Raw genomic sequence first — 58,206 nt, 5'->3', positions numbered from 1 at the left:
CTGGGAACACAGTCTCTGAAGCTCCCACCAGTCACATGCAATTTAGAGGGGATTCACGAATTCTGTTTTGGACATAATGGTAGCTTTCTCCATCTAACATGGATGGGGTGCAACTGCTCACAACAGTAATCACACCATAATGGTTCATTTTTTTCTGGCTACCTCCCAGCAATGAAAGCCAGACTAGGGAGGTGGTAAGCTGAACGCATGTTTTGGCAATTTCTTATTGCATGTTCACGGTCACTCGGGCTGAGAACATTTTCCAGCTTTTCCTGAGAGCTGAAGATGGGTGACAAAAAGAAGAAGACAAATGTTCATGCTATACACGCTCATCCGACTTGCACTTTTGCTTAAACAGGTTTTGCAGGCTTTCGTGTTTCAAAACCTGCCGTACCTGTTCGGTCAGAAGAACCGGTGCCACAAAAGAACTGTCCTTTGAACCACTTTCGGCTCTCTTGAAACCTGTTGTCTGGCTCCAGCCTTAAACTGAAGGCCTTTCCGCACAGTGATTTTTATTTTATTTTATTTGCACAATAAATGCACATTTCGTTACTGATTTTGTTCTGCACAGTCCATGCGTCGTTCCCTGCAGTTTGCAATAGCAGCAGCACTTTGCAGAAAGGCCAGCTTTTACCCCACAAGCCCCTTCGTGCTTGGAGCAAATCAAAACATGCAGACGCCAAACAGTGAAGCTGCCCTAGTTCACATGTTCACCATGTATTCACACTTAACAATATTCTCCCCAGGATTTAGGTGCAATTTTGTGTAAAATGCACTGACTTGATAGGCTTGTGTTATCACAAAAACATCTCCTTGGGGGAGCAGTTTTTTATTCTTCAATTCTTGCAATTTCTTGTTCTCTTTTTTTTTTTTTTTTGAAGCTATCAAACCTATGCTAAACTGAATAAGCTTGCAAGCAGCAGCTCTTAATCCCTGCCTCTATCTGTGGCCTCAAGGGATAAGGAGGACTAACCAGGAAGTGGAGTCTATACTGGAATTGCGCCATCTTGTCCGTAGGCCTCATAGAACTGGGACCCATATCTTACACCAGCCTTCCATGAAGGGGGCTAGCTTAGGGCACAAACAGCCCTCCAGATGTTGTGGACTGCAACTCCCATCACCCCTCACCACTGGCCATGTAGTCTGTGACTGATGGGAGTTGGAGTCCAGCAAGTTCTGGAGGCCGCCATTTTGGCTGCCCCTGGGTTTACGTCAGGGTAAAGCGGGTGGGAGAGGAGAGCTGAGCCTTTCCCTCTCCTGCCACTGCCCTTGAGACGGACCACCCTCACCCAACCATGTCATCCAGGGTGGCTGATTTCACTTCCGGCCTTCGATCTGGGGGGGGGGAGGTTTGGGGGGGTAGGGAGGAGCAACTGGCAGAGGAAGGGTCCCACACTCCTCTCAGACCCTCCAAGTGTCCCTGTTTTCCAGGGACGTCCTAGATGTACAGAAGCTGTCCCGGTTTCTGATCTGATCCCAGAATGTCCTGCTTTTCCTTAAAGTAAAGGTAAAGGGACCCCTGATCATTAGGTCCAGTCGTGACCGACTCTGGGGTTGCGGTGCTCATCTCACTTTTCCTTAGGACGTCCCTATTTTCATCGGAGAAATGTTGGAGGCTTTGACCTCTCCTGTCTCCTGCTTTTTAAAAGCTGCATGGCAGACTCCCCTTCTAACGGGGTCCCCTGCCTTTCCATTTAGGGGACACACGGCCACCCTATAGAAACATTTCTCCTCTTTTTTGAAGAAACCGCTCATCAGCTTCTGAGTCAATTCGGTGGCCACCTTTCAGGCGTGGTGAAACCATGTTTTCCGTTCTGCTTGCTGAAACACATTGATAGCCATCTGTCTCCTCTTTGGATTGGGACAGAAAAGGCTGCACTTTCTGCAAAAAAAGGAGAGGCTTTTCTGCAAAAGGCTCTGTAAGGTTTTGGTTCCCTTGACCCCCACAATTTTTCTTGGCCACCAAGTGTGACTTATGTTCAGATCAAAGGCTTCAATCACTCCCCGCCTCCTGCACTGAAGTGTATGCAGAACAGTCAGCTATTCCCCCTGCCCTAGAGATTCTTATTAATGAAATGTTTATATATATATATATATATATATTAATGTATATAATTTTTTTTAAAAAGAAAATGCTATATATGAAATGTTATTTTTTCCCACGCCCTGTCTTTTCTACAAACACATTTCCTCTCAGGGCAAGGTCTGTTTTAGTAAAAGAGAGAGCGAAAGAGAGAAATTGAGAGAATGCTCTGTGATATATTTTGCTTATGAATAAAACATTCCTGTAAAAAAAAGGATAAATTTGGAAGTAGATTTTGTTTCCAAGGAGTGGGTTGGGGGAGATAGAGGGAAGGAGGGGGTCAAAACTCAAAATGGTGCCATAGATTTGGTGCCCAGTTCAATGCCTGACATCTCCAGTTAAAAGAATTAGTAGCTGCAATAATTTTTTGCAGCTGTTACGCAGATGTTGCATGGGATCAGTACAGCTCTTTTCCTTCCTAGAAGAAACTAAGCAATGCTTATTTTCTCAGGAAACACACCAAAGTTTATCTTTGGGGGAGATGCAACCTTCCTTTCCTGGGTTCCAGCTAAGACGCTGTAAGGAGTGGATGTACTGCCCAGGTACTTTCAATTCAATGACCTCCAGATGTGCTTGCCCACCAGATGTGGAGATACTGAAGTAAGACTCAGCTGCCAACCCAGTCAGGTCAGCTTCTGTACGGGGAATGAAGGCGTTCTGGATCATGTCCTTTGCTCGAGGCAGCAGAAATTTCTCTGCTTGGGCCTGGTCAAAACCTTTTAGAGCCAAGTACATTTAAAGCACTAGGATACTGTTTTAAATACTCACGATTTTCCCCAGAGAAACCTGGTAAGTGTAGTTTTTTAAGGATGCTGAGAGCAGTGTTAAAGGTAAAGGGACCCCTGACCGTTAGGTCCAGTCGTGGCCGACTCTGGGGTTGCGGCGCTCATCTCGCTTTACTGGCTGAGGGAGCCAGCATACAGCTTCCGGGTCATGTAGCCAGCATGACTAAGCCGCTTCTGGCGAACCAGAGCAGCGCACGGAAACGCCGTTTACCTTCCCACCGGAGCGGTACCTATTTATCTACTTGCACTTTGAGGTGCTTTCGAACTGCTAGGTTGGCAGGAGCAGGGACCGAGCAACGGGAGCTCACCCCGTTGCGGGGATTCGAACCGCCGACCTTCTGATTGGCAAGTCCTAGGCTCTGTGGAATTACTTGCCTACCTTGGAAGTGGTCCCACGGAGGGCCCTGCTGCGACCCCGACGGAGCTGGTGAGCCGAGGTGAGATTTTTACCAACTTGACCTTTACAAGATAAATAATGGTGACGACCAGGAGTGGCTGTAGAACATCAGGCTTTTATCGGAGTGATTTAAGACCCCTTCCTAAAAGAACTACCCTAAAGGGAGCACACACAAAAAGCACTCGGACCTTTAAGAATAGGGGTAAAGTCAAGCCGAGTGAGAATCAGCAGGAAAATGAAACTTCTCCCTCCTGCACTGAAGGGCCGGCTGTGCAGAGAGAGGATTGTGTAGAAGAATGCCACAACAAAGGGCCAATAAAGCCCAAAGTAAATCCAAACATAATTGGTACAGTCACCGAAGTATTCCCAAAACAGAGACTTAAATCCCAAGCTTCTCCTGAACCATCCCAAGTCCGAGAAGTGGAAGAACTAATGTTAAAACAAATTGCAGAGATGTCTTCGGGAAACCCTAAAACATCAAGAGACTCCTGCTTCCAACTTGAGACAAACGAGGATGAGGATTTATCAGTTATCAAATGGCTTGTGCTCTTAACTGAAGATATTGAAAATATAAAATCTCATCTGGCCACTTGTACAGAAATCCTCACTATAATGATGGACACTTGCAAAACTCTCTGTAGGGAACCCAGTGGGGTGACTGCAGAATTGGAAAGTAATAACAACTTCCTTCCTACCACCTGCAAAAACAGACCACCAAGGAAGGCCAAGAGATCTTGTAGGGCTACTGCCTTGAAAAGGAGGCCCATAAGGGTAAAAAAGATCAGAAATGTTAAAAAATTTAAGGCAGTGCGTTACAAAAAAATGGATTTTAAAAAGCTTTTTAATCTTCTCAAGAGTATCCCAATAACCGAGACCAGAGGGAACACTGAGAAACTTCTAACCAGGAAATCTCCCAAGCAAGAACGTTTTATAAACCCTTGCCCTGACGCTGCGATGGATTGCTTGGAACCCTTAACACCTACCCCAACACCTAACTCCAAGCAAGACATTTTGATCCAAGATCCATGGTCTTACATTCTATCTGCGGATGAAACCAATCCCTCTAAGAGAAATCTGACAAATCTAACAAATAAAAACTGGAATCTGATGCTGTACCGAAACAAACTCGTTTTATCAAATTATCCTAAGCCCCCAGGACTCCTGTCACAAGAAGAGCGTAAAGTCCATCTATTTAACCTTTTAAAGATCTATATGCCGGGTATCCTTAATAACCCTACTGATTTGGCCCAAGTGGAATATCTATACTTCAACGGATTCCTTGCCAGAGCGGTGGTCTCATTCTATGAGGGGAGACTGGCAAAACTAGTGTACAAATGTAGAGAACATCTGGAGACGAGTGGTATAAGAATCTCAAGGTACTTTAAAAATGAAGCACCTCCAATTCCACTTATCCCCCATATTGTAAATTTGCCAAAAACTCAACACGGGATTGACCAACACGTCCTAATTGATATAAACTCTGTGGAGGACATCTCCAAACATCCTACTGGTCTGGTTGCCAAGAACTCTCAAAGGTTGGACTCCCTTGGGCCCAGGTATCCGGAGAACCAGGGAATCGACCTTGATAGCTTTGATAATAACTTACTCCACTCTTATAGCGTCCTCCCTCAAGAAGCTCAGAAAGAAATACTTCATAAAATTGATACCCTTTACTTCTGCCTGACAAAAGTGACGGAGGAACAGCTGAGATTACCTAAACAAAATATGCTTGATAGAGACTGTGATTCAGATTCTGCCCCACGCTTATACCACCAAGAACTGGACCTGTGGGTTGGGAAGGCACCCACCCCTACCAGCCAACTGGTTGTTGCGGAGATGAATCCACTCTCCCATATTCTGGAGGCGGAAACCCCAGCACCAGACCCATCTAGCATGCACCCCATCTCTGAGGCAAATATGGCTACAACATCTGCCTGGGAAAAAATGAGGGAACTTAACGAATCTGAATTAGGCTCTCCATGTAAAGTGCCCCATATGGGTACACTTACTTGTAACTTTATTAACCCACTCTCTTCTAACATGTGCAAGTTGAATAAATCCACAGATACCATCGAACCGGTAACAGAACCAGCTGAACCAGACCAACAAATGAGAGACGACTCTATTTTATTTTTAGCCCCGAAGAGTGATCTGGTTGAAGACCCGACAGGTCGTATTAACAAACAGTTAATTAATCCAAACAGTTAATGATCACTCAACTAGTGGCACGATACCTGCTGACTTAATTTCGCTCTCTCTAAGTAATACCCCCCTAACTCTACCATCTGGCTCTGAAAAGTCGACTATCTTAGGCCTAACATCTGCCTTTAGCGAGACAAGTGGCACGACTTTACAGCCAAACCACCCCAATAAATCTAAACAGTTGGGATGTATAGCATGATTGCCACCTTCTCAAAGGAAAATTACTGATTTTTTTGAAGCTGAAACTCCCCCAAATTTAGAATCCCATTCCCACATGATCTGACTACCTAACGACCAACCCAGCCACTCCTCGATGTCATTTCTATGCTGGAATATTGCGGGATGGAGGGGGAAGAAATCTGATCCAGACTTCTTAAAATTTGTTAATTTATTCCAAGTAATTCTCCTACAAGAAACTTGGGAAGAGGAGGTGATTGACATAAATGGATACGATACCATTTTGCTTTCAGCTAGCCCCTCTCTTAAAGGTGGACGCCCTAGGGGAGGTTTGGTAATAGCCATTTCCCTCAAATTGCAAGCAAAACTTACACTTGTTAAATCTTCCTCCCCTTATGCGATTACAGGATTGATTTCAGGAGGGAAATTTGAATTACTGGTAACAAATGTTTATTTCCCCCCTGGGGGGCAGGTAGTAGACCTCCACTCCAAATGGGAAACACTTGAAGAACACTTAGCTTTCTGTTACACTAAGTTCCCAAATATTTCATCAGTCATGGGAGGTGATTTTAATGCTCGTACAGCTGCAAACTGGGAAGCGCTAGGCAAGGCCAAATGGTGGGTCATACCTGATCACCAGAACTTGGATTTCTCCCCCCATATACAGAGAAAATTGAAAGATAATAGGGTTAATGAAGCGGGAACCCTTCTTTATCAGCTGATTTTACGTTTGAATTTGATAATTTTAAACGGAAATTGTCCCCCGGATATTCCGGGTGAGTTTACTCATTTGAGCACACTTACAAATAGTGTTCTCGATTATTTTATTGTTTCTAGAGATTTATTCCCAAATTTTTCTTATTTTAAAATAGAAAACGTTCAAATGAGCGACCATCTCCCCTTGAGTGCCAAGCTTTCCCTAGACTGGCAGTTTATCAAGTCTAGACACCCCATATATATGGGAATAAATACTGCAGAACAAGTGAGAGGAATAAAATGGTCAGTAACTCAAGCCCAAAAATATATGGAATTCTTCCAACAAGAGATAATTCAAACTCATGTTGTTTTAGATTTAGATTTGTATGGGCATGAACAAATTATCAATTCATTCTCTCTGCTTACAGAAAATCTTATGTCCTTTTTTACAGTACCAGCCATCCAAGTAAATCGGGCCCATTTTAAGACCGGTGCCCCTTGGTTTAACTTAAAATGCAAACCAGCTAGACGACATCTCTGTGCCATTTACAATGAATATAAATCTTCTGGTGCCTTAGTATTACCTAGGAATTACCAACAAGCAAAAATAGCATATAAGCAAGCCCAGAGAATGGCTAAGCAAGAGTGGCAACAAAATCGTTGGCAGGCGCTTATAGCCGCCTCTAGTTCATGTAACTCACGGCAATTTTGGCAATTGGTTAATAGAAGATCAAGGAGATACCCCTTAACAATAATTCTTGCCCCGGTCTGGGAATCCTTTTTAAGGAAATATTTTGCGTCACCAGATTCCAATACCAACGCTCTTGATGATGTATTTGATCATCTCCCCATCTGGCCTCCTACTGACCCCGATGAAATCTTGAATTTAATCTCTAAACTTAAAATCGGCAAAGCCCCTGGGCCAGATTTGGTTCCGGCGGAAGCCATAAAATTACATTCCGACTGGTGGGCAAAAATCCTGGCTGTTACTTTCGAAGCTATTAATGCAACCGGAAGGGTGCCAAAAATATGGAAGGACGCTATTATAATTCCAATATATAAAAAAGGCTCCCCAGACGATCCGGAGAATTATAGGAATATTAGCTTACTGTCAATAGTTGGAAAGATATACGCACGTTTTCTGCTGAATAGACTTACCCAATGGGCTGAAGAAAAGAAACTGATAGGCCCTGAGCAAGCAGGATTCAGACCGAACCAGTCAACTACGGACCATGTTTTAGTCTTGCACCATCTAGCCCGGAAATATTCCTCTTCAAACCGAGGCCAACTTTGTGCGGCTTTTATCGACCTTAAGGCTGCATTTGACAGCATCCCCCGAAGGTTACTCTGGGAAAAGTTGGCCCGATGGGGAATTGATAGAAGACTTTTATGGTTAATAATCCAACTGCATGACGGGTCGACTGCTAGGGTGAGAATAACCCCAGCCGGCGATCTCACAAACTCTGTGCCCATCAACAGAGGAGTCCGGCAAGGATGTATCCTAGCTCCTTTTCTTTTCAATTTATTCATTAGTGATATGAGGATACCATTGGCTGAATCTCAGGAAATTATCCATGCCCCCCGTCTCGCAAACTATCGTTGCCCATTATTACTCTATGCTGATGATGCTGTGATTTTATCCTTCTCAAGAATTGGCCTCAGGAGAGCATTAAAACTCTTTGTTTCATATTGTAAAACAAATTCCCTCACTATAAATCAATCTAAATCAAAAGTATTAATTTTCTCAAAAAGTCAGAAATCCTATAAGTGGCAATTAGATGGAAAACCTATTGAACAGGTCTATAAATTTCAATACCTGGGAGTTTTTCCGGGATGCTATGTGCCGGATGTGCGGGAAGACAGGTCACATCAAGCTCCTCTCTTTCATAATTCTCCGTGGCGGTGGCCTCCTTCAAGGCTGAAGCAAGGGTAACCTCTTCTTTAGCCACGATGCGTGTTCTGGCTTTCTTGCTGCTCAGACCACCGATAAACCGATCCAGGAGAGTCTCTTCCAGATCTTGGAAGTCGCAGTGCTGAGCGAGCTTCCGCAGTTCAGCTAGGAATGCAGATACAGACTCCCCAGCACGCTGCTGCCTCTTATGAAACTCCAACCGCCGGGCCATCTTGGTCTCAGTAGGCGCCAAATGGCTTGTCAGGCAGGCAAGAATATCTTTGAGAGGTGTCTCACTTAGCTTCGCTGGAGCAAGCAATGCCTTGGCCAGCTTGAAGGTCTCAGGCCCACAGTAGCTCAGGAATGTGGCCCTTCTTTTGCTGGCATCGGTGATCCCTTGAGCCACTGCGAAGAACTCGAAGCGTTCGACGTAGTCTTCCCACGTGTGGGGCTCTGATGGCTGGAAGGGCTCCAATACCCTTGGACTCTCCATTGTCCTGTGGTCAGGGCCGTCTTCTCAGCTGGCCAGTGAGTCTTGTTCTTAGCTACAATCCGGACTCTGAGGCAGGGCTGCGTTTAACCGCTCCTCAGCATTCCGGATCCCATCCTCGTCGCCAGTTGTTGTGACGTGGGGTTTGTGATTTCAGCTCTCTTGACATAATATGCTGGAGACAGTTCTGTAGTAACACTTCTTTATTAAAGCAAACAAGACTGAGAACTGAGGAGGGGAGAGCTACATTTATAGGGACAGGGAACTAGCTAGAAAGGATACATTTTGGAGGGAACAATATCAGGCAATCACAGTCCTGCCTTTTGGAGGAAACCAATAAGACAGAGGATCCAAATACAGCAGCTTAAATGAACCAATAGTAGCTGTACCCTCTGGAACCAAAAGGCAGTTACTTTACCCTAATGCAAATACAGACAATAATAATACAGATATAAAATCCTTTGACTCAATACACAACAGAGGGCACAAGGAGAAGGGGATGACAGAGGACGAGATGGTTGGACAGTGTTCTCGAAGCTACCAGCATGAGTTTGACCAAACTGCGAGAGGCAGTGGAAGACAGGAGTGCCTGGCGTGCTCTGGTCCAGGGATTCACGAAGAGTCAGACACAACTAAACGACTAAACAACAACAACTCTCGGCACCCTTAACAAACTACAGTTCCCAGGAGCCTCTGAGAGAATGCATGGCTGTCAAAGTGGCCCATTAATGCTTCTTTAAATGCATGGTGCAGATGTGGCTCCATTTTGGGTCTGAACAGGTTGCCATGTAAACTGTTCAGCATTGTGGCACTCAGAAAGTCCTCCCAAAAGCCGATGCTGGAGTGGCGCCGGCGGGGTGTACAAGCTTCACGCTTTGCCCCCACCTCATTAGGCAGAGGGGGAACGAACCCCATCAATGGGCACATTCAGGGTTTGCCTGTTGTAACTGTTTCGACTCGAGTGAGTAATGGAGAACAAGGCAGGCCATTGAGAGGGGAATCCTTACCACAAGCATCTGCTCCCATCTGGGGTAAAAAGATTAAGCTGTTTTGCAATTGTCCCCACAGTTTGTTGGACAGCGTCTAAACCCCCTCCCCAATAGCAGACAAATGCCTCTCTGTCTCTCAGAAGTCTTGAAAAGGAGAGCGGGAGATGGGCTGGGAAAGAGGGCACCCAAAATCAAAGGAAAGGGGGGGTGGCAGCGAGTGAGAAAGGTTGTGTGAAAATGCAGACTGTAGAATAGTGGGTAGACATGGCAGACGACACAGCGATTGCCTCCGCAGTCGGCACATTCCGGTTGGCCCTTGGACTTCTGTTGGAACTTCCTGCGCTCCCGCTTTGTCTGGTGCACGTCATCGTCTTCACTGGAGGATGCCTCATCACTGCTGGCCTCTTCATGATGCACTGGAACTGGCTTCCTAGCAAGACACGGGCTGCTGGACTTGCGGATCTCCTGGGCGGAGCATTCAGCAGCTTCTGAGGCCACAGCCTCCTCAATGGCTTTCTGTAGGTCTGGCTTGGCGAGGAGACGCCGTTGCAGATGGATGTCCCGGACCCCACAGACAATTCGATCCATCAGGGCATCGTCTAAGTCTCGGAACTCGCAGTGCATGGCAGCCTGTCTGAGGGCAGTGGTGTAGTTGCTGATTGACTCCCCCTCTGCCTGGTTCCGGTGGTAAAACGCATGGCGGGCAGCAATCTTGGACGGCTTTGGTGTGTAGTGGTTGCGGAGCTTCTCTTGGATCGTGTCCCATGGTGTTGCCTGGACTGCTTCAGGCGCAACCAATGCTCGGGCCGTCTCAAACACCTCAGGCCCACAGAGGCTGAGGAATAGGCCCCGCTTCCGATCCTTTGATACTGCTGTCAGCTCGTTGGCTTGGAGGTAGCAGTCAAACCGAGCGAGGTAGGAGTCCCATGATTCAGAGGCTGGCGCAAACGGCGGTAGAGGCACAAGTGAAGCCATGATTCCAATGCCGGAGAGAAGGGCGATGGATGGAACACAGTGCTCTCGCCAGAACGGTCAGCTCTGAATTGGTTCTGTCCAGTGATTTCGCTCAGTGATTTCGCTCTGTGATTCAGCTCAGTTCAGAGGATGGCCGCATCTGGCTGTGCTCTGATGTCCACCAATCCCATCCTCGTCGCCAGTGTTGAATAGTGGGTAGACATGGCAGACGACACAGCGATTTCTCCAAAGCAGCTCTTTATTTTGTAAGCTGCTACAGAAACTGAACAGCAAACAGCTCAGCCGGCCTGCTTTTATAGGCAGCCAGCTATCAACATTGTAGCAACAACAACCCAGGGTTTCCCGCCTAAAATAACTGACGTGGACCTGAGTGAAAACTATCTACAGTATCCCCCTGCTGGCCCAGGGTGAGAACTTCAGTACATAACACCGACATTCCTGTGAAATGTGTGAGCCTGGGTCTTAGGATTATCATTGTTGTAAACAAAAATTGCCCTTTTCCCTTATGGGGTAGAGCCCATATAGAGTCCTTACATAGGTTCCCTATTGGTAGGAGAGAATAACAGAGGCCAACCAGAGAATATTGAGAAGCAAAGCAGCTCGTAAGCTTGATCTTTATTGATCTGTTGCAACAGGGTGCTCCCCTCACCCACAGGAGAGGAGGAGGAACCCAGAAAAATGGAGCGCAAGGCCTTATAAAGACTTTTGAAATTGCCACCCTGTAGATCAAGACCACCCCCAGAAACATCATACATACATCACAGAAGGGGTGTACCTAAGACCACCCCTCAGATACATCATACCTACATCACAGAAAAGGCGGTCTTAAAACAGAAATTTGAATGTTGTTTTTCTCCTGTCATCTCCTGTCTGGCAGGTTACTTGATTGGATTGCCTGGGGAGCCTGGCCATTCTTTTGTAGTGATAAATACTTCGTTCCTGGCCAGGTCACAGGCTCACACCCTATTCATATCTTAAATGTGTCCTTAAGACAGGATTTGTGAGGAAAGTGACAGTGGGGAAGTTTCCCACTTTGACCTTGCAGAGAAAACATTTGGTCAGTTTAGGAATCAAAATGGTTCCAGGTTGGCCTTCTTGTGCTGATCTATGTACGTGCGGTTATATGGTAGTATCTAAGACCATAATGGCAGATATATGGTAATATCTAAGACCATAAAATTCCTATCATATCATATAATTGTAGAGGTGGAAGGGACCACGAGGTCGTCTAGTTCAACCCGCCCCATCACGGGATTCGAACCCACAACCTTTCATATTCTACAGTGCCAAGGGATCAGGATCAGGAGATTTGGTTCAAAGGCTTAGGCCAGGCATGTCCAAAGTCCATTTCGGGGGCCTAATTTGGCCCGCTGCTCAGTTCAGTCCAGCCCCTGTGGCAGTTTACTTCCTGGGGTAAAATCCTAAAAAAACCCTCAACAACTTCAATCCTAAAAACAAGCTCAACAACTTTGGCCAGCCCTCTGGCCGGCCCCCACGGCCCTTCACTTCATCAAATCTGGCCCTCTTTGAAAAAAGTTAGGCAGATCCACACCATGCATTCAAATCACACGACTCCCCGCAAAGAATCCTGGGAACTGTAGTTCCCCCCCTCACAGAACTACAATTCCCAGCACCTATATGAAATTACAGCAGCCAGGATTCGGATGGGGTGTGTATTAAGCAATGTGCTTTAAACATATGGTGTGGCTCTTCCCCAAATCATGGCTACTCTAAGGGCTTGAGGTGTGCGCATTTCATCTGTTTTCCATACAGATTACAGCTTCATTGAATTGGTTTGGGAAGGGTGGGTTTCAGGGGTGGGGAAACCAAACAGGTAACACAGGTTGGGTGAAATATATCTTCGCCCATCCCATCTCTGGTGCTGCGAATGTGTTACATAGCCTTGATGCTGCCTGGAATTGATTTGGAACCTGAGCTGATCTGTGTATGACACAGCTGCCCTCTGCTGGTCGACGGTTTGGGCTGTTTGTTGTTGTTTAGTCGTTTAGTCGTGTCTGACTCTTTGCGACCCCTTGGACCAGAACACGCCAGGCACTCCTGTCTTCTACTGCCTCCCGCAGTTTGGTCAAACTCATGCTGGTAGCTTCGAGAACACTGTCCAACCATCTTGTCCTCTGCCGTCCCCTTCTTGTGCCCTCCATCTTTCCCAACATCAGGGTCTTTTCCAGGGAGTCTTCTCTTCTGAGGCAGCCAAAGTATTGGAGCCTCAGCTTCAGGATCTGTCCTTCCAGTGAGCACTCAGGGTTGATTTCCTTCAGAATGGATAGGTTTGATCTTCTTGCAGTCCATGGGACTCTCAAGAGTCTCCTCTAGCACCATAATTCAAAAGCATCAATTCTTCGGCGATCAGCCTTCTTTATGGTCCAGCTCTCACTTCCATACATCACTCCTGGAAAACCATAGCTTTTACTATACGGACCTTTTGTGCTGTTAGGAGTCACCAAAAATTGTACGGTGAAGGTGTCTGCCTGAGCTCAATAGGCAGGGGGTTCCAAAGTGTAGATGCTGCCAAGCAAAAAACTCACTTTCTTCCAAGTGTGGAGAGGGTGTTGTGTGGCGCTGGTAAGGCGATCCCTCAAGTAAACTGATCCCAAGCTGTTAAGGTAGGGTTGGCGTACTTCAAACCGTTAAAATCCAGACAGAAAAGTTGCTGAGATATTTCTTTTTTCTTTTTTACAAAATTGCAAAAACAATTTGCCATTTTTGAGCTATTTTGGAGGAAGTCAGCAAAAATGGCACTGCTGACATTGTTGTTGTTGTTTAGTCGTGTCCGACTCTTCGTGACCCCTTGGACCAGAGCACGCCAGGCACTCCTATCTTCCACTGCCTCCCGCAGTTTGGTCAAACTCATCCTGTCAGCTTCGAGAACACAGTCCAACCACCTCGTCCTCTGTCATCCCTTTCTCCTTGTGCCCTCAATCTTTCCCAACATCAGGGTCTTTTCCGGGCTGCCATACGTCCAGATTTTCTCAGACTTTTTGAAAAAACAACTCTTTCCACCCAGACACTGTCAGGGACAGCGGTGTTCCGGATATGTCCAGGGCATTCGTTACTAATTGTAACAGCATTGTATTTATGGCAGTGCAAGTTGTTTCCTTGCACAGGGCACTGAGAGCAAAATTGAGAAGATCCATCACTGAGAAGATATATTTTGGGCTGCCAAATTTTGGGCTCGCTCAGGGTGCCATGTTACCAAATATTACCCTAGTATACCTCTGAACTTGAACTTGGTCCAGTAATCATCCAATTGGAGAATGGTAGAGACAGTTTGGGACGCGGGTGGCGCTGTTGGTAAAAGCCTCAGCCCCTAGGGCTTGCTGATCGAAAGGTCAGCGGTTTGAATCCCCGCAGCAGGGTGCGCTCCCGTTGTTCAGTCCCAGCGCCTGCCAACCTAGCAGTTCGAAAGCACTCCCGGGTGCAAGTAGATAAATAGGTACCGCTTACCAGCGGGAAGGTAAACGGCGTTTCCGTGTGTGGCTCTGGCTCGCCAGAGCAGCGATGTCATGCTGGCCACGTGACCCGGAAGTGTCTCCGGACAGCGCTGGCCCCCGGCCTCTTGAGTGAGATGGGCGCACAACCCTAGAGTCTGTCAAGACTGGCCCGTACGGGCAGGGGTACTTTACCTTTACCTTTTAGAGACAGTTTAGGTACCACCCAAATGACTGTGGACACCTGCGCAGGTATGATAACCCTTAAAACCGCCTTTAGAAAGATCTTCAGGAGATCTTCCTGGATGAGTCATCTCTCTACATTTGGCTTTACAGCTCACAAATTGAACAATTTCTATTGCTCCAGACACAGTTCATCAACCTAATTATTGAATCGTCCCATTTAACAGTGCTGAAGACACAGCAAGAATAAATGTGTCATTGAATACTACTCAATGTTGATCCAGAGTAGATTCCAATGTATAGTTAGCAGAGTAAAAACTCAAACACATTACAGGATTCCCAAAAAATAGACCAGAGGCAATTGTACAGTGGTACCTCCGGTTGTGGATAGGATCCGTTCTGGAGGTCCGGTCGGATCCCGAGGTTTCCACAACCTGAGGACCGCTTCTGCGCATGTGACAAAACACAGTAAAATACCTCTGGGTTTGCCGCGCTTACTTCCCAAAGTTTTTGTAACCAGAGGTTCGACTGTATTTCATCCAGATCCATTACATTCAGGATTGGCACTGTCCATAAGAAATCCAGTTGCAGCAGACTTAATTTAAACTTACTGTTATGAGAATTTAAAGTCTCAAATATATAAATTAAATGTTCATAAATTTACAAGGCAAAAACATACATAAGTATGTAAACCATGTGTCTGAAATAGTATAGGAAAACAGTCCTGAAACCATTTTGATTCTCCCAAAATTGACCTGAATTGTCTCCCTGCAAGGAGGAAGGAAATGGAAAACCTCCTCATTGTCTCTGTGCTCACAAATCCTGCCTTAAGGGTACATTTGGGTATGAATAGAGTGAGCCTGTGACTTGTACTCAGGAATTAAGTATTTATCATCACAAAATAGCCAGGATCTCCAGGTAAACCCATCAACAGGTTTCCTGCCAGACAGGATTTCTGCTGTAGACCGCCCCTTCTGTGATGTATGTATGATGTATTAAGCTTTGTTGTTTAGTCGTCTTAGTCGTCTTCGACTCTCCGTGACCCCATGAACCAGAGCATGGTTTGGAAACTCTCACTTTCTTCTCAAAGCTTCTCCTTTTTTTATGTCCATGGAGTTTTCTTGGCAAAATACTGGAGTGGTTTGCCAGCTCCTTCTCCAGGTGGATCACATTTAGTCTAAACTCTTGTCTATGACCTGTCCGTCTTGGGTGGCCCTGCACGGCATAGCTCACAGCTTCTTGGGGTTATTCAAGCCCCTTCGTCACAAGGCAGCGATCCATGAAGGGGGGCCTTAAGCTTACAGGATGGCAATTCCAAAGAGTCTATACGTATAAGGGCTTGTACACCGTTGTTCTGGGCTCCTCCTCCCTCCTGCATGTGATGAGAGAGGACCCTGTTGCAACAGTTTAAATAAAGATCCAGCTTATTAGCTGCTTTGCTTCTCAATATTCTCTGGTTGACCTCTGTTATTTTCTCCTACCGATAGTGAACCCACTTAAGGACTCTGTACAGGCTCTTGGACACGGGTGGCGCTGTGGGTTAAAGCCTCAGCGCCTAGGACTTGCCGATCGAAAGGTCAGCGGTTCGAATCCCCGCGGCGGGGTGCGCTCCCGTCGTTCGGTCCCAGCGCCTGCCAACCTAGCAGCTCGAAAGCACCTTCAGGTGCAAGTAGATAAATAGGGACCGCTTACCAGCGGGAAGGTAAACGGCGTTTCCGTGTGCTGCGCTGGCTCGCCAGATGCAGCTTGTCACGCTGGCCACATGACCTGGAAGTGTCTGCGGACAGCGCTGGCTCCCGGCCTATAGAGTGAGATGAGCGCACAACCCCAGAGTCGGACACGACTGGCCCATACGGGCAGGGGTACCTTTACCTTTTTACAGGCTCTTGGATACCCCATAAGGAGCAGAGCAGATTTTGCTTACAGCACTTACAATAATACTTATAATAAGACTAAACCTTAACACTATATACAGAACACCACACCAGAAGGAAAAGAGATAGAAAGAGAAAGTGAAGCCCAGGCTCCTTCTGGCCCTACTTTTATAGTCAGCATGACCGTCACAGAAAGAGATAAGAGAACCTGTTATGTACTGAAGTTCTCACTCTGGGCCAGCAGGGGGATACTGTAGATAGTTTTCACTCAGGTCCACATATGCAAATAAGGAATTGAAAGTGACGTTCAGTGATTGGATAGTTACAGAAAGTTGTTACTGTTGTGTTGTAGTGGAACTCTATATAAGCAGGCTGGCTGAACCCTTCAGTTCAGTTCTGGCCTGTGAATAAACAAGAGCTGTCTGAAGAATTGCTGTGTTGTCTGATATGTTCACCCACAAATTAACAGAACCAGTTTAAGCCAGCTGTACTCAGCTTCTCGGAAGGAATAATCCAAACATCAGGAACCTTCTGCTTGTTTCTTTCACACAGAGAAGCTTCCAGAACCCTCTTGAATTAATTAGAATAGGAAAGATCTCCACCCATCAGATCAATATTTTCTGCACTAAGAAATGCAAACTGACAAAACGCTCCCCTGTACTTTGAAACAGCTACAAGCATGAGACTGTGGTGATTTCATAATCTGAAGAGTTATTAAGGATTAATGAGGAACAAGATCTGCTAACTGCAGTTCTTACTTACTGCAGATCTAAGTGTACTAATGTCTGAAGAAGGAATTGTGTCTTTTGTATCTCATAATCACCCAAATATGCAGGAGAGAAGTCCAGCTTAAATGTAGTCCTCCCCATCTCTCTCATCCACTGGACTCTGAGAGCAATAAAGCAATATTCTGTATTGCTTCCAAGCAAACGTGCTGGAAAAACAGGCAAAACTTTTTGTCATGGAGCAGCTTCTATGTGGCTATTTTATTGGATAAAGGGTCACACATGCCAGTTTTGCTCAACGTCTGTATCATGTGCCATTCTAATCAAAATACCCATGTTATGTTGCCCATTTAAAATGGATAAGAAAAGAACCAATGCAGAAACAGTAAATCTGAATTAAATGGGAGAGGGGGAAATATTGGATGGAATTTTTATGGGACATAAAATTGAAGGCACAGAAGCAGAACCAGAAAATATATAGCAATTTTCCTGGTGCTATTTGGGAGGGGAAGCATTTGTGCTTCTACAATCTGATGTTCATTATTCCACATCATGTTATTATGGTGATGTCATAGGATGACATTACGATTACGTCATCCATGTTGTTGTGGTGTGAGGTGCTTATATAACTTTATTTGTTTTCACTGAAATGTTACGTAACACGCCTTCCCCCGTCTAAAGAGGAAAGCGGGTCACGGTGGGAGCACGAATTAAATTCAGACGTGAAATAACAATCTGCAAGAAGACGCTTCCCAAGCCTCAGGCAATAAGAAAGACACACCCAGAGAAATGCCTCCCGCCAAGAACTCAGCCTATGGAAACTCTAGACACAAATGCAACCCGCAAGGAATATCTTGATGACGGCCATTCGTCGGCAAGCATAAAGCCCCTCGAGGGCTCAGCCAATAGGAAAAGTAAGAAAAATCCCTCCACACACAAACAAATCCGTACTCCAACTAATGAGAACTCAGAAGGGAAGAGGACTCTTGATTGGTTTTTGAGAAGTTGGTCCAACCTCCCTCATTCGTCAATCAGTCCTTTCCCCTCCTCCGACTAGTTTTACCTACAGCAGGGGATGTGAGGGGACAAGCCACCGTCAGCCAATAAAGAAGCTCTTTGTAGACGGGCTCGCTCCCGTGTCCAATGGGCGGGCCTCTTCCACAAGCGGCGGAACGAGCGGGAGACGGAGGGAAAAGGGAGGAGGAGGCAGAGGTAGGGAAGGCGCGGCCCAATCAGCGGGCGCCTCTTATCCCTGCCTTCGGCGGCCGGCCAACCGGAGAGGCCGGCGCATGGCTGGCGGGGCGCTGAGAGGGGAGGAGGGCGGCGGCGGCCATTTTGAGCCGAGCCCGGAACGGAGCGCCGATGGCCGGGCAACCGCGACCCCGCGGCGGGGCTTGAGCGGGGGGGATATGGATGTGCGGAAGCTGCGCGTCAACGAGCTGAAGGAGGAGCTGGGCCGGAGGGGCCTCGACACCCGCGGGCTGAAGGCGGAGCTGGCCGAGCGGCTGCAGGCGGCGCTGGAAGCGGAGGAGGCCCGCGGAGGAGCGCCGGGAGCGGGCGCCGACCAGCAGGAGCAGCTGCCGGACGGACATTGTAAGCGGCCGGGAAGGAGCGGGAGCCTCGCCGCCGGGGAGCGCCAGGCTGGGGGATCGGCGCCTCCGCTCCCGGGGAGAGGCATGGGGCCTCCCCGTGCAGCTCCGCGCTGGGGACCCGGTCTGTCTGTTTCTCTCCTTCCCCGGGAGAGGCACGGGGGTTTCTCGATGCAGCTCCGCGCTGGGGACGGCAGGCCTCCTGTTGCAGATCAGCGCTGGGGAGCCGCTGCACCCGTTTCTCTCCTTCCCCGGGAGAGGCACGGGGGTCTCCCGGTGCAGATCCGCGCTGGGGAGCCGCTGCACCCGTTTCTCTCCTTCCCCGGGAGAGGCACGGGGGTCTCCCGGTGCAGATCCGCGCTGGGGATCCGCTGCATCCGTTTCTCTCCTTCCCCGGGAGAGGCATGTGGTCTTCCTGGTGCAGCTCGGTGCATCCGCTGCCTAGGAAATGCACGTGGGCCTCCCCGTGCAGCTCCGCGCTGGGGACCCGGTCCATCTGTTTCTCTCCTTCCCCGGGAGAGGCACGGGGGTCTCCCGGTGCAGCTCCGCGCTGGGAACGGCAGGCCTCCTGTTGCAGATCCGCGCTGGGGATCCGCTGCACCTGTTTCTCTCCTTCCCCGGGAGAGGCACGGGGGTCTCCCGGTGCAGCTCCACGCTGGGGACGGCAGGCCTCCTGTTGCAGATCCGCGCTGGGGAGCCGCTGCACCCGTTTCTCTCCTTCCCGGGAGAGACATGGGGGTCTCCCGATGCAGCTCGGTGCACCCGCTGCCTAGGAAATGCACGTGGGCCTCCCGGTGCAGCGTCGATCTGGGGTCCCGCTTAGATCTCGGAGTTCAGCCTAAGGACTCGCGACTTGATGAAGCTCTGCTGCGGGGCTTTTCTTGTCTTGCAGCACAGGCATGCACGGTGCCACTCTGCTTTCTGGTTCCCTCTATTCTCCTTCCCCGGCGCAGCTGCAGCTCTTTTTAGCATAGTTCATCGTGAGAGAGTGTCCGCGTGAGCCTCCCTGGTGCAGCTGCTCCATGCTTGAAGGGACTTCGGGGTCTCCTGGAGCAGCTCCAGGCTGGGGGACATAGAATCATAGAATTGTAGAGGTGGCAGGGACCCTGAGGATCATCTTGCCCAGGAGTGTCCAGTAGATCGTGATCTACCGGTAGATTCCGGGCTGATCCTGGTAGATCGCAGGATCCTTATCGCATACAAAAAGTTACGGGGGGAAACTAAAAAACTGTGCAATCCCCCCCCCCCAAAGCAACAACTCTGGGCACTTCCCTCCTAAAAAAACCTCAACTCTGGGCAATCCACCCACCCCACGCATACTCCTCCTCCTTCCAATGACAGTGGGTAGAATGGTAGATCTCTGCACAATGGGTAGATCACTGCCAGTTTTTTTTATACTGGGAGTAGATCACAGTCTCCTGGGAGTTGGACATGCCTGACTCTAGTCCAACCCCCTGCAATGCAGGAATATGCAGTTTTCCCATACAGGGATCGAACCTGCAACCTTGGCGTTATCAGTACCACAGTCTAACCAACTGAGCTGTCCACTTGGACTTAGTGAGGTGCTTTATCCTGAGCCAGGCCCACGGTCCACCTAGCTTAGTATTGTCTGTGTTGACTGGCAGCGGCGCTCCATGGTTCCAGACCAATGTCTCTCCAACTTCCTGCCTGGGGATTGAATTTGGGACCATCTGCATTCAGGGCAGATGCTGTAACAGCTGAGCTGCAGCCGTGCTTAGTACTCCTGCGAGAGTGGCCTGGTGCAGCTCTGTGCTGTGAGCCTGTGTTGTTATTTCCCCATGAGAATCGCAGATGAGCCTTGTCTCTGGAGAGAGGTGGTAATGAATTGTGGAAAAGCTAGGATGCTGGTTTGTTGACACCCGGCTCCCATGCCAGTTTTAGGTTTCACCTAAGTTGTCTAATGTCTGCTGTGTCTAAATCTGGGAACAAATGGGTGTCATGTGGCTGGAGGAAATTTGCAGGGATGGTGGCTGTGTACTCTGTTCTTAGTGGCAGCATGCCCCTGAATGCCAGTTGCAAGCAGGGAGAGCGTTGTTGCCTATGAGATGCCCACAAGCAGGACCTGAGTGCATTTGAGTGGCCACTTTGATGCTGGAGTAGGTAGACCTTGGGCCCTGATGTATTGAAGGTGCTTTGTGTTATTACAGTGGTACCTTGGTTCTCAAACTTAATCCGTTCCAGATGTTTGTTCCAAAACCAAAGCATTTCAAAACCAAGGTGTGCTTTCCCATAGAAAGTAACACAAAATGGATTAATCCGTTCCAGACTTTTAAAAACAACCCCTAAAACAGTAATATAACGTGAATTTTACTATCTAACAAGACTCTTGATCCAAAAAATGAAAGCAATAAACAATGTAGTATACTACAGTCACACAATCAATCAGTATTTGAACTGGGTTCCACACCATCACAAAACAAAACAAAAAAGAGCCGCAAAAACAACAATGCAAAATAAATAACTAAAACAGACAGACCTCAGCGTAACACTCAAAACGGAGGTGTGGCACTCAAAACGGAGGTGTGGCACTCAAAACGGAGCAGGTTCAGCTTCCGAAAAAAGTTCGCAAACCAGAATGCTTACTTCCGGGTTTGCAGTGTTTGGGTTCCAAGTTGTTTGAGAACCAAGGTACCACTGTAAAATTTACTACAGAAAAGCTATGTGCTGTTGATGATTCTGCTAGTAGGGCAGTTCCGGTTGAGTTGAGTTACCAGGTAGTATGCTGCTTTGAGAGTGCCTGGGGATTCAGCAGTGGCCTCCTCTCAAATACAGTGGTACCTCGGGATGCAAACAGGATCCATTCCGGAGCCCCGTTCACATCCTGAAGCGAATGCAATCTGCGTGTGCGCAGGTCATGTTTCACCACTTCCGTGCATGCGCGTGATGTCATTTTGACCGTCTGCGCATGCACGCGTGGCGAAACTCAGAAGTAACGCGCTCCGTTACTTCCGGGTCGCTGTGGAGCGCAACCTGAAAATACTTAACTTGAAGCACATTTATCCCGAGGTATGACTGTAATGCTCTTGCCTCGGATAATAGGATGGCAAGCAGTTTGCCTTGCTGTCATGTTTGCAAACATCCCAACCCAGGCATGCTTAGTACCATGGCTTGTCATCTTGTAAAATCTCTGGCCTGACTTCTGCTTGGAGTTTTACAAGTATATATGCATGTGACCAATGAGTACAGTGTATATTGTGAAATATGAATTCTGGGGGCTGCGACAGGTAGAGGAAGTGCTGTGATGAGGAATTATCAATCCTGTGTAAAAGTGGCTGAATATGCAGCAGGGATTTGCAGTTTGGTGCCCCTGCGTTTGTGCACTTCAGACTGAAATATGGGAGTTTCTCCTGCATGAAGCGCAATTGTTTTGTATGATGTGGAGTGGAAAGGTGTGTACGGCACCCACTGCTTTTCTTCCTTTCTCAGAAGCCCTGTATGCATGTGGCAAAATCATGCAGTGATGCTTTTCCAGGCTAGGGGCTTGAAAGCTCCTTTTCAGAGAGAAGTAAAATTTGCCTCCTGCAGAAAAGCTGTATGTGTGGGAGAAGGGGAGACTCAACACCTGCTTGTTCCCTGACATTTACAATTAGCCATGCAGCAAACGAATTACGTAAAGTGGTTTTCTTTCCTGGGAGGGACTTTCAGACATGAAACCCACTTGCTGCCTGCATCCTGAAATGGTACACTCCAGATATCTTCAGCCGCTTCATTCTGCTGATAATCTATAATTGGCATTTCTCAAACTTCTGAGTTCATTGATCCCTTGATGAGCATATGAAGTTGTCATCGACCCCAACCCAAATTTGTAGGAATATAAATGAAAGTCAAGGAAGATGTGTAAATATGACCAACATTTATCAATCCTCAGTCACCTTTAACAGTCGTGAAATAATATATATATATATATATATATATATATATATATATATATATATATATGAATGAAGTAAAACAAGTGAAACTAATATGTCTTATTAAATGTAGAGGGTCTTTGTTGACAAGGGATGTGAAATATGTACAGTGGTACCATGGTTTATGGGCTTAATCTGTTCTGGAAGTCTGTTCTTAAACCAAAGCATTCTTAAACCAAGGCGCGCTTTCCCATAGCAGCGGGAGACTCAGTTTACAAATGGAACAAACTCAACAGGAAGCGAAATGTGTTCTGCTTTCAAGGCAAAGTTCACAAACCAAAACACCTACTTCTGGGTTTGCAGCGTTCTTAATCCAAGTTGTTCATAAACGAAGCTGTTCTTAAACCAATGTACCACTGTATGTGCTCATGCTCTGTATTTCTGAGACTCATAGCTCCTGATTAAACCTTTTGCATGATTGTAAACTTTCCCACCCCGTGGCCCTTTCAACCCCATGGTCTTTATTCGCTCCTTGCCCAGTCCCACCAATCCCAGGGGGTCAATATCAACCCATATGGGAAACCCTGCTATCCACTGAAACCCATCTTGTATGTTTTGGTTGGCCTTGCTGAGCCTAGACCGCCACTCCAGCCTTCATCTAGCAGTCAAGAAACGCTGGCACACATGTTTCCAACCTCCCCGTTGTTTTTTCAAAGCTGGGCATAGAATGGAATAGCGGTCCTGACCTATGTTCTTGCCTTTCCCATTTCAAGATGGCACCCACGACAACACTCATCAGGACAACATGCAAGGATACCACCAGCCATACGAGCACTTCAGCGTTAAACAGGAGAACGAATCTGGGTACGAGAGGGGACCTATAGACCAAGATCATTCTGGCTTACATTCAGGTACAGTCCGGTGTTTTAAAAACAACAACAACCCCAGACCTTTGTCACGTGCTGATCATCGTAACTGTATAGGTAGCACCCCATCGACCTGTTGCAAAAGTTTTCAATAGCAGCTGGGATGTTCCTTTTTTATATATAACTTGAGTATTTACGTTTGGTGGTGGAGGAAGGCGCCCAGAGCGGTATTTCATATTGGCTGGTGAAGTGCACAGCCTTATGAGACACTATAGGGATCACAGAACATCTCCATATATACAGCCACACATTGGTCTCTCGTGATAAGAGTCCCTGCCAGTGTAGCCCGAGACACCAACTGTCAATGCCCGATTTTTAAAAATCCGACTTCTCCCTCCACCTGCCCCCCCCCCCCCGGGTAAGTGAAAGGTAGCAATTTGTTTATATTGGGGTACAGTAAATGGCTGCATTTGAAGTCCACTGCTTCTGGTGGTGCTGCGCCTGCCTCTTCTGCCACATAATGCACTGTTTTCATGAGGGGCTGATCTCCCCTCCCCTTTCAGCTACGCCCCAGACTCCATTCTGTGGATTTTTGTCCCCAGAGAATTCACAGAGCTGAACTGCCCTCTTGTTTGCATATCCACCGCTCAGTTAACTTATTCATGTCCCGTGTTCTGCTGTGATGTTGGAGTGTAACAGAACTTCAGTACATAACATGGGAAGCGGGTGGGTTGTTTTATCTAGGGCAGGCATGTCCAAAGTCCGTTTTGGGGGCCTAATCCGGCCCCAGTGGCAGTTTATTCCCTGGGGTAAAATCCTAAAAAAAAACCTTCAATCCTAAAAGAAGCTCAACAACTTTGGTTGGCGCTTTGGTCGGCCCTTACTTCATCAAATCTGGCCCTCTTTGAAAAAAGTTTGGACACCACTGATCTAGGGGATTGGTGGCTTTGGTTCTGCCTCGCAAATTCCAATGGCAGTAATAGCACTTCCTTCCACGCCCATAACTTGTGACCTCAGAATAAAGGCTTCCTTTCCCAATTAAATGCGTTACGTTTTGTTTGAGTGTAGAAATGAAGACAGAAGTGAAGCAAGAGGAGCCAGCCCCTGGCTATAACATGCCAACTTCTGGGTACAATGCACCTTCCTCGGGACCTGCGTCTAACTACAACACTTCAGTTTCTGGCTACAATGCACCCCCTTCCAATTATGGCTCTTCCGACTCATCCCAGCCCTGGCAGCAGCAGCAGCAAGGCCGCAAGAGGCCAGCTGAGGAGTCCCGGGGGCGCGGATATTACGAACACCGAGATGATAAGAGGTGCGTTCAGGCAAGTCTTTACGGGCAGCAGCAACAGGGTGGAAATTAACCCACGGGTGCCATTGAGATTGAAGCAGATACGTATTGCATCTCTCAGTCTGGGAAGTGCATTCTTTAAACTTTGCGGATTTGAGTAACTCTCAAAGGATGCTGTGTATCTGGCAGAATTTACAACATTTTGAAAAGTAGGATTTTAAGAGTGGCTGCTTCTTGACTGACACTTCAGTCTTAAATGCTGAAGTGGAAATAATGCTTAATTAAAATTACTCTATGAAGTATCTGAGTTGGATATAAATCCTGATTATATGTAAACACATTGATCATGGGTCAGTGGTAATTGTTAAAGCAATCTGATAAAGGAGTGTAGTTTTCTCTGCCATCTGCGGAGTTGGGTTTGGGGAATCCAGATTGGGAGGGTTTGGAATAGGTAGGTTAGTTTTGGGAGGGTGATCATTTAGATCATGGCTATTTTGTCTGAGAGAGTGAAATTCGTGTTTCATCTCTTTAGGTCTTTGTTTATTTGGCTCCACAGAGGCTTGTAGTTGTGGAGGTATAATTTATTGAGGTTTGTTAAAGCAATCTGATCATCCAGAATTTGTTTTTAGCAGTGCCTTTAGTTACTCAGGGTGGGAACTAGCTTCTATGCATTTGTCAACATGTGCTCCTTGCGAGGTTCCCTTGCAGATTGTGTCCTGAGCCCATGAAGTGGGTTTATGGGGCCTGCATTTGCTGTTACTCTTTTCCAGGGGCCGCTCTCCTCAGCCGCCTGCTGAAGATGACGAAGAGGATTTTGATGAGTCGCTGGTGGCCATTGATACATGTGAGTTTCCTGGGTGGTAGCAGCATGCATCTCTCAAAGCCTCCCTCTTGTCTGAACTTCTCAATGTCCACTGGAAAAAAGGGGTGTTGGAGGGTGGTAGCAGTGACTGGTGTGTGTGTTCTTCTGACTTCTCCTTTGGCTTTGCCTTCCAGATAATTGCGACCTGCATTTCAAAGTTGCCCGTGACCGATACAGCGGCTACCCTCTGACCATAGAAGGGTTCGCTTTCCTGTGGTCAGGTGCCCGAGCCACCTACGGGGCAAGGCGAGGGAGGGTCTGTTACGAAATGAAGGTAAGGGAGCCTGCCTCTTGGTTCTGTAGTTGCTTTGGGTGTGTGTTTGTTGCATGGATAAAGACAGGCAAGCTTGTGAGCATTGATACCCACTGGTGTTGTGCTTTAAATAATACTGGGGCAACTCATAGGGGCTCAATTACCTTGATTCTGCTGCACATCTACTCCCCACCCATTGCTACCCAAAATTTTGCAAAAATGTTCATTTTATTTTTACGTACAGTGGAACCTTGGTTTTCTAGCGTCTTGGAAGTCGAATACTGGAAGTAATTGCTTCCATTTTCAAACGTGCCTCAGAAGTCAAAAAGCTTCGGCTGCGTGTTTTTCAATTTTCTCAATGGATTTTACCAACCGCCCATCGCTCCTCGGTTTTCAAACGTTTCGAAAGTCCAACTGTCTTCCGGAACTGATTACGTTAAAAAACCGAGGTTCCACTGTATTTGCAATTCTGACAGCTAAAAGTTTCCTCGGTGTCATTAACAGTTTCACCTAGAATTCGCTCTGGGTTCGTATCTTGTGGTCACTCACAAACCTCTCATTAAAATAGGCTTGCTTTGAAGCAGCGGCAAACCCTTTGCAGTAAGTCTGCATCCCCAGATTGCTGCCTTCGCCCATTCTTTGAGATGCTCTCCATAAACACACGTTAAAGTGTGTAGAGCAAACTCTCTGTCTCTAGAAATCCATCCCTATTCTCAAGTGGAAAGCTGTGACTTCAAGATGTCTCATGGATCCCTGTCCTTTTGTCCTCAGATTAACGAAGAGATATCTGTCAAGCATCTTCCGCCAACCGAGCCCGATCCTCACGTCGTGCGCGTTGGGTGGTCGCTGGATTCTTGCAGCACCCAGCTAGGTAAGAGAGACCGTGCAGTTGCTGAACATGGAGCCAGAGCTCAGGACATGCACCCAACTCGTAAACATCATTTCCCAACTATAGTCAGTTGGCTATATTAATTATTATGCATGGGCACTGTGGCGTTTGCCTGTTCTTTTAGAAATGTCTGTACAGTGGTACCTCGGGTTACGTACGCTTCAGGTTCAAGACTCCGCTAACCCAGAAATATTATCCTGGGTGAAAAACTTTGCTTCAGGATGAGAACAGAAATCGTGCTCCGGCGGTGGGGCAGCAATGGGAGGCCCCATTAGCTAAAGTGGTGCTTCAGGTTAAGAACAGTTTCAGGTTAAGAACAGACCTCCGGAACGAATTAAGTACTTAACCCGAGGTACCACTGTACAGGGTGAGAGAAAGGGTTAATAGGTAGACCAATAGAAAAGCCCAGAGGCGGAGCCTATGTGTTTTTAAAAGGCTTAGCCAGAGGTTTAGACAGTTGGGAAAAAGCAGTTGAAAAAGCAGTTGGAAGACAGATGGAAATAGACAGTTAGTGCAGTTGGTTCTTGTGTGAGGGGAGGTAGGAGAGTTAGAGACAGGATGAAATGAGACTAAGAGGGTAAAGGGTAACAGCGTTTCGAATGCATTTAAAGTTTATTTGTGTTTGCAATAAACTACAATCTTCGTTGTTAACTTGAGAACCTGACTGAGACTTGGTGTTTTACCGGGGAGAACCTGGTTGGTGGCAGCGGATTAGTGGTGTACGGGTCAATAGTCTGTGAAACGACCGGGGGCTCCGTACGAACGCCACAGGCACCTTTTTAAATCAGGCAGCAAAAAAACCACCCAAAAACCTGTTTTATTTAAATCCTTAAATGAAAAGTTACTACAGTAGCCACAGACAAGTGCCATCTTAGAAGAGTACTACAGTCATACCTCGCGTTGAAGTAGCTGAGTATTTTCAGGTTGCGCTCTGCGGCGACCTGGAGGTAATGGAGCGCGTTACTTCCAGGTTTCGCCGCATGCGCAGACGCTCAAAATGACGTCATGCATGGAAGCAGCGAATTGCGAACCGCAGACGCGCGGATGGGGGTTGCGTTCGCTTCAGGATGCGAACAGGGCTCCGGAACGGATCCGGTTCGCATCCAGAGGTACCACTGTACTCCTCCAGCCCCTCTTGATGTAGTCAAAGAAATGATTTGAGAAGCTCAAAAAGCAGCATGCCACTTCTGAAGAAGGAATCCTGGGATGAACAGGATCATGTCTGGTCAGCAGGCTGCCATGATAAAGAATCTCCATGTCTCTTTGCAGACAACACTGCATTTATGTTTCTGCTGACTTCTTTTGTCTTGCTAGGTGAAGAGCTTCACTCCTATGGCTATGGCGGCACAGGGAAGAAATCCACCAACAGCAAGTTTGAAAATTACGGGGAAACTTTTGCGGAGAACGACATCATCACCTGCCTCGTGGTGAGTGCGGCTCGTGGTCCCTAGGAAGTTACGTTTCCGCCTCTTGCGCAGATGCGTAATGTCCCAGACGCAATCAAATTGTTTAAATGCGCATGTGATCAGAGCGCATGTCATGGGGGGCAATGCTGAAGCCGTCATTGTTTGCATGGGTTGACAATTCTAACGCTGTGGAAAGGGAGAACACCAAATATTTAGGTCAAGGGTGGCTAACTTATGGTCCTCCCAAGTGCTGCTGAGGTACAGGTTTTTAGTGTAGTCTAAAAATAGACTTGAAGTGATTCTTGCATAGTTTTGTCCCTAGCAACAAGTTTTCTCCCAGCAACAGGGTTTCCTTAGCACAACAGACTTCTTTTTTAGACATGTTCTGAAGGAGAGATTGGGGTTGGGTTGTTACTCTGCCCAGATGACTGAAGAGCAGAAAGGAGGAATATTTCACTGAACACAATTTTACTTTTCCGAGCACAATTCAAAGTGTTGGTGCCGACCTTTAAAGTCCTAAACAGCCTCGGTCCAGTATGTTTGAAGGAGCGTCTCCACCCCCATCATTCTACCCGGACACTATGGTCCAGCGCAGAGGGCCTTCTGGCGGTTCCCTCACTGTGAGAAGTGAGGTTACAGGGAACCTGGCAGAGGGCCTTCTCGGTAGTGGCGTCCGCCCTGTGGAACGCCCTCCCACCTGATATCAAAGAGAAAAACAACTACCAGACTTTTAAAAGACATCTGAAGGCATCCCTGTTTAGGGAAGCTTTTAATGTTTGACAGACTATTGTATTTTAATATTTTGTCGGAAGCTGCCCAGAGTGGCTGGGGAAACCCAGCCAGATGGGCGGGGTATAAATAATAATATTATTATTATTATTATTATTATTATTATTATTATTATTATTATTATTATTTAATCCTTAGACCAGTAGTTGTATAAGTTGTAATGTTAATTATTTAAGTCGAACTAGAATTGGTGAGGTGTTTATTCCCACACGGGAATTCACCAACAGATGAGCTGAACTGAGAGAGAAGATTCTAGAAGAGTTTTTGAGTGATTCTGCCGACTGCAAAAGGAACCCCAGATGACTGGCATAGTGCACTGGCACCATTCCCATCAGCCCCAGTCAGCACGGCCACTGGCAAGGGATGTTGGGAGTTGTAGTTCAGCAGCACCCAGAGGGCCACAAGCTAGCTACCTGTGCTGCAATGGCCAACAGCTACAGTTTATTGCTTTGGAGGTCATTCACTGGCTTCTAATTCCTTCCTTGTTCTTAGGACTTTGAGTGTGGCGACGATGTTGAAATGTCTTACATGAAGAACGGGAAATGGCTAGGGGTGGCCTACCGACTGCGGAAGGAGGCGTTGGGGGGCCAGGCACTCTTTCCTCATGTCCTGGTGAAGAACTGCGCTATCGAGTTCAACTTCGGCCAGAGGGAGGATGCCTTCTTCCAAGTCCCGCCTGGGTTCACCTTCATCCAGCATCTTCCCTTGTCAGAGCGGGTCCGGGGGACAATTGGACCAAAGAGCAAAACGGAATGTGAGGTAGGTGGTGCCTGAAAGCCAGGCTCCCATGCACAGAAATTGTGGCCTGTTCTTTTGATCTCATTTCCCTGCTCACGCAAGTTGACGGATCACGTGAACAGAGCCTTTCCTTGCAAACAGTGTTGAATGAGCCAGATCTTCAGCCTAGCACAGGGGTGGTCAACCTTTTTATGCCTACCGCCCACTAATGCATCTTTCTTGATGGTAAAATTTCCTTACTAACCACCAGTGCTCAATGGAAGGAGAATTCAGCTTTTGCTGCCCAGCTAGAATCCTGAACCGCCCACTAGTGGGTGGTAGGGACCAGGTTGACAATCCTTTGTCTAGCGTAAAGGAAGTTTGGGGGAGATTGGTCTCTTCCGTCTCAGATTTCTCAGCCTTTATTATTGTTATTTTTAGGGGCATTCAGAGATGAGCAGAATCCTAGCTACTTTAGGTTTTATTACTTATAACCTGCCCCTCTGACTGGGTTGCCCCAGCCACTCTGGGCAGCTTCCAACCTAATAAAAACACAGCCAAACATCAAAAACTTCCCGATACAGGGCTGCCTTCGGAAAGTTGTGTAGTTGTTTATCTGTTTGACTTCTTAAAAACCTTATAGCGTTGAAAACAGCCATCACCCTTGAGTGGGTGTTACTAACTGTAAAGAGAGACAGGAGGGACCTCTAAAAAGGCACTGGGAATAGAGAATTTTTTCTTTCTACGCAGCTGTCATCCTGATAGTGTTTTTCTCATTTGGGTGCTTTTTTACAGCTGTTGGGTGCCTATCTTCCAGGGATACTAGATCCTTTTGTAGCCCCAGTTTTCTTCTTTTGGAATGAACTCCAGCTGGGTTAGGGAAGGTTGGGAGCCCGTGAACATGGTGCTGAGTGAAGCCATGATCACAAAACTACTGAGCTTTGACATCACCTCCACAACACAATTCTTTATTTATAGTGTTGGCTCACTCTTAGGATCTGACTTGGGCACTTTTATATATGGTGTGCTAAGCTGACTGGTGCATGTGTTTCAGATTTTAATGATGGTCGGGTTACCTGCAGCTGGGAAGACCACGTGGGCCATTAAGCATGCTGCAGCCAATCCGTGCAAGAAATACAATATTCTGGGAACAAACGCCATCATGGACAAAATGAGGGTAAGGTGGAGCGTCGCTGGCAGCATTTGGTGTGATTTGCCTTACACTCCTTTCTTAGTTCGCTGGCTCCCGGTGCAAGAATTAATCTCCATGTTCCCATTGTAAGTTAGCATTTCTTGGTATAGAAGGCATTGATCTGATGTGTAGAGATCTTTCCTATTCTTATTAATTCAAGAGGGTTCTGGAAGCTTCTCTGTGTGAAAGAAACAAGCAAGGAGGTTCGTGATGTTTGAGTTATACCTTCAGAGAAGCTAGTACAGCTGGTTTAAACTGGTTCTCTTATCTCTTTCTGCGACGGTCATGCTGACTATAAAAGTAGGGCCAGAAGGAGCCTGGGCTTCACTTTCTCTTTCTATCTCTTTTCCTTCTGGTGTGGTGTTCTGTATACTGTATAATGTTAAGGTTTAGACTTATTATAAGTTATTGTAAGTTTAATTTAAATCTGCTGCAACTGGATTTCTTACGGACAGTGCCAATCCTGAATGTACCGGATATGTGACCATTGTGCTCATTTGCCTTCAATAGCAGTAAAGCTCTGCTGGATGAAATATTATTTGCTTCTGGTCTATTGGGGCGGGGGAGGATCTTGCAATGTTTTTAAGTTTTTACTCTGCTAACTATATGTTGAAGTTCTGCTCTGGATCATTATTGAATAGAATTTCATGACATCCATTGCATCATTCATTCCTTTTCCTGCAGTGACAGTATTGCTGTCAGACCTTGGGCGCTCTAGGCGGATCAGATCTTTCTGATTTATAGTAGCTAATATATATGTATATATCTTTAGAAAAAGAAAAGGGCAGTGGAATGCTAGCACTATGCAATCACAAAAATGGCCCATCTGCATTCCAGTTGCAGTTAGTAGCAGGGCACTTTCATGATTTCAGATATGCTATATGCATGCCAAGTATTGCTATCTACAGCTACTCCATCCATTTCCAAGGTGAGATTTTGAACAGAAGCCTCCCAGACCCATTGAATGGCTCTTTTCTCCTTTCAGGACTCTAAGCTTTTGCGGACAAAACATTTGAGTGTGATGCATACGTCATGCCGGTCCTGCAGTGGCTAGGACTTATAGGAGCTGTAGTCCAAAATAGCCAGAGAGCTGAGCCCATTCATTTGAGGCTGCCCCGGAGATATTAACCAGCCTGCTTTCCCTCAGGTAATGGGACTCCGACGCCAACGGAACTACGCTGGCCGCTGGGACGTGCTCATCCAACAAGCGACACAGTGCCTGAATCGCCTGATCCAAATCGCGGCACGGAAGAAGCGAAATTACATCCTGGATCAGGTACGGAGCTATTCTTCCCTTGAGCAGTTTTCTCTGTCCACGTCTTTTGAAGACGCCCCACTACTCCAAGCAGGGCAGCAAACTTCCATTCACTGCTGGAGCTGTTTAACAAGCATTGTGCGATTGTGTGTGTATTGCACCAGGAATTTTAAAGGCATGTACCCCTGCCTCTCTTCCCCTCCAAACCTGTCACATGAAAACTAACCTATATAGTCAGCAGCAGCTGTTACCCACATTAAGCAAGACGGCAGACTGTGCTTTAAAATGGATGCAGGTAAGATTGGAGTTCAGCTGTGGGGTTTGGGGCTTCTGAATATAAGCTAAGGTGAGTGCATGAGAACCAGGTGGGTGACTTTCGGGAAGACCCCAAAGAGCCTGGTTCTGAGAAGCAAATGGCTACCTTGCTTTTGCACAACATGCAAACAGTTGGGTCAAATCAGGCTTAAAAGGAAGAAGACAAACTTTGGGTTAAAGTGCTTCTGCCTCCCCACCCTAGTCTGTGTTTCGAATTCTGAGTTCTAAGTAGCACAACGAGGAATATGTGTGTGTGTGTGTGTGTGTGTGTGTGTATATATATATATATATATATATATATATATATATATATATATATTCCTCGTTGTGCTACTTAGAACTCAGAATTCTAAGTAGCACATATATATAATATATATATATATAAATATATATATAAAAGAATATATATATATATATATATATATATAAATATATAAATAAAAATACACCTTTCACTAGTGGCACAGTACTAGAGTTTACACCTTATCAGTATGCGGCAGCTTCTAGCACTTTGTCATGGTGCTTGGGTTTAAAATAGGGATGAGGATGATTTTGATAATATATTATTTATAGGCCGCCCATCTCACTGGGTTCCCCCAACCACTCTGGACAGCTTCCAGCAAATTAAAACACAATACAACATCATACATTAAAAGCTTCCCTGAACAGATAGCAGTTCAAAGATGCCCAAAGCCACGTACAGTGGTACCTTGGGTTACATACGCTTCAGGTTACAGACTCCGCTAACACAGAAATAGTACCTCGGGTTAAGAACTTTGCTTCAGGATGAGATCAGAAATTGTGCTCCGGTGGCGCAGCAGCAGGAGGCCCCATTAGCAAAAGTGGTGCTTCAGGTTAAGAACAGTTTCAGGTTAAGTACGGACCTCCGGAACGAATTAAGTACTTAACCTGAGGTACCACTGTATACGTAATACTCCATATAGCTACCATGTAGCTGAAATATATATAGAAAGGGAATTAAAATTGGCCTGTGCTGAGGCTGATGGTAGTTATAATCCAAAGCATCTATAGGGCACCAGGTTGGGGAAGGCTGGTTTAATCCTTTCATAGGAAAATCACTAAGGCTGAAGAAGGCAGTGGGGAGGTCAGCCTCAGATTAAAAAAAATCTTATTGTGTAGGATCCTGCTTCAGTCAAGTGGCCTTTTCTCCTTTTGTGATAAAGGGTTTTGATAAAAGGCTTTGATTTCATTTCACAAGAGGCTAGGTCTGTTGACAGCCATTAGCCGCGATAGCTAAACTAAACCTCTGTGTTGGCATTCAGCCCCTCCCTAAGTGTCAGGAGAGGGCTGCCGCCTTCACCCACTGCTGGTGAACTTTTGGGAAACATCTGGCGGGGGGGAGGGGTTTGCCATAATTGGAAACAGTGCTAAATAGTGGGGTAGGGGAGCTGAAAATAATGTCAACATATATCACGTCTGGCAACCAGCGCATCCCTTTGGTTTCAGATAATACATAGGTAAGCGAGTATAAAAAGGGACACAATTTTTCACTGCCCTCTGGCAGCTTTGGTGGCTGATTTACCAGAAATCATTATCTCTGGAAGTGTATGCCCGATTCTCGACTAAACCGAGCTTCCTGGTGTATGTTGTGCTTTAGGGGGTCTTAGTTTGGTGGGAAATGAGTACTCACTTCCAGAGTTAACGCTAAATACATTGCTTGAATTTGTGTCCTGGGCTTTTTAGATTCATCTACCCAGGTACTACCTGAAACCAAAGGGGCACATTGGTTGCCAGATGTGAAATTTTGTTCAGCTCTCCCACCCTTCTAGGAATAGATGGGCCTTTTGATTTGATTCAGCAGGACAGTTAATGTGTGGCCGCCACCCCCAAAAAGGACCTAGAGGCCAGAATTGAAATGTGTGTGTGTTTTTAACCAGCCTGCTAGGCTTTATTAACTCTAGCGCTTGGGTGACTGTACCTCAGAGGCTTAAATATCACATCTGAATGGATGGGTCCTAACACTCCTTTTTTGCCACTTGTGTTTAAGCTGTCCAAATCTGCGTTTTTAGCTTGTAAATTGCCCCCTTTCCCCCTGAACAAAGCAGGCTCTGTTCTGTTAGCCTGGCACCCCAGGAGATCTCATTTGAATTGCAAAGGGCTGCAAATTACTGGTGTGTGTTGCTGTTTTTATCCTTTAAAACTGGGGAGGAAAGCCTTAAAGGTAGGTTAGTAGTCAGGGGACGACTCCCAAGCGGGTGTCGCACACAGACAGTGATCCACGCACATCCTTCTGCATCCATGGGTGGGTGGGGGATCGTTTAAAAACACTGACAGACATCGCAACAGACTTTGACAAGTAACGAACTGATTTTATTTTTGCCCCTTCTTTTTTGCCGTTGCTAGACAAACGTTTATGGATCTGCCCAGAGACGAAAAATGCGCCCTTTTGAAGGTTTCCAGCGCAAGGCTATTGTAATTTGTCCCACGGACGAGGATTTAAAAGATCGAACAGTAAAACGCACGGATGAGGAGGGGAAGGATGTGCCGGATCACGCAGTGTTAGAAATGAAAGGTAGGATCCCGGAGGAGGGAACACCCATCGCTTTCCTCCGCAGGACCCAGGTGATAAGGGGAGATACCCAGCATGACCGTGTGCATTGTTTGTGGATTTCTTTAAAGTGATCCCTTAGATCTTTCCAGCTTTCCCTTTTGGCTCCCTTCCACCTGCTCTATCTACCCCATAGTTCTCGCTTCATCTTCTCTGCCCACCCAGAGATGCTGCAGATGCCACGCACACGGCTGCTGTGGGAGAGGACAGATGCAGAAGGCGCATCACGCCTCGAGGCGGTGTTTATCTTGGTACGCTCACCCCCTTCAAAATCGGTCAAAACCAGCACACACAAAACCCCCAAACGAGACAGCCTGCGCCACAACCGCTGCCTTTGAATCGCTGGAACTCGAGGGTCAGGGGTTTTGCACATTTTCTTGGAGGCAAGTCCCTGTATGTTCAGTGGGACTCGGCTCCCCAAGGAAGTGTGATTAGAAATGTAAGATTTGGGGCTTTTCCGGTGGAAATCCTTTTCCTGCTACGCCGTAGCTGGGTAGCCTTTGCCAGAGTGCAGCAGGCCTTGACATAAAGGCAGCCAAAATCTCAACAGAGCAATATTCAGTGAGAATATCGTGTGACAGATGGGTAAAGCCCCTGCTCAATTGTTGCCCTGGAACGGGAAAACCGGTCCTCGCAGCAATCCTGTGTTGCAAGATAGGCAGAAATGGGCTGTTGAGCCATGTGGGAGGTTTGATCCTGACTCTCCAATCTCTAAGGCTGAGACACGCAGCACTGGCAGCTGGTCTCCCCAACTCCCAGCAGGTTGGATTAATGTAAGGGGGTGTTTATAAAGTAGCGTGTGGGCCGGAGGGGGGGGGCATAACTTCTTGTTCTCTCATGCAGTCACACAGATATGAGGTCCTGCACCAATGCGATCCTCTGCACGAGAGCAGTAGGGCACCCTCCTGACCGTAGCCTGGCAGGAAGGGAGGAGCTAATCTCTCTCATGCCATTCAGTTGAGATTCTTGCATTGCCGGGGTTTGGACTAGATATCACTCGAGTTCCCTCCCGGCTCTGCGATTCTATGCATCAATGCTTTTGGCTTATTGCTTCTGCTTCCTCAGCGTTTCCCACTTGTTCCTTTTTTCCCTCCCGTTCTTCTCTCCTGGAGCCCCGGGACGCAGCTCCCGCTCCCTTCCTTTTGCCCCCCTCTCCTCTTCCACTCGGCTTTTCTCCACCGGGGACTGACGCGTGCGTGTGTCTGTCTTCTCCCTCTGCGCCAGCCAACTTCACGCTGCCAGAAGCCGGCGACTTCCTGGACGCAGTGGTCTACATCGAGCTGCAGCGGGACGAAGCCGAGAAGCTGGTGAGGCAGTACAACGAGGAAGGCAAGAAGGCTGGCCCGCCACCCGAAAAACGCTTTGACAACCGCGGGGGAGGCTTCCGTGGCCGTGGAGGCGGCGGCGGAGGAGGAGGCGGCGGCGGAGGTGGCTTTCAGCGCTTCGAGAACCGAGGTCCGCCTATGGGCAACCGGGGTGGCTTCCAGAATCGAGGAGGAGGCGGCGGTGGCGGTGGAGGAGGGTTCAGAGGTAGTGGTGGCAGCGGCGGCGGCGGAGGAGGTAAGCCGACACCAGTGGACCCATTGCATGTGGGAATGTTTGCATTGTGTGCTAGATACCCTGAAAAGGATTCTGTGAGTCGGGAACGCTGTTTCGGGTCTCGCCTTCATTATAAACTTGGTCCCTGTGCAGACACACAGTGTGTGTGTGTGGGGGGAGTATTTGATCCCCTGCTAACTTTGCCCGTTTGCCCTGTGACGAAGAAATGACCAGTCCATAATTTTAATGGTGGGTTTATTGTAGCTGTGAGAGACAGAATAACAACAGGAAAACCCCCAGAAACCCAGAAGACGAAAGTCAGAGAAAGTTAGCAGGGGATCACATACCTTCCCCCCTCACTGTACCTCTGAGCCATGAATGAATGATTGATTGATTGATTGATTGATTGATTGAATAAATAAATAAATTTGTACACCTCCCTATACCCATAGATCTCAGGGCAGTTCACAACATAAAATCACAAGATAAAAAAGACAAAGCACATCTTTTGACGAAGGTTGATATATACTGTATTTTTCGCCCCATAGGACGCACCTAGGTTTTTTTTTTGGGGGGGGGAATAAAGAAAAAAATTATTCCCCCCCCCCAGGCACGGGGCTGGGGCGGGGGAAGCCCGAGCTTCCCCCAACCCCAGCCCCCAGAACAGGCTGCTCTCCGCAAGCCTTGGGAGACTGGCGCAACTTCCCGCCGGGCTCCCACGGCTTGCGGATATCTGCCTGAAGCCCAAACCAGGTCGGGGAACAGCGGGATGACGGCGCTCCACCTCCCCGCTGTCCCCCGAGCTTGTGAGGCATTCGCCCCATAGGACGCACACACATTTCCCCTTCATTTTTGGAGGGGAAAAAGTGCGTCCTATAGGGCGAAAAATACGGTAAATCCTGTAATGATGAAAATAGTAAACGTCATTGCAGGACGCTAGCTCTGGCACCTGCTGGAGAATATCCCCAATCCAGTTGGTCACCACAAGGCAGGGCTGTAAAATACTGGCTTTAGCTTGACCTCCCACCTGTGGCTTCTTCATCCAGGCTTCAACAGGGGCGGTGGCGGTGGTGGTGGCGGCGGCGGCTACAACCAGAACCGCTGGGGAGGCGGAAACCGAGACAGCAGCAACAACAACCGGGGCAACTACAACCGGAGCAACCAGCAGCAGAGCAGCTACAGCCCGGCGCGAAACCAGAATACGTACAAGAGCAGCAGCAACATGCCCCCCGCCCCTGCGCCCGCCCCCGCCCCAGCTGCACCTCCCAGTACTTACAACCCAGGACCACAGGTGAGGCGGGGGTGGTGCCTTCTGTTTTGGGAAACACAGAAACCTCCCTTGGGGAGGCCAAAGGAGGAGGGGAAAGTTCTTCAGTCGAAACTGTCCTATAAGATACTTCTTTATTCATTTTATGTACAATCTTTACAACAAAAGACTTCACATTCAAGACAAAACAGTATATAACCAAACCTTGAGTCTCATATTTTCGTTTGTACTCATTCTTCTCAGATTCCCTTTTTTCACTATTCCTTAATATTTGTCTCCTTCTTTTGGTTCCTTATCCTTCATCTCTTAGGTCCCATAGAATTTTTCAGTTAATGCCCTCACCTCCCTCCCCCTAAACCCGTTGCTTCCCTTCACCCATGTGCGATCTACTTTACGTACTGTTGTTGTTGTTTTTTGTTGCGTTAACAGCTGTTTATAATTGTTGCTCCATATATGTTTTAATAACATCCTATAACCTTGCACCCTTTAAACTATTGCACATTAATTTTAGGCTCCAAAGCCAACTCATTTCATGTAATCCTTGACGCATTCCCACTCTCTATAATTTTTTTTATTAGAACAGCCTCTAATTGATGCTGTTAACCATCTGCTCTTCTTTTTTCTCCTGCTTGTGCCGTCGCAAACAAGTCATTTTCTCCCACCCATGTCTCTGGGGCAGGGGCAGTCAATGTGGTCCCCTCCACAGGGTGTGGACTACAACTCCCATCGCCTGCAACTGTTGGTCATGCTGGCTGGGGCTCTCCTCCCCCCCATTCTAGTGCAGTGGATGGCCAAGCTTTTAGGCTCCTTAGTCCACAAAAGCTTCTGCTGTCATTATGTTAGCAGCTCCTCCTCTGATGAGGATTCAAGGAAGGAGCAGCACAGCAGGCAACAGGCATGTCCTTTGGTCTGCGGCAGAGTGGGCTGCACAAGAAAAGGCATAGGAACAGAGACCAGGGCGGGTGGGACCCATCTACCAGTCTAGTTTAACTGCACAGTCCTGTGCATGTTTACTTCGAAGTAAGTGTCATTGGTTTTCAATGGGGCTTGCTCCCATGTAAGCACACGTAAGACCAGGGGTCAGCAAACTTTTTCAGCAGGGGGCCGGTCCACTGTCCCTCAGACGTTGTGGGGGTCGCACTATATTTTTTTTGCGGGGGGGTGTGTGAACGAATTCCTATGCCCCACAAATAACCCAGAGATGCATTTTAAATAAAAGCACACATTCTATTCATGTAAAAACATACTGTTTCCTGGACCGTCCACGAGCTGGATTTAGAAGGCGATTGGGCCGGATCCAGGCCTCAGGCCTTAGACGGTAGCCTTAAATAGGCTTGTGTTCCCTCCCTGAGAATCATAGTTCTGGGCGTGCGAACTCAGGGTCCTTTGGCAGGGAGTTTACTGGCTGCATTTCCCAGGAACTGCATTTTGGTGGAAGGCACGGTAGCGAAACTGGGAAAGCAACAGAGAGTTTTAGAACCGTTTTCCGTGGTGAGGAGGGAGTCCCTCCTCAGGTGGGTTTGGACATTGTCAAGGAAGAAGTTTGTAGGTGTGTCGAGGTGATCTGTGGAGGAAAGGGGCAGACAGGGTGTGCCCAGTGTCAAGAGTATTGTGTGGGACTTTTTAAAGCGAGTTGCCTGCCATGGTGGTGGATTTTGCAGGTGCAAAAAAGAGCGTCGGAACCCTTGAAACGAAAACAACCTTTTCCCCTTAATGCAAGCTCCGGGACAGGAGGGTGTCATAATCCCAGGGTGTTCCGCATTCACTGGGTCTTCGCTTGCTTCTCTCTGTGGGTTTTTTGGTGTGTTTGCATGGGTTAGAGCACAATGCGTAAACCGATTCCTTTGTACCCTCCGCAGCAGAGCTACAGCCAGCCCTACAACCCCCCATCCAGCTACAGCCAAGGGGGATATGCCCCGAGCTACAACTATGGGAGCTACAGTGGTTACAGCCAAAGCTACAGCCAGCCCCCGCCTGCACCAGCTCCGGCCCCAGCCCCAGCCCCAGCCCCGGCCCCCACCCCACCAGCCTACAATCAGCCCAACTACAACCAGTACCAACAGGTGAGTGAGAAGGAAAATCTGGGAGCAAGTTCCGTTCAGCTCAGCAGGGCATACCTCTGTGATGCTATCTATAGGATTGCACTGTTAAATGTCTCAGCCTCACAGCCTCACTTCCATAAGCTCCTCTAAGAGCCTTTTTGGCTTAAAGTACAGGGTGAAAATGCTGTTAGATCATAATAACAATGAGGCTGGTTGGGTGCTGGAGTTTCAGGTTTTATAGCTCCTACCCCCATTGTGGAGAAGGGATGAATTTGTTGCTTTCATGTTTCTGGGGAACTGCTCAGGGCATTGTGGCATCAGGTGTATTGGACTGGGAAGACCTGGGGCTCCAAGCTCTTGCTCAGCTAGGAAATATTTCATTTATTGAAGCTTCACAGAATCGCCAGGTTGGAATGTTGCTCCATACCCCCGGCTGGGAGGTGGGAAAGAAGAGAGGGACCCAAAGGTTGAAGATGAAAAACGTGGATGCAAGGGGTGTTTAGTGCAGTGGTGAAAGTCCTCCACACTTAAACCAAGAGAAATTCTGCGCCTGTATGTTTTAGATGAAGCTGCTCAATTCTGCTTTTGTATAGTTCTGGTGATGCAGGTCTGAATAAGCTCCCTGGTGGGTTAGTGGGACACAAGTGGTGCTGTGGTCTAAACCACTGAGCCTCTTGGGCTTGGTAATCAAGGTCGGCGGTTTGAATCCCCCCCGACGGAGTGAGCTCCCGTTGCTCTGTCCCAGCTCCTCCCAACCTAGCAGTTCAAAAGCACACCAGTGCAAGATAAATAGGTACCGCTGCGGTGGGAAGGTAAATAGCATTTCCATGCGCTCTGGCTTCATCACTGTGTTCTGTTGCACCTGAAGCAGTTTAGTCCTGCTGGCCACATGACCTGGAAAGCTGTCTGTCGTCAAATGCCGGCTCCCTCAGCCTGAAAGCGAGATGAGCACCACAACCCCATAGTCGCTTTTGTCTGGACTTAACAATCCAGTGGTCCTTTACCTTTCTTTTTTTACCCAGTGGGCTGCAGTATCTGGTATACCCCCCTCCACCTCCCCAGAACTTTCAGAACCAGATTAAATTGTGCTTCATAATAATAATAATAAAAATAATAAATTTTATTTATATCCCGCCCTCCCCAGCCGAAGCCGGGCTCAGGGCGGCTAACAACAATAAAACAGTACAAAAGTACAGCACAAACAACACTCTAAAATCATTCATTATAAAATTAGTTAAATTCAAGCCACTGGCCACCATTGGGCCAGAGCTCCACGAAGATTGCCGAGGGAGGGAGTCAGGCTGTGCCCTGGCCAAAGGCCTGGCGGAACAGCTCTGTCTTGCAGGCCCTGCGGAAAGATGTCAAGTCCCGCAGGGCCCTAGTCTCTTGTGACAGAGTGTTCCACCAGGTCGGAGCCACAGCCGAAAAAGCCCTGGCTCAGTTGAGGCCAGCCTAACTTCTCTGTGGCCTGGGACCTTCAAGATGTTTTTATTTGAAGACCGTAAGTTCCTCTGTGGGGCATACCAGGAGAGGCAGTCCCGTAGGTACGAGGGTCCTAGGCCGTATAGGGCTTTAAAGGTTAAAACCAGCACCTTAAACCTGATCCTGTACTCCACCGGGAGCCAGTGCAGCTGGTATAGCACTGGGTGAATGTGATCTCGCAGCGAAGACCCCGTAAGGAGTCTCGCTGCAGCATTCTGCACCCGCTGGAGTTTCTGGGTCAGTCTCAAGGGCAGCCCCACGTAGAGTGAGTTACAATAATCCAGTCTGGAGGTGACCGTCGCGTGGATCATAGTGGCTAGGTCAGGGCGAGAGAGGTAAGGAGCCAACTGCTTAGCTTGGCGGAGATGGAAAAATGCCGCCTTTGTTATAGCTGCAATCTGCGCCTCCATGGAAAGGGAGGTGTCGAAGATTACACCCAAACTCTTAACGGACGGTGCTGGCGCTAATTGCGCCCCCGCAAGAGATGGGAGTTGCCCCCTCAATCCCATATCGTCCCGTCCCAGCCACAGGACCTCTGTCTTCGAAGGATTTAGCTTCAACCGGCTCCCACGTAACCATCCAGCCACAGCTTCCAAACACCTGGTCAGTGTGTGGGGGGCCGAGTCAGGATGGCCATCCATCAACAGATAGAGTTGGGTGTCATCGGCATACTGATGGCAACCCAGCCCAAAACTCCGGACAAGCTGGGCGAGGGGGCGCATAAAGATGTTGAAAAGCATTGGGGAGAGTATTGCACCCTGAGGTACTCCACACACCAAGGAGTGGCGCGATGACAATTCCCCCCCAAGCGCCACCCTCTGTCCCCGACCAGAGAGAAACGAGCGCAGCCATTGAAGGAGTGTGCCCTGGATCCCTTACTTCATCTGCCTTACTTGCACAGCTCAGAACCTTGGATCCCCAAAATGCGGAAGTCTTCCCTCTCGCTCCTCACCCCATAGCGATGGAGTACACATAAGAGCAAGCATACCCTTTTGGTTCTGCTTTAAGCAGAGAAGGGTTCTTTTAGCAGCCCTCCTTAAAAAGAGAGCTTGCCAAGGGAAAGGTGGAAGAAAGATCAACCTTGAGATGCATCAACAGGGATTCTCCAACCACCCATTTATTTTAAATCGGGGCCTGGACGCCTTTTTTCCACATATCTCAGGGGTGGGCAGAGACAGAAACGCAAGTGGGCGCAGAGGGCTGCTAACCTTGTACAGAAGGCTGTATTCCAGCCATGTAGAAGCCAGAGCTTTCTGCACACCCACCAGTGCAATTTTTACGGTTCCAGGACCTATTCCATCCGGGCACAGCACCCCGGCAGGATTCACACCAGGGGGTGGAGGGGCAGTCTGGGGACAGAGGGCTGGCTATAGAGGCTTGGAAGGCTGCATTCAGCCCGGGGTTCTCTGCCTCTGTTTTAAGTCATGCATAAGAAATACCAGTTGGCGCGTTGGATTGGAATCTTTCAGTTCTCCGGTGTCTGGATATCCGTATTGACAAGCCTTTTTCCTTCTCCCTGCAGTACGCCCAGCAGTGGAACCAGTACTATCAGAACCAGAACCAGAACCAGTGGCCCCCGTACTACGGCAGCTACGACTACGGGAGCTACACGGGCACCTCGCAGGGAGGCTCCAGCACTCAGTGATGGCAGCGCGCCATCCTCGGAGGGGGGGGGGGCGAGCAGCTTGGCTGCGCCGCTTTTGGCAAGTTTTTAAACTTGGCAGTGGGCATTTCTGTCTCGGGAAACCCAGAGGGGAAGGAGCGTCTTCCCATGTTTCCTCTCTGTAGTTTAGCCTTCCTCAACTTCTTGTGGGAGGAAGGGGGGCTCCAGGGGTTTGAGACTACAACTCCCATCAGCCCCAGCCCATTAGCTGGGGCTGATGGGACTTGTAGTCCAAAACCCCTGGAGGGTTTCCCCAGTTGGGGAAGACTGCTGTCATTTCAGAAGGTGGCTGCGTTTTTACCTGTACAGCTAGAGGCATGCTTCCTTTCCTTTGTACCATCCCTCACGAGGAAGTTGCATTTATCCCTTTTCTCTCCTTGTTGAAGACAATTCTTTTTTCTCCTTTTTAAAAAAATGATTCTGGACAAAGAAAAAGCTAGAATGTTCAGCCTTACATCCTTGTATTTTTGTAGGCCCAGATCCACCTTAGCACTAGCCTTTCTACAGTAGTTGGGTGGGTGGGTGGAGTTGCGCAAGGGGCCCCTCTTAGGATTTTACCACCACACTCTCTCTCTCTTCACCCCCACCTCGCACAAGTCTGCTAGTGATCATAAATTCCAAGCATTTTGGAAACTCTTCCTGCAGTTCAGTGTCACCCATCTTTGAGGTGTTTTTATCTTGTCTTTTTCTGCAAATAACTATTAAAACTGGAGGGAAAAGAGATGGCTGTCTTATGGTAATTATGAACTTTTTTTTTTAGACTTTTATGTAACTTTTTACCGTGGGTCAGCAGCTGTTAATATTTTCATCAAGGTAACAATTCCTTTTTTGCTCAATACAGGAGAGAAGAAAACAAAAAGAGGGGGAAATCATCTTAAATGTGTAACTTTTTATACAATGTCTCAGTTTCTGTAACTTTGCACATGCTTTGTGTTGAGTTGAATTGTAACAGCTTTTTGTATTTGGAAGAAAAAAAGAGTGAATATTGAACTTTAAATCTTTGTTTGGTGTCTTGTGTTACCTACACCCCGCCCCCTTCTCACTGAAACATTTAAAAGCTATAACCTGCACACGGAATTCCTCTCTTTAAATTTAAAAACTTTTGAACTGAAGTCACCCATTGATGCAGCACTTACTCGTTTGGGGTCCCTCATTGATGTCATTCTCAATCTCAATATCACCTTGGATATTTTAGTCAGAGGATAATATTAGGGCCCCAGTCCTAAATTGCTCTTAGTGACCCCCCAAATAGTATAGTTCTCCGGCTTTAATATTGTCCCTGTCAGGAGCAGGTCAGCAATAAATCACACGGACCAAGTGACGTTAACTCTATTAGAAGATATGGTGTAATGTGAAAGCAGGGTGAATCTTGGATTTGGCTGGCTTCCCTAGGGCCCAGGGGAGCGTGCTCAGATCTCGGAGGATCTAAACTATACAGTCACCAAACAATTAGTGAAATATACCTGACGGCATTGCTTTTCTATGGAAATCCACAATTGGAATGCTGACTTGGAACATTACCGTCTTTTTCACTCCATGGGGCGCACTGGACCATAGGGCGCACCGAGTTTTGGGAGGAGGAAAACAAGAAAAAATTATTCTGAATCCCAGAAGCCAGAACAGCAAGAGGGATCTGGCTTCTGGGATACTGTGTGGCTGTTCTGGCTTCTGGGATAACCGTGCCAAGTCTCTTCAGGGCAGCGGGATGAAGGCTCCCCCTGCCCGAAGAGGCTGCGCAGGGCTAAGGCAGAAGCCAGGACAGGCGCATCGCGCAAGGGGCGCTGCGCTTTCTCTTTCTCTGCACAACGCCTCTTCTTCAAAGGAGAGGCGCTGCGCAGAGAGGGAGAAGGTGCAGCGCCCTTCAGCGAAGCTGGAGAAGGAACAGAAGGAGACCCAAGACGCTGTGAAGCCTCCGGCTTTGCATGAGAGGCACGTTGCTCAAGGGGCGCTGCGCCTTCTCTCTCTCTGCACAATGCCTCTCCTTCATAGGAGCCTGCATTCGCCCCATAGGACGCACACACATTTCCCTTTCATTTTTGGAGGAGGAAAAGTGCGTCCTATAGAGCAAAAAATACGGTAATTTGGAACACTATGGAACAGTAACTTGTTAAGACTGAAAGACCGCTGCACCATAAATCTTATCAAAAGGAGAGTTTGTGTGCATTGAAAGAGTTGAAAGACGATTAGAAGAAACAAGGTCCGCTCAGGAGTGCCAGGCCTAATGAACACACCAACTCTTCTTGGCAGGTAATTCCCCTATGAGGCAGTTGTGAAGACTGAAGGTGCCTGCCTTCCCACAGCTGCCTAAGCCGCCTCCAAAGCAATCAGAGACTATGCTGGCGTGTGTGTCTTTGCTCCTCCCGTGTCATACCTCTCCTAGTTCTGGGAGACCAGGAGGGAAGGAGAGCTTATTGCCGCAAGAGGGGGAGAAACCCTGTCTTCTTCAGCCCAACTCATCTCTGCCTCTTGGCCTCTCCTGTTTCTGATTCTGGACTTTTCTCTGCCACAGACTCCCCCCACTCACCAAGCCCTGTCACCTCTCCAGTTTCTGACACCTCCCTTTCTTCTCCCTGTGACCACTCATCATCGTCCCACCACCACTCCCCGGGCTCTGAGCCTTCTTCCTTTGGGGGTTTCCCAGTTGGTTCCTCCCACCATCCCTCTACATCTGTCCATGACAGCCCCTCTATCCAAAATACCCAGGCTGATCTTGAGATGGAGAATGAAATCAAGGATGCACCCAAAGGAGGAAGTGTTGCAGTAACGGGTGGTTTCAGTTCCCCTCACATCACGGGGGACAATTGTGTTCCAGTCACAACGTAGAGGTAAAAATTCTAGATAGCCTGAGCTGTTGTTATTAAACAAAGGTATGAATTGCTACACAGCAGGAAGCCGAAGTGGAATACAGTGGTACCTCGGGTTACATACGCTTCAGATTACATACACTTCAGGTTACAGACTCCGCTAACCCAGAAATAGTGCTTCAGGTTAAGAACTTTGCTTCAGGATGTGAACAGAAATCGTGCAGCGGCAGCAAGAGGCCCCATTAGCTAAAGTGGTGCTTCAGGTTAAGAACAGTTTCAGGTTAAGTACGGACCTCTGGAACGAATTAAGTACTTAACCTGAGGTACCACTGTGCCAGACAAAATGAGACTACAGTTGTACCTTGGATCCCGAATGCCTTGCTACTCGGACGTTTGGGCTGCTGAACGCTGTAAACCCAGAAGTGAGTGTTCTGGTTTGCAAACGGTCTTTGGAACCTGAACATCCAACAAGGCTTCCGGGGCTTCTGATTGGCTGCAGGAGCTTCCTGTAGCTAATCAGAAGCCGTGCTTTGGTTTCTGAACGTTTCGGAAGTTGAATGGACTTCCGGAACGGATTTCGTTCGACTTCCAAGGTACAACTGTACTGTAAAATGCAAGCTCTAAAAACAATAAAAGCAGTTGAATGAACTAAATCCCTACAAACTCCAAAACAGCAAAACAGTTCCTTCAGATGTAAAATTGATATTCTGTAAACTGCTGGGTCCTACTCCTCAGCGATAGCCTTCTGAAACAAAAATGTATTCCGTAGGTGCCTAAACATCACGAAGGTCGACACCTGCCTGATTTTGTTGGTAACTGAATCTAGAGAGCTGGAGCTGCAGCACTAAAAACTTTGGCTTCTAGTACAGGCTCAGTGCACCCCGGGGCGTATGGTTCTCCCAGCGCTGCCTCATCTGAGTAGTGCAGCGGCAGGGCAGGGAAATAATTTCCCAGCCAGCGGCCAAACCTGGGACCTGCTGCATGCAATCACATGCTCTACCTCCAAGCTAAGACAGTTCACAGCTTCCTGCCATAGAAATTGTCTTGCTGACAAGGGGGCTTTGGGTATTGAAGCCCAATATTTCCTCAATTTCCTAATATTATTTTTTTGAAAAGTTGCAGCTCCCCTTCCCTTATTTAATTTATTAAATTTGTTAGCTGCTTTATCTTGGAACCCAAAAGCATCTGGCGGTTCCCTCACTGCAAGAAGTAAGGTTACAGGGAACCAGGCAGAGGGCCTTCTCGGTGGTGGCACCCGCCCTGTGGAACACCCTTCCATAAGATGTCAAGGAAATAAATACTATCTGACTTCCAGAAAACATCTGAAGGCAGCCCTGTTTAGGGAAGTTTTTAATGTCGGATGTTTTATCGCTTTTTAAAAAAATATTAATTCTGTTGGGAGCTGCCCAGAGTGGCTGGGGAAACCCAGCCAGATGGGCGAAGTAATAATAATAATAATAATGATGATGATGATGATGATGATGATGATGATGTCAAAGCTGACCAGAGTGGCTGGGACAACCCAGTCAAATGGGCAGGGTAAACCTAACCTAACCTAACCTAACCTAACCTAACCTAACCCAACCTAACCTAACAAACACAACACAACACAACCCACTTTTGCGAGGGTTCTTCTTCTCCCCTTAAAAGAAATGCGCTTCCAACCCTCGCCCTGTGGGGTGGAATTCTCCCCGGAACCAAAGCCTCTCGGCGCCGCGGAGGAGGATCCCGTTCTCCGACGCACCGCCGGAATCGGAAGTTCCTACTAGCTGGTGTTTAGGTATCGGTTCGCCTTCCCCCGCGAGCGGAGACGGGTGTCGCGGCATGGAGACAGGAGGGGTCGAGCCCCCAGAGCCGCCTTCCCCAGGTGAGCGCCCCCGTTCCGGCGCGCTGAGGACGGGGCGGAGGCGGTGTTGCGCTCAAATGGGCCCCCACGCCCCTTGCCTCCCTGTTCTTGCTCCCTGATCCCCACACGCCTCAGTTCTTCTTTCTCCCCACTTTTCTGTCTTCTCTTCTTCCCTGAGTGTGTGGAGAGAGTCTAGTCTCTGGAGAGAGGGAGGAGAAAGTGTGGGAAGTCGGTGATTTGGACACGAAACGACAGTATGCACGAGCCCTGGGGCTGCCATCCTCTTTATTGTGCGATCCTTATGAGAGAGAGAGAAGGGTCTTTATTTGCATTATCCACTAGCCATAGCAATGAAATGAAATGCTTGGGCTGTAAGACACCGTTCACCTCCTTCAGTGATCTTGCATGCCCTCCAACATTTCTCTGATGAAAACAGGGACATCCTATTCCAGGGGTCAGCAAACTTTTTCAGCAGGGGGCCAGTCCACTGTCCCTCAGACCTTTTGGGAGACCTGACTATATTTGCGGGGGGGAATTGAACGAATTCCTATGCCCCACAAAAACCCAGAGATGCATTTTTTTTTTTAAAAAAGCACACATTCTACTCATGTAAAAACACCAGGCAGACCCCACAAATAACCCAGAGATTCATTTTAAATAAAAGGACACATTCTACTCATGTAAAAACACGCTGATTCCCGGACCGTCCGCGGGCCGGATTGAGAAGGCGATTGGGCCGGATCCGGCCCCCAGGCCTTAGTTTGCCTACCCCTGTGGACCTATTCCATCATAACGACAATGAGGATGGTAGTAATTTTATTATTTGTACCTCTGCCCATCTGACTTGGTTGCCCCAGCCACTCTGGCCGGCTTCCAACATATATATTAAAAACAAAAAACAAAACATTAAAAAACTTCCCCAGATAGGGCTGCCTTCAGATGTCTTCTAAAGGTTGTATAGTGACCTATCTCCTTGGCTCAGAGGTTGCATAACTCCACACCCTCTGACATTTCTCCGCTGAAAATAGAGGCATCCTAAGGAAAAGTGGGACATTCTGGGGTCAAATCAGAAACCAGGATGGCTTCAGTGAATCCGGGACTGTCCCTGGAAAATAGGGACACTTGGAGGGTCTGAATGATGTGTCGTAGCAGTTTCACTGGCACTAATTGGAATTTCTCTGTCTTTCCAGCCGTCGGCTCTCGAGCAGATGTAGAGGAAGGCAACTCAGACAGAGGGATGGTTGAAAGCGGTCTTCCGGACAACATTGAGGCTGCAAAGCCACTGGACTCTGCAGAAGAGATGGTGGGAATTCTAGCACCCACAGACTGCCTTCCGAAGGACAGTGGTGCTCCCAGTGAGGCTTTACAAATGGTCCACAGGGGGGAACAGAAGCCGGATGCTTCAGGTGCCAGTGGCTGTAGGGCAACTAAGAGCTCTCCGCTGCGCCGGCCTCTCTGGGGAGAAGAGATGTCAGGGGTCCCAAACCCACAGAGCTCCCCCTTGAACTGGAATGGGGCATCTAAAGCACCAGGAAGTCGTCGGGAAGAGCACTCATGGAACCCTGGCTCCAGCCTTCCTTCTGGGACGCACAAGGCCATCAGTGCATTTCTTTCCTCCTGCTGGAGTGAGCTGAAGACTGAGCCGCCATCTGCAAATAACCTGAGCAAGCCATCTCAGCAGGGCAGCGGAGAATCAGAGGTTATGGCTACTGAAGACACGCCCTCTAATGGCGGGGAGGCCTCTGACACCAAACAGCCCCACTGGGGCGGCGGAAAGCCGGAGTCCGTTGGCTCCAATTCGCCACCTGCTGGACCCGCAGAGGACGATGACCCTGCTGTCCTCGCCATGTTCCACGCCGTGGCCAACAGCCGCTTGCCTGTGAGGAGCCAGCAGAAGGACGAGCCGGATTTCACGCCCGCGCAGAAGCTGGCTATCTTGCGAGACTTGTATCACAGCAAGCCGCTGGTGTTCCTGGAGCGGTTCCGGACGGTCCTGCGAGAGGAACACCTGCCTTGCTTCCGCCACCTCTCCGGCAGCTACGAGGCAGACTTCTACTGTGCCGAAGTGCGCAGGGCCAGCCTGGGCAAGACGCGCCACACCCGGGTGCGGAACAAGCGCTACGCAGCCCTGCAGCAGCTCATTCAAGGTAATGGGCCATCAGGTCCTGGTTCCGTTCTGGGAAGGGATTAGAACAGGGGTCAGCAAACTTTTTCAGCAGGGGGCCAGTCCACTATCCCTTAGACCTTGTGGGGGGCCGGGCTATACAGTGGTACCTCAGGTTAAGAACTTAATTCGTTCTGGAGGTCCGTTCTTAACATGAAACTGTTCGTAACTGAGGTACCACTTTAGCTAATGGGGCCTCCCGCTGCCACCGCGCCACCGCTGCGTGATTTCTGTTCTCATCCTGAAGCATCCTGAAGTTCTTAACCCGAGGTACTATTTTTTGGGTTAGTGGAATCTGTAACCTGAAGCATCTGTAACATGAAGCATACTGTATTTTGAAGAGAAAAAAAAATTAATGTATTCCTATGCCCCACAAATAATCCAGAGATGCATTTTAAATAAAAGCACACATTCTACTCATGTAAAAACACGCTGATTCCCGGACCATCCACGGGCCGGATTTAGAAGGCGATTAGGCTGGATCCAGCCCACGGCTCTTAGTTTGCCTACCCATGGATTAGAATCATAGCATTGTGGAGGGGAACACAGAGCTCCTCTAGTCCAGCCCCCTCCAATGCAGGAATCTTTTTGCTCAAACCCACAACCCTGAGAGGAAGAGGCTCATGCTCTGCCGAACAAGCTCTCCCAGTTGTGCTCATGCTTAGAGTGTCTCTTGAGCAGCATGACGTTGGCGGTGGGCAAGATAGAGCCAGGATCCCTGGTTTGGCCACTGATCTGTGGAACCCTTTCATCCTCTTCTTTCTCTCCCCGCTTTGGTTGCCTGGCTGCCAGAGAGCAGAGCAGGAGGAGGGGCAGCATCTGTGTTAGCCCAGCGGAGAGACAAGGGAAGTTGAGGCAGGAGCTGTGAGAGGGAGAAGAGAGGGCCTCAGAGGAGCTGCTACTTCCCTGAGGCCCAGAGTTCAGCCTTTGCTCCCGTCCTGCACCCAGCACCCCAAAATCCAGGCGAGGCCTTTCATGGAGCTTGGGACACTTTGCTCTGAGCCATGGAAGACCCCCCTTCCCATACCTTCTTAGGCAGGAGTGGGAAACCCAACTTCCACCATCCTCAGCCAGCATGAGGGAAGATGGGGGAATTGTGATCGTTCATATTATTTATGAAATGTCTTCATCTGAAGATCTCACACAGAATAAAAATAATATATAAATAAAAACACGCAGCAGAAACAAGAACAAACGGAACCCATAGCCCCCTCTCCCACAAGCACATTTTCTTTTCTTAGATCATTTTTATTAATTTTCCAATAAAAGACATCCAATTAACATATCAAATCATAATCCAATAAAGAAACTAAAATAAAAAGGTCGAATGATCTTCCGCATTGTAATTTTAATTTTTACGACTTCCCATAGTCTGAACCTTGAAGCATGTCTGAATCTCAATCCTGCCTCCGTCCATATTTCCATATTTCCACATCTCAATTTTAACTCTCCAGACTTCATTGTCTCTTGCTCTGCGATCCTCAATCATGTCAGAAAACATAACCTTTCACCCGTCGAATACAGCTTTATTGTGTAATAGACTTTTTCAACTGTCTTTTTGCTGGCGCAGCTTCCTCTGGCTCCATTCCAATCCAGGCTGTTATCCACCCACAAGCACATTTTAATAGGAATCGGCCCTCCGGATATTCCTAGAACTGTAGAGTTGGAAGGGACCCCGAGGGTCATCCAGCCCAACCCCCTGCAATGCCAGAATCTCAGCTAAAGCATCCATGGCAGACGTTGTTGGATTACAAGTCCCATCATCCCTGACCACTAGCCATGCTGGCTGGGGCCAATGGTAGTTGGATTCCAACAGCACCTGGAGCGCCACAGCCTCTCCACCCCTGCGCTAAGGTTTTGCAGGAATAAAAAAAGTGGAAGGGGGAGATGGATGCTTTGGCGGCCATTATTTTGCAGGCGGGATGGGCAGTACGTCACACAAACCTGTTAAGCAATTGATCCCTGATCTCTTCCATGCCCTTACCGCACATGATGGGCTGGAGTGTGGGGAAGCACTGGTGCTCTCTGCCCCAGTTGTCATTCTCCCCACAGGAAGCTGCAGTGGCCTTGATCCCCTGAGCTCTGGCCTGCAGCTGTCGTCGTTGTCCTATACCCTGCCAATCAGACTGGGTTGCCCCTGCGACTCTGGGCGGCTTCCAACAAAACACAGGGAATTCCACAACACCTCTTGGCAGATTTAGACTGATCCCTGTATTGTATAAATATAAGTTCGCAGGGAGGTAAAAAGAAATTATATAAGAAATATGTAACTGTGCGGTATAAAGTACAGTGGTACCTTGGGTTACAGACGCTTCAGGTTACAGGCTCCGCTAACCCAGAAATAACCTCTGGTTACGTACTTACCGCATTTTTCGCTCTATAACACGCACCCGACCATAACACGAACGTAGTTTTTAGAGGAGGAAAATCCGTAGGCATGCCACCCGTAGGCATTCCCTCCATAACACACACAGACATTTCCCTTTACTTTCTAGGAGGAAAAAAGTCAGTGTTATGGTACAAAAAATACGGTAATTCATTCTGGAGGTCTGTTCTTAACCTGAAACTGTTCTTAACCTGAAGCACCACTTTAGCTAATGGGGCCTCCTGCGATTTCTGTTCTCATCCTGAAGCAAAGTTCTTAACCTGAGGTACTATTTCTGGGTTAGCGGAGTCTGTAACCTGAAGCATATGTAACCCAAGGTACCACTGTATTTTAAATTAATAAAGCTATATTATATAAAAAAAGGAAATTCCACAACACCAAGTATGGAAAGCTTCTCGAAACAAGCCCCATGTCTGCTTCTCTCTTGTTGCCCTCAGGTGGGGAGTACTTCAGCGACGAGCAAATGCGCTGCCGGGAGCCCCTTCTTTACGAGCAGTACATCGGGCAGTACCTGAGCGACGAGGAGATGCAGGCCCTGGGCAGCGGCAAGCTGGAGGCCTCCTGCTCTCTCTCGGGCGTCCTCCTGGACTCCTACCAGGAGCAGGTCATCCAGCGGCGGCTGCAGGTCCAGCAGGAGCAGGAGGAGGCCTGCGAAGAGGAGGAAGAGGAAGACAGCGATGATGAAGGTTGGTCAAGAAGAGGGGTGGGATCCAGCGGAGGGCGGGGAGACCTTCCCAGCCTGGGGGAATAGTTAAGACTATGAAACTCATGGCTCCAGGAGGTAGCGATGGCCTCCAAACTGGATGGCTTTAAAAGACGACTGGACACATTCTTATTTTTCCCTTTTTTTACAAATTTATTTATTAGATTTTCCAAATTAAAATTTACATTCACATAACAACATACTATGGGACATGGGCAGCGCTGTGGGTTAAACCACAGAGCCTAGGGCTTGCTGATCAGAAGGTTGGCGGTTCGAATCCCTGTGACGGGGTGAGCTCCCGTTGCTTGGTCCCAGCTCCTGCCAACCTAGCAGTTCGAAAGCACACCAGTGCAAGTAGATAAATAGGTACTGCTCCGGCGGGAAGGTAAACGGCGTTTCCGTGCGCTGCTCTGGTTCGCCAGAAGCGGCTTAGTCATGCTGGCCACATGACCCGGAAGTTGTACGCCGGCTCCCTCGGCCAATAAAGCAAGATGAGTGCCGCAACCCCAGAGTCGGCCACGACTGGACCTAATGGTCAAGGGTTCCTTTACCTTTAGCTAACAACATACTATATAGAAACAAGATTCCTGAAAGTCTCCTGGACTTCCCTCCTCCCCTTTGTGGGTCTTTTTGTTAGTCCTTTCCTTCTTCATCTTTTATAATGATCCAAATTTTTGTAGCTCCATTATGTCCATAGCTACACTGCAAGTGTTAGTGCGATCCCACTAACGATTTTAACCATTTACAGTCGTTTTTAAGATAAATTGTAGATATCCCCCATTCCCTATTAAAGTTTTGGTCCTTCTGATTTCTGATTCTTCCGGTCATTTTTGCCATTTTGGCATAGTTCATCAGCTTGATCTGCCGTTCTTCTCTGGCAGGGACAGTATCTTCTTTCAACCTCTAGGCTAGTAATAATAATAATAATAAATTTTATTTATACCCCCCCTGGCCAGAGCCAGTAAAATTACAGTAAAAACATAATGGGGGGGGAACCAATTTAAAATACAGGTTAAAAAGCAATTTAAAATGCAGCCTCATTTTAAAAGTAGCCCATAGATCAAAACCATAAGGGGAGGGAAACATAAGGGTCAGACTGAGTCCAAACCAAAGGCCAGGCGGAACAGCTTTGTCTTGCAGGCCCTGCAGAAAGATGTTAAGTCCCGCAGGGCCCTAGTCTCTTGTGACAGAGCGTTCCACCAAGTCGGGGCCAATACTGAAAAGGCCCTGGCCCTAGTTGAGACCAATCTTACCACCTTGCGACTTGGGACCTCCAAAATGTTGTCATTTGTGGACCTTAAGGTCCTCCGCGGGGCATACCAGGAGAGGCGGTCCCGTTAGTATGAGGGTCCTAGACCATATAGGGCTTTAAAGGTCAAAACCAGCACCTTAAACCTGACCCTGTACTCCACCAGGAGCCAGTGCAGCTGGTATAGCACCGGGTGAATGTGATCCCACGGCAAAGACCCCGTAAGGAGCCTCGCTGTGGCATTCTGCACCCGCTGGAGTTTCTGGGTCAGCTTCAAGGGAGCCCCACGTAGAGCGAGTTACAATAATCAAGCCTGGAGGTGACCATTGCATGGATCACTGTAGCATCCTCGCAGGCGTAGTTGCATACATGAATTGTCTTTTCTGCTCCCTTGGGATTTCGGCTGGACAAATTCATGGAGGAGGGAGGCTATCGATGGCAACTGGCCCTGATGGCTATGCCCTGGCCTCACAGTCAAGAGGCAGCAATGCTTCTGAACATTGCTGGAAATCACAGAGCGGGGGGGAGAGATCTCGGGTCCTGCTTGCGGGTTTCCCACAGCCATCTATCGTGAGAATGGGATGCTGGACTAGATTGGACAGTGGCCTGATCCAGCAAAGCTATTCTTATGTTTGTATGGGGGCAGCATACCAGGGGTGGGTGCCCGAGGCTAACGGGTGCCAGGGGTGGGAGCCACTCACCTTTAATAATAATAATAATAATAATAATAATAATAATAATAATAATAATAATAATTTATTATTTATACCCTGCCCATCTGGCTGGGTTTCCCCAGCCACTCTGGGCTTACTTCCAACAGAATATTAAAATACAATAACCTATTAAACATTAAAAGCTTCCCTAAACAGGGCTGCCTTCAGATGTCTTCTAAAGGTCTGGTAGTTTTTCTATTTGACATCTGTTGGGAGGACATTCCACAGGGCGGGTGCCACTACCGAGAAGGCCCCCTGCCTGGTTCCCTGGTTTCCTTTCTCCAAGGAAAGTCACAGGTTTCTGTATGCGCTTGCCCTGCCCCTTGCGAACATCTCTCCTTCCTCCCTTCGGGCAAGGAAGAGGCATCAGCGCTGTCCAGGAACCCTTGCCAGCCTGAAAATGCATCTGAGGAAGGCCACTGAGGAGCATAGATAGGGATTGTGGCCTTGGGAGGAGGCGTCTCAGGGGCCCTAGAGCAGGAGAGACCTGGAGGTCTCATCCAGTGATTGGAGCAGCAGAGCATGAAATCCAGGTCTTTGAGAGGAAGCGCAAAAGTGCCTTTGATATGAGCAGGAGGACTGGAGGACCGGTCTCTTGGGCTTATTTGGGTTCCTGAGAGATGGAGGTAGGACAACTGGGACTGCGGCATCCTCTGGGCTGGGAATGTTGCTGTTTTTCAAGGGTGCGGGGAGGAAGGGTAGCTTCTCTCCAGCTCCAGAAGAAGAAGAAGAAGAAGAGTTTGGATTTGATATCCCGCTTTATCACTACCCTAAGGAGTCTCAAAGCGGCTAACATTCTCCTTTCCCTTCCTCCCCCACAACAAACACTCTGTGAGGTGAGTGGGGCTGAGAGACTTCAGAGAAGTGTGACTGGCCCAAGGTCAGCAGCTGCATGTGGAGGAGCGGGGAAGTGAACCTGGTTCACCAGATTGCAAGTCTACCTCTCTTAACCACTGCACCACACTGACTGAGCCCGCTCTCCCCTCTCTAGACAAGGCCTCTGACCTTGACATGGACGAGTGGGTGCCTGAACAGGAGGAGAAGGCCTGCTTGCGGGAAGAGTTCACCAGCCGCATGTACCAGCGCTTCCTCGACGGCAAGGATAGGGACTTCAACTACAGGTGAGGAATCAGGGCGGCACATCAGTGGATAGGTCCTTTCACTCTTTGCTGTGGGCGTTTCTCAGTGTCACTTTGGTGACGAGCCGTCGCCGCTGAAAAACACATGAATCCAAGGTTGTATCTCTGGCACCAACTAATCTGGTGCCTTCCAGGTGTTTGGGGGACAGCTTCCATCACTCGATGGAACAGTGACTACAGCTGTAGAAATGGTTCTCATGCCCTTAGTTTATTTGAATGGGTGATCTTTTGTATGTTGCTGTACACTGGCTCCTGGTGGAGTATCGGGTCAGGTTTAAGGTGCTGGTTTTGACCTTTAAAGCCCTTTGTGGCTTAGGGCCCTTGTATTTAGAGGACTGCCTCTCCTGGTATGTCCCACACAGAGCCTCAAGGTCCATGAATATTCATAGTTTAGAGGTCCTGGGCCCTAAGGAAGTCAGATTATCCTCCACCAGGGCCAGGGCCTTCTCAGTGATGGCTCCAACCTGGTGGAATGCTCTGTCCCACGAGACCAGGGCCCTGCAGGATTTAACTTCCTTCCGCTGGGCCTGTAAGACAGAACTATTCCGCTTGGATTTCAATTTGAACTTAGCCTGATCTTTTATTCCCCTTCCTTCCCTCCCCCTCCCCTTTTTATGAAGATTACCCGCTCTGGGATCCCACAGCTAATTCTCCCCTGATCTCCTCGCTGGCCCAAATAGAACTAATTTAGCCAGCTAGCCCTGGTGATCATCTAATGTTTATTGGATGGATTTCCCCCCAAATTGATTTTTTATTTTATTGTTATTCACGTTTTATACCGTATTGAATGCTGGTTTTTTTGAAGCATCAATTAAGTGTTTTAAATTTGTTGTTAGCCGCCCTGAGCCCGGTTTTCTGAACCGGGAAGGGCGGGGTATAAATAAAAAAATATTATTATTATTATTAGTATTGTTACACTGGTTCAGTGATTTCTGCCTGCGAAGCGGTTTATAAATGGACAAATAAAGAAACGAGACCATTCCTGGCCCAGCCAGCATCTCACGTCTCGCATTGCACAGAACTCAGAGGTGTAGAGGGCCCCTCACTTCCATGCTGGATGAGACAGACAGACCCAGGTCCCTCTTCCGTTACCCTGAACAACATTCCCACCCCAGTCCTGTGCCCTCCAGGTGTTGCTGGACTCAAGCTCCCATTAGGCACCACCAAGATAGCTAGTGGTCAGATGCGGTGGGAGTCGTCGTCTGAAACATCTGATGGGCTCCAGAACACGGAAGGGCGATCTAGAACATGCAGAGAGTGTGGGGCAAGGGAGAGGGCCATTCTCTTCTTGCTAGGCTTTGGAGCAGGAGCAGCCAATGTTACGAGACTCCAAATCAGAACAGGCCCCCGTGGTCAGGGATGATGGGATCTGTAGTCCAACAGTGGGTGGAGAGCACAGATTGGCCACCCCTGTTTTGGAGGCTCTCACCGCACTGGGCTTTGGAGACTCTGAGGAGCAGTGAAGATCTTGCATTGCTTCCCCTCTGCCTTACACTCTCTGGACACGCCATGGGGCTTGTGGGGCATGCTTGGCAGCAGCCACAGATCGTGGCTGGCTCTGTGGGTCAGCCAAAGCTTGCGGACCCCTCTCCCTCCCACAGAGCAAGCTGGTTCCTCGGTGCCAACTCTGCAGACCTGAAGCCGCTTCCGGGTTTGTGAGTGTAAACCCGTGCCTTTCCTCCCTCCAGCGAGGTTGACGAGAACCCCGACTTTGACAACCTGGACATCGTGTCGCGGGATGAGGAGGAGCGCTACTTCGATGGGGAGGAGCCGGAAGACGCAGACGCTATGGAAGCAGAGTAGATGGGGCTGAGATCCTGACCCCCCCAAGGTGCCATGTGTTGGCAGTTTCCTTCCCATCTTGTGCAACCTCTCTCCTGCCGGACTGGGCGGCTCCGCCGATAGGGATCGGAATGGCATTGGCGTGTAGGGTGAGTTGTCTTGGAGGTCGCTGGCAATGGACGGTCTGTGATGCCTGCAGCATCTTCTGCACCCCACCACTTCGGAGCTCCCCACTTCCCAGTTGCTAAAGAGGGGTGAGGAAGGGAATGTCGCTCTCTGGGACTGGTCATCGGCCGTCTGGATCAGAAGCACCAGGGCAGATCATGGCTTCCCTTCCATGGCGCTGCCTTCGATTCTGGACATCCCTGTTGTAGAGATGTGTCTCTGTCTCTTTCCTGTAAGAAATGAGTCTTCTGTGTTGGAGATGGGGTTAGCCCAAAGCCCAGACCCTCCTGTGCAAAGGACATTGCTGGCTGGCAAGTTGGCTTTTTGCAGTATCTATGTCCGATTGATCATTATTTTTTGCAGCGTTGGACAGCTGAAAATAAACAACCTTTTAAGTAATTTGTTGGGTGGTCTCTTAAAAGTGAGAAGGACCTTCGCCCGATCTTGAATTTGTTTTGTGTTTCCTTAACTGACTTGCTCA

General features: G+C 48.3%; 2 protein-coding genes across 2 annotated transcripts; both read left to right on the top strand.

Annotated features, from left to right (window-relative positions):
• The first annotated feature begins 18,236 nt into the window (after positions 1–18,236).
• On the top strand, positions 18,237–43,771 carry HNRNPUL1 (heterogeneous nuclear ribonucleoprotein U like 1). Its single transcript, XM_053397799.1, has 15 exons — positions 18,237–18,509; positions 23,151–23,288; positions 24,312–24,558; positions 25,305–25,378; positions 25,531–25,670; positions 26,421–26,520; positions 27,853–27,965; positions 29,226–29,492; positions 30,505–30,627; positions 31,790–31,918; positions 34,577–34,745; positions 36,006–36,314; positions 37,367–37,611; positions 39,447–39,650; positions 42,634–43,771. Exons 1-15 carry the CDS (start codon positions 18,326–18,328, stop codon positions 42,754–42,756), a joined length of 2,565 nt encoding a protein of 854 aa, XP_053253774.1. The 5' UTR covers positions 18,237–18,325; the 3' UTR covers positions 42,757–43,771.
• Positions 43,772–47,313: 3,542 nt separating this feature from the next.
• Positions 47,314–57,609, top strand: CCDC97 (coiled-coil domain containing 97). Its single transcript, XM_053397798.1, has 5 exons — positions 47,314–47,445; positions 48,615–49,571; positions 52,412–52,660; positions 55,631–55,760; positions 57,467–57,609. Exons 1-5 carry the CDS (start codon positions 47,403–47,405, stop codon positions 57,579–57,581), a joined length of 1,494 nt encoding a protein of 497 aa, XP_053253773.1. The 5' UTR covers positions 47,314–47,402; the 3' UTR covers positions 57,582–57,609.
• Positions 57,610–58,206: the final 597 nt, after the last annotated feature.

This window comes from Podarcis raffonei, chromosome 8, assembly GCF_027172205.1.
Source record: "Podarcis raffonei isolate rPodRaf1 chromosome 8, rPodRaf1.pri, whole genome shotgun sequence".
In the NCBI taxonomy this organism is placed as follows: domain Eukaryota; kingdom Metazoa; phylum Chordata; class Lepidosauria; order Squamata; family Lacertidae; genus Podarcis; species Podarcis raffonei.
The sequence above is the reverse complement of the archived record's forward strand: the minus strand, read 5'-3'. Positions and strand labels throughout refer to the sequence as shown.

What these genes read in the sequence shown, in the direction of transcription:
- CCDC97 (XM_053397798.1), top strand. Translation starts at nt 47,403, where the DNA reads ATGGAGACAGGAGGGGTCGAGCCCCCAGAGCCGCCTTCCCCAG. An exon ending in GGAAGACAGCGATGATGAAG is followed by an intron (nt 52,661 to 55,630) that starts GTTGGTCAAGAA and finishes TCCCCTCTCTAG; the next exon opens with ACAAGGCCTCTGACCTTGAC. An exon ending in GATAGGGACTTCAACTACAG is followed by an intron (nt 55,761 to 57,466) that starts GTGAGGAATCAG and finishes TCCTCCCTCCAG; the next exon opens with CGAGGTTGACGAGAACCCCG.
- HNRNPUL1 (XM_053397799.1), top strand. Translation starts at nt 18,326, where the DNA reads ATGGATGTGCGGAAGCTGCGCGTCAACGAGCTGAAGGAGGAGCTGGGC. An exon ending in CCATCATGGACAAAATGAGG is followed by an intron (nt 30,628 to 31,789) that starts GTAAGGTGGAGC and finishes GCTTTCCCTCAG; the next exon opens with GTAATGGGACTCCGACGCCA. An exon ending in TGGAGGAGGGTTCAGAGGTA is followed by an intron (nt 36,315 to 37,366) that starts GTGGTGGCAGCG and finishes TTCTTCATCCAG; the next exon opens with GCTTCAACAGGGGCGGTGGC.